This window comes from Peromyscus californicus, unplaced genomic scaffold (genome assembly GCF_007827085.1).
Source record: "Peromyscus californicus insignis strain IS unplaced genomic scaffold, ASM782708v3 Scaffold_12__1_contigs__length_115047231, whole genome shotgun sequence".
Lineage (NCBI taxonomy): Eukaryota > Metazoa > Chordata > Mammalia > Rodentia > Cricetidae > Peromyscus > Peromyscus californicus.
Genome location: NW_026294413.1, coordinates 100955717 through 101027805, shown reverse-complemented (window position 1 = coordinate 101027805; position 72089 = coordinate 100955717). Strand labels below are relative to the sequence as shown.

The 72089-nt window shown below is 43.4% G+C and overlaps 2 protein-coding genes across 3 annotated transcripts; one reads left to right on the top strand and one right to left on the bottom strand.

The window, feature by feature from the left end:
• Positions 1-31509: 31509 nt before the first annotated feature.
• Positions 31510-40678, top strand: Sftpd (surfactant protein D). Of its 2 annotated transcripts, none has more exons than XM_052734383.1 (7): positions 31510-31705; positions 35077-35193; positions 35433-35549; positions 35874-35990; positions 36395-36502; positions 38293-38376; positions 40302-40678. In XM_052734383.1, the coding sequence occupies exons 1-7, from the start codon at positions 31510-31512 to the stop codon at positions 40676-40678; spliced, it is 1116 nt and encodes a 371-aa protein (XP_052590343.1). The 2 variants fall into 2 exon arrangements, with proteins under 2 accessions (XP_052590343.1, XP_052590342.1); XM_052734382.1 differs by having other exon boundaries at positions 36386-36502.
• A 12160-nt stretch (positions 40679-52838) lies between these two features.
• On the bottom strand, positions 52839-56647 carry LOC128108059 (mannose-binding protein A-like). The gene is made up of 4 exons (XM_052734381.1): positions 56491-56647; positions 55997-56113; positions 54178-54252; positions 52839-53212 (listed from the first exon to the last, which is right to left on the bottom strand). The coding sequence occupies exons 1-4, from the start codon at positions 56645-56647 to the stop codon at positions 52839-52841; spliced, it is 723 nt and encodes a 240-aa protein (XP_052590341.1).
• Positions 56648-72089: the final 15442 nt, after the last annotated feature.

Genomic DNA, 72089 nt, shown 5'->3' with positions numbered 1-72089 from the left:
TCTTCAGGATGCACTTGAGCAAGGATGTCTGACTCAGTTATGGACAGAAACACAACAGGGGGTGGGATGTGGGGAAGGGAGGAGTGGCAGGGGATTGGGTCTTTAGGGACTGAACCAAGAGAGTTGGAGAGTTGTGCAGGCAGGCACCCTACCTGTTCTTATGGCCAGTGTAGACTGCAGGTGAACAGGGACATTGGTAGGAATTAGGGCAGGGACCTGTCAGCTGCAGTGATTGGTGGGGAGGGATGAGTTGGCAGAAGTATGGATCTTTGGGAACAAGATAGAGGGAGCTGGTCAGTTCTGTGGACAGTCTTCTTGTTCTTTGATTTGTTTTTTGTTTTTTACTCTTTGGGGGGCCCACCACCCAGCTCCCAAGTAAAACACTCATGCAAGCTTATTCTTATTTATGAATGCCTGGTCTTAGCTTGGCTTAGTTTCTAGCCAGCTTTCCTTAACTTAAAATTAGCCCATCTACCTTTTGCCTCTTGACTTTTCCCATTCTCTTACTTCTGTAAATCTTACTCTTACTCTATGGCTTGCTGTGTAGCTGTGTGGCTGGTCCCTGGAGTCCTCCTCCTTCTCTGGCTACTTCTTTTTCTTCCTTCCTGATTTTTCTCTGAAATACTTTAGTTTGCTCAAGAAAACACTGCCCTAGAAAAATCTATTAGCTAATGATTCATAGGTCCCAATATCCTTGAATCCCTGGACAGGTAGGACTCATGATTGAGTCCTATCATTGTTACTTGTGAAGGGGATAATGTGGAGGGGCCCCAAAACAGCTTGACCACACAGCTGCCATGGCAGGCCTAAGAGGCCCAGGCACAGCTTCTGTGACAGGTTTACTGGCAGGCAACACCTGGATCCAGGAAAAACCATAAGATGACACCATCCAGGGATCCACCTAGGGATGGGGAAGTACCTAACATCCCAAACATTCCAAACATCACATAAGGTGGCCAGATGTCCCTGAGTTTAGCACACACCAATTTTTGTATGAGTTTAATTTGCCCAAGAAACAAAACTGTGCACCTATCACCCCCCCACACCTAGGCAGTGTCTCCATATGGATATTTACCTTAATTCAGGAGATCAGAGTTTGGTCTGAAAAGCTTATTCTGTCTGTCATTTGACCTTGGATGACTGAGAGGTATTTCAGATAAAATACACGTAGAAGTTCTTAGAAGCACACATAGCACTCAAGAAAACCATTGCTGGAACTGGCTAATATATATACAAAAGCTAAATATCACCAAGACTCCTTAAGCTTTGGCTTGACCTCTGGAAAAGTCCTTGACCTTCCAGGTAGTAGTTTTTGTCATAGTAGATGAATTCCCACTATGTATTCCTGCAGCTTGCAGCAGTTTGGTTTTTGTTTGTTTCTTTCTTTGTTTGTTTTAAAATTGATGTTCTTATTTTTATTTTTATCTTTTTTACTTTTTAATTTTTATTATGTCTTTTTAAGTTTTCCTTTGGTGGGGATACTGTAAGAGTAAAGGAAAGATATGGAGGGACTGGGAAATGAGTGAGATTGGGTTGTATGATGTGAAATTCCCAAAGAATCAATAAAAAAAATCAAATTAATCTTCAATCTTCTCATGACAGAAAATGTCCACAAAACAAGAAATAAGGAATAAATATGACAAAGGATATATATGAAAGGTTGATAAATGGGGCTGGTAGCAGCTCTGGTTACAGAGTGGAAAGGTCACGGTCACGACAGAACCCAGTGTTAGTTTTCAGAGCTTTATTAGGAGGCAAAAGGGGGGAGGGGAAAGAGGAGAGCCAGGCCTGCAGAGAGAGAAAGATGGTGGGAGTAGGGAGCAGAGCAGAGCAGAGAGAGAGGATGGGGTCTGTGTCTGGCTTTTTAAGGTGCATAGTCGCCAGCACACACTGATGACACAAGACGCAAGACCCAGAACTGTGCATGTGCAGGAGTGAGGGCAGGATCCTAACATTCCAAACTTTTTTCTTATTATAAAAAGGAAAGTGAATAGGAATAGGGGTGTTGTTTCTCCCAGAAAACTGCTTCCAGCTTGGTGGGCATCGGTTGGCTCTTAGGGGGAATAGGGAAGGGGTTCTTCTGAGGTAGACAGGCATCCTGGGATGGTGGGCTGTCCTGCTGCCCTGGAGCCATCCATCCCTCTTTACTTGGCACTCTGGCTGCCTTTGTGTCTGACAGGATGCTGGTGAGACAGAAAAATCCTGAAGTAGATCTGACCTGTCCAGATGGATTTAAGCTCATTTCTAGAGCTTGGGGAAAAAAATTGAACATGTTAAGAAGCAGCCATGAGAAAATTAGTGACCATTGTAGTGTTTAGTACTCTGCTTATATTGGTTAGTGTTAATGTGAAAGACAGAGAGATTGGAACATGTTTTTAAGCTTTATCAGAGACAGATTATTTAAATCACCTGTTTTCTTTATTTGTTTAGCATTTAGGAGACAGGTGATCAATTATTGAGAGCATTTAACAGTAATAGATGGTTATATTAAAGTCTGTTTTTGTAGAGTCCAGACACTTTTGGGTCTGGGGGGCCGGAATACCTTTTAGCTGTTACAGTTTCTTACTTGATGAACTCTGGACTCCAGTTTTGTGGTGGTTCTATAACCATTAGCTGAGCAGTTAATTAGAAGAGGGAACTGGGAAGAGAAAAGCTTGTGGTGCATGAGAACTTATTTCTTTGGAATTAGGGACAAGGCAGAGATCAGGACCCTATCTGTGTGCATGACGAGAAGCAGCACTGCTGACAGGTCTGGAGTGAGGTACACGGAGGGAGCAATGAAATGAAAGCTCCTACCTTAGCTGGAAAATCTTTTCCTATTACGTAACCCTGAAAGCACAATTAAATCTGGTGAGGTGGGTAAGGCTATCCTCCCTACCCCAACAATAGAAAAGTGAGGAGAGGTCGGACCCCAAAACTCCCAGGACTGGGTTAGTGGCTCTGGTGTCCAGAAGGAAAGAAATGGATTGCTTCCATGCTGTGTTCTGGGTTCCCTGCAAAAGAGCCTGTGGCCAAGCCTAGAGGTCTTCTGGAGGTCTTTGTCTGTCCCCCTGCCCCTTGGTGCCTGGGTGTAGTCAGCTGACCAGTTGTGTTTCTAGGTAGCACTTTGAACAAGGCTCAATTGATGGCCTGGCAGGGCACACACTAACCTGAGTGGCCTTTTCCCCTTCCCACCCCCACACTTACAACAGGAACCCAATGGCTTTTGGGAGCCAGTGTGTGCGAGCACTTGGCAATTCTGTTCTTGGACTCTTTTCATCTCTCCCCTGGTGCACCTTGAATGCCACTGCTGAAACTTCTGCCTGTGGGGTCAGGAGCCTTGCTCTCCAGATGCTTAAGTTTTAGCCCTTATGTCAGGGAGGTCTGGGGGACAAGAGATGGATTTTACTCCATGTCTTGAAATTTTTTTTTATGTCTGCTGGCTTGGGGACAGCTTTAGGAAGACCCACCAGGAGGCAGGCCATAAAATGATCTCTAGCTAAAGAGCCATCCTGATTACTGTAAACTTATTTGCATGGATCCTAGCCTGCTTTCAGCTCTGTCTGTGCTTCTCAGGGCAGCTTGAGAACAAGTAGGAAGAGTTAAGGTGAGAGCCCAATACTGGAGAGTGGAAAGCAGAGCACAGAGCGGAGAACAGATAAGATAAAGTTCTTTGAAGTCAGAGATTCCTTAGGTTTAGGAATGCACGTGGTAAGAAGAAAGAGAGGGGCTTTAGCGCTATAGAGCTTGGGTAAAAGCATGGGGATAAGGTAACTCTTTTCATTTGCCCATTCACTGGCAGAAGTTAGATAATTCCCGTGAAAGATCAGGGTTGAAACAGCCAAATTTACTAGTATCTGGCCCTATGTCCCATGGCTGCAGTGCCAAGAGAGAAAAATAAAAAATTAAAATAGCAAACATGATCCCAGGCTCCTATTTCAAGCATCCTTGAGAATAGGCAGTCTGTGGATCAGCATTAACAGCACAAATTACCCAAACCATTGTCACGATAAGGGTAAGGGTTGGGGTGATCCTACCAGAGGACCCCCTGGGGGCCCAGATAGCATTCAATATTTTGTCAAGATTGAATGTGTTGTGGTACACAGAGGAGGACCTCCTGGGAGTCTGGCGCGAGGAATATAGCTCAGGCTGCAGCTGTGGGAAATGGTGGGGGTCAGAAAGGGGAAAAACTCACCAGTCTGGTTCTCAGATGTGGTGTGTGGGTCCAGCGGCTGGGCAAAGGAAAAAGCAGATTGGGCAGTCGCAGGTCCTTGGTATAGGTTTCTGACAATGCTCAGCCCTGGACACTGAGTGAGTGGAATTTCCTATCCAAGTCCATGACACCAATGAAAGGATGATAAACCGTGCTGGTGGTGGTGCTGGTTACCGAGTACAAAGGTAATGGTCACAACAGAACCCAGTGTTAGTTTTCAGAGCTTTATTAGGAGGCAAAAGTGGGGGGGGGGAGAGGAGAGCCAGGCCTGGAGAGAGAGAAAGATGGTGGGAGGGGGGAGCAGAGCAGAGAGAGAGCAGAGAGAGAGGATGGGGTCTGCGTCCAGTTTTTTAAGGTGTGTACGTAGTCGCAAGCACACACTGATGACTCAAGACACAAGACCCCTGCTCATGTGCAGGAGTGAGGGCAGGATCCTAACAATATATCCACACAATCAGAACATCTCTCTGCAAAAAAGAGTGAGGATGCCAAATGGGCCCATCTGGGTGCACTTCAGTATGTACATCTTAACAAACTCCACAGACAAGATTTAAGGAGAAAATCTGTAAAATGTATGAAAAGTCTGCAAGTACTGTCTGATTCTAACAAAGAGCCAATTCCTGATAAGCCTGAATGGAGAACACACTTAATGGTAAATCTGTTCCCTGTGATCTGAAAAATTGCACATTTAAGTCTGTAGGCAACAAAGCATCTGCTGAGTCCAGAGAAGAAAGAGAAAAGAAGTAGACTGAGCATGCCAGCAGACTAGACCTGACAGTGAAAGAAGCAGGAGCAGAGAAGAGAAAGAGAGAGAGAGAGAGAGAGAGAGAGAGAGAGAGAGAGAGAGAGAGAGAGAGAGAGAGAGAGAGACATGGGGGAAGACGACTAGAAAGGAAGAGAGGAACATAGAGAGAGGAGAGATATGATGAGAAATAATGGGGTTATAACAATGAGAAGCCCATGAGCTGAAGGGAGATTAGGGTACAAGAGGAAGTGACATGAGCTAGGCCTTAGCATGGAATTTGAAATGTGTAGCAGGTACTGGTGATACTGAGGAACCCTGGAAGCCAGCATGAGATTTGGTATGCTAATAGGTACCACAGATAGTAATTTGCCCCTCCTGCAAGCCAAAGGGAAAATGACTTCTTTTAGGAGAGGGGAAACAGTTTCACAACTTCCTGAAGAATGCTAGCTTTTATATGACCTCCAGAAAACTTCCTATAGTCCAGTTGAACCCAATTCTGAACATCTGGACTACCTTTGGAGTTTTGGGAACTGCAGTTTCCTTTGGACCTAACAGGCATCAGCAAATTTTACTAGATTTTGCAAGTCATAAACTAGCCTTGTTGAGGTTTACATACTCAAACTGCCCAAACATGTATAAAAACACTACCAAAAGAGCCATATTGTCCTCAATACATTGATAAAGTTAAAGTGTGGTCTTGCCTGAAATTTCTTTTCTTTGAATTTTATGACATTCCCTTACCACAGCACCCATTATCTACCACAATCCCTCAATGAGTGCTGGGGCCTTATGAGCCCCTCCCTGGGCATGATGAATTGGTGAGGGTCCAGTTTTATGGAGGTCTTGTGTAAGTAATCATAGTTGTAGTGAATTTGTGAATGTAGTCATTGGATGTGTACAGCATTCACCTACTTCTGTCTCCATCTTGCACAGTATTCCCTGAGCCTTGGGTGGGGGGTGTGATACAAATGTCCTGTTGAGATCTGAGCACTTGACAGATACGCATTCTCTGCGTTTTGGCCAGTTGTGAGTCTGCATTCACCTCAGCCCACTGCATAATGAAGTATCTCTTATGAGGAATGATAGATACCCTAAGGTATAAACATATTTATAAGGCAGATTAACACCATGCCATTTTAATGTAAAAACAGTAGAGGTTCTCCTCAAGGAACTATTTTATGGATTAAACACATCAGTGATTAACTCCCAGTCATGAATAAAGCATCAGTGTTGCATTAAGGAGAAGAATAAAAGTACTTCCCTTGGAGTCATTTAACCAAGAGTGAGTCTAGATTTGAATTCTCTACTATATGCTCCCTGGATTTTCTGTCCCATTTGTTGAATGAATCTGAAGCTGTGCCTGTCTGAAGAAGTCTGTCTTGTCAATCTGTCCCCATGTCTGTGTCTGTCTGTGTGTGAATATGTGTGTCTGTCCCTTTTAATTGCTCTCTCTTTTATTGAACTGCACAAAAAGCATCACATGGGGAAATACTGGAGAGTTTACAGAAATCATTCACAGAGTCTCACAAGGGAGTAAATGAATAAATTCAACCTTCCCCAGATGACCCAGACAACAAACAGTATTGCAAACATCATTGTTTATCCACTAATATCCAAATGCTGCCACATTCAACATTTTTGGTGGATATTCAGTTCAGAAGATAGTTTTCAACCTCTGTGGTTGCTACTTTCTGCAGATCATACACATGCATTGTTCTGGATCAGGAACATGGAAGAGGACATAATTTAAGATTACAGATACATCTTAACTTAGGTTGTAAACTCCGATTATATGGGAAACCCAAGTTTAATAAGGTTGATTGTTGCATTGTTCTCTTAACAGCAGGTTTAGCAATTAACAGTAGGCTAGCAGTCTTACATCTTAAGTGACTTCAAGGTGTGTTATGAACTCTGGTTGTGAGGTCCAGCAAAAGCTCCAGACTCTTTGAATCAGAGAGATTTTCATATTACATCACCACAGCCTATGACATCCTCAACCACAGGCTCTTAACCAGATTTACAGAACCAGGCATGAGTTCCATACTGTGTAGGAGGCTAAAATCCAATCACCAAGCAGTAGATTGCTCCTATAACATCCATGCCACAATAGAGCTGAGAATCATATCTTGCCAGGCAGACTGCAACTTGCAGGGCCACAGATGGGTAGAAGCATTGCTGAGATTCCTCCTCTAGTAGATTGCATAGCATCTTCTGGCACTGTGAAAGCAGGCCAGCTCAGTTACAGCATGACTTCAAAATGTCCCATATCATAAGTGTATGGTGTGTTCAGAATAGTCTTGCTTACAATCTAGTGCTTGTATGCAACCAAGGGCACTGGCTTCTCTTGCTCTCCCATTTCCCCACCATATATTTGCTCATCACAATGGTACCCATCCATCCAGGGTCTGCAAGATTGCAGTTGTCTTCTCCCCACCCAGGCCAAGCGGCACCAGGTGGGCCTGGGGGTGTCCTCCACTCCACTGAGCAATTTAACCAATCCCTCAAATTGTTTTTAAATGATTTAAAACATAGTATATTTCCATAGGGTTTTCTCCTACATGTTCAATTTAGGTTGCCCAGCCCCGCCCCCACCCCACCCCACCCCCCCCACACACACAACACATGCTCTTCACTATTCCCATCCCTTGCCACTTTCCCCATGCCCTTTCCCAGCAAATTTATTTTGCCACCCCACTTCCTTTAAGATCTCTTTGCCCGTTCACTTTAATTGTCCCTCTGCTGCTCTGGCTGTTACAGGTATTCCAAATTAAGCACTGTAGTCTCAGAATTCAAAGCTAGAATGCACACATAAAACAGAAGAGTCACATAAATGTTCAGTCCATACACAGCACCAGTCTTTCTTCTGATTCCCAGGTGTTAGCCCATCTGTCCTCCAGATGGAGCTACCCATGGTTCCTAGAAAGACTCAGGGTCTGATGCCTCAGTCTCTCTGCTGCTGGGTGGAGGTTTGAAAGAGTTTCTTTTTGTTTTATTTTGGCACCATTATTTCTTTTGTTTTTTAAGACAGGGTCTCATGTAGGCCAGATTGGCCACAAACTCCCCATGCAGCCAAGGAAGACATTGATTCACACACCACAAACTCACACTCATGTCATACAAGAAAATGAACTCCTGTTACTATTTTTGTAGAAATTCTTGGTTGCCCTACATTGTTTCTCTTTATAGAACCAAGACAATTCTGCACAGACAACATGGTTCTAGATATTTCTTTGGTGTTTTATTTATTTATTTATTTTGCTATGACATACATTTCCTTTCCTTTCAAGCATAGTGTATAATCTGTAGTGTGGCAATATTAATTGTTTTAGCCAGTGACCTATTGCTGGACATTTTGATCATTTATCTTACAAAATTTCCCCCTCTTAACTGTCCTGATACCTGAAATTTTTTGTACATAACTGTAGGGCCCTGGCCCTCCCATTTTGAGTAAGCTGTGGCCTGCAGATGTCCCCCTATGCTAGTTCCTTGCCGGTTTCCACCCTCCTGAATGCTTAAGGGAAGTTCCTTGTTTGTGTGTCCTGCATATTGGGTGTTAATAGCTTAGATGCAAGATTGTAAACATCAGTAGTGAACTTCTGCCCTCTGGGGTTCTCCCATTGTGCTGTAAGCCTGTATTTAAGGTTTCCTCCCTCTTTCAATAAATGGCATTCATTCAGCATTCTGCTGAGGCGAATGACCCGCTGTCTTTTGTCTCTGTTTTTTTTTTTTTTTTAGTTTTTCAAGACAGGGTTTCTCTGTGTAGCTTTGTGCCTTTACTGGAACTCGCTTTGGAGACCAGGCTGGCCTAGAGCTCCGCCTGCCTCTGCCTCCCAAGGGCTGGGATTAAAGGCGTGTGCCACCACTGCCCGGCCTTGTCTCTGTTTTTTAATCCACAGCCCCTCTCTTGGACATGGTGAACGGGTGGTGGTAGCACGGGTATTATTGCTACATATAACAATGTTCACAAAACAAATTTCTAGAAGAACATTTTTGGAGCAAGCCTGCATTTTACCTCAGTAGATCTGTATGCAAATCTCTATCCTTTTGATAGCAGACATATCACAACCACTGTGATATGTGACAGGGGAGGGGAGGCGTGATAGGGGAGGGAGGGCAGTTGGGTCAAGTATGATGATTAGAGTGCTAGAGACAACTAAACTATTTTTTGATCAAGAACTTCTGACATTGGGCCTGGAGAGATGGCTGAGCTGGTTAAGAGCACTGGCTGCTCTTCCAGCGATCCCGAGTTCAATTCCCAGGAACTACATGGTTGCTCACAACCAACCATAGTGGGATCTGATGCCTTCTTCTGGCATAAAGTTGTACAAGCAGGTAGAGCATTCACACTTTTTTTTTTTTAAAGGACTGAAATAACAAATTCAAAAATAGTAACTGGCTCACTCCCAAGCCAAGTACACCACTCTACAAAAAGACCAGGGTAAGGGAACAGTGCTGTCTCTGAGCTTCTGTCAATTCCTTTAAAATCAGCTTCATCTAAAATTTTACTATTTACAATAAATTTTCAGTATGACATTCCATAAATACACCCCTTGAGTGGTATGTCTATACATTAAACTCTTTAAGCATTAAGTTTTGTACCACCACCAGAAATGCAGACATTATTCTTCTCAGTTTGTGGATGATGAAATGGTAACTCAGAAAAAAATAAAGTGATTTTTCTACTGATAACAAAGATAATAAAACCTAGAGATAAGATGCCCATACAGATGTGGATCCTGTTAAACACCATGTACTTTTGTTTTGCTGTTGTTGATTTGAGACATGGTCTTACTGTGTAGTCCGGGGTGGTCTAAAACTCACATGCAATTTCTAACTGCTGTGCTTAAAATTTAATTAGTATTACTACTTTGTAATAATCCTACTCTTGTTTAACCTGGAAGGAAACTGAAAAAATAAACTGGAGATACTGATTATAAAGAGGTTTATTTACATTCTTGAGAAAAATTATCAATAGCTGTTATGGGTCGGGGGTCACTCAGAGATTCACCATGATCATGAATAAAATTTTTTATTTACTTTGTTTTATGTGCATTGGTTTTTTTGCTTGCATGTATGTCTGTTTGAGGGTGTTTGGATCCCCTGCAACTGGAATTACACACAGCTGTGAGCTATCATGTGAGTGCTGGGAATTGAACCTGATTCCTTTGGAAGAGTAGTCAATACTCTTACCACTGAGCCATCTCTCCAGCCCCGGTTATGAATAAATTTTAATAAGAAGAGGCTTTATTAAATATTGGCACCAGATACTCATGGCACTGGGACTGAAACTGAGAGCACTCCCAAGATTCAGTATCTAGTCATATCAATCAAGGCTTATAAAGTCAAAACCCACGAGATTACATGCATTCTGTCTACAGGTAGGCATGGTCTGATTTTTTTCATGTATGTCTTTCAGTTGTCCAAATCATTGAACAGAATAAGGAAGTTTGACTACAAAAGCAGAAATAGCAGTTAGTTTTATGACTACTATCTTGCTAGAACAGCAAATTTTACAAGATCAATTAAAGAACAGTCTTCAATGTCTGAGGGGAAAGGGGGAAGTGGGCTACTAGCCAGTATAAGCTTATATATATTAGAAGTTTTTTGTTTTTGTTTTTGTTTTTTTTTTGCTTTTTGGTCTCTCAAGATCTAAACATTAAATGTAATATTAACTAACATCACAAAAACTACAAAATTCCACTTATTTGATTTGAGTAAAGTAAATATTGACACTAGGCCTTACATTAAATTAGTAATGTCTAGACACTAGACATTAGTTTGGCAAGTGAGTCACATTTTAACAATGACCATATTAAAAAGGAGGAAAGGAACAACAGTAAGTTAAATAAAACTTGAAGGAAATTGCCCTGCGTTCTTTTAAACCCTGATGAACAGCAAACATAGGTTAATACCAAATCACTTCTTGCAAAGACTAAATACAGCCAAAAGGTAGAGCCAGCACTAAGAATTTTGGTGATGTGCAACTCCACATGCTTAGGGAGACTAGTGTTTTATTTTATTAAATCATGCATATCACGTGTTTTAGTGAAAAGTTTAATCTCTACTCCAGAAGTTCTACTGTACATTTTAGCTTTTCCAATTATTTATCTTTTCAATTATTATACTATATTATTATTTAAACAAAAATAATTGCTTATTTGTAATGTTATAAAGTAAGCAATTGTTTTTTTTTAAAAAGGTAATTTTGAAGTTACATTTTGGAACACTATTTGCAATAACTAGTACAAGATGTGCCAGGTACCACTGGAATATTAGCATTCTATGGTGTAGTGACTTCCTGCAACAAAAAATGATAAAATGACCTTTATAACAGTATTTTCCACAAGTTATTTGTAGGTAATTCCTCCACAAATCTAGTGATTCTCCTGACAACAATCCCAAATAGCTTAAATTTCAACCTTCTTTATTTTATTTAAATTTTTTTTCATTTTACATTCCAACCCCAGTTCCCCCTCCCTCCCCTTCTCCTGTCCCCCTTTCCCCATCCCACTCTCCATCCACTTCTCAGATGGGGTAAAGCTTCCCTTGGGTAGTCAACATAGACTGGCATACCAAATTGAGGCAGTGCTTTGCCCCCTCCCCCCCATCAAGGCTGAGCAAGGTATCCCACCATAGGGAATGAGCTCTAAAAAGCCAGTTCATGTACCCAGGATAGGTCCTGATCTCACTGCCAGGAACCCCACAAACAGATCAAGCCACACAATTGTCACCCACATTCAGAGGGTCTAGTTTGGTCCAATGCAGGTTCCCCAACTGTCAGTCCAGAGTCCATGAACTTCCACTAGCTCAGGTCAGCTGTCTCTGTGCCCCCCACCTCCAGTCATGATTTGGACCCCCTTTGCTCCTATGATTCCTCCTCCCTCTCTTCAACTGCTCTTCAGGATTTCAGCCCAGTGCTTGGTTGTGGATCACTGCATCTGCTTCCATCAGTTACTGGATGAAGGTTCTACGATGACAATTAGGGTACTAAACAGTGACTGATGAAAATTAGACTGTGTAATAATTTAGGATATTGATATAACTATGGTGCTGCACCAAACCATAGCTAAACTTTAATCTGTGGTTTAAAAATGTATAAGGTCAAGCAGGATTTAGGAATGTCACTGTCCTTGGAATGCTACTAATCTTGGGAATAGTGTTACTAATTTACAGGCTGTCCCAATTAATAGTAATAAAAAGAGAATAACCATTTGTGTGCCTGAAAAAGAAATCTTTGGTCATTAGCATCAGTTCATTTTGAATATGAATTTGCTCCACCTCATAACCAAATGAAGTCAATAAAAGCTTATCTAAACAGATACAAGTTCTTCATACAATTAAACATGCTTAGAGGAACAGATGACAAGAAAAAAGATTATCCTTTCTTAACTGCCGTAGATGAGATGACAACTTGACTTTTAAACATTTCTGTAAATACATGCAGTTTAGTAAGTTGCATTCCAATTGCCTGAAATTATGCAATTACACTTTTGCTACCAGAAATATTTCAATTTGCTCAAGAAAACACACCCTCTTCTGGAAAGTTTTTCAAAGCTGAAGTCCTTCACATCTGCAAGTCACATCAAGGCCAAACAAACATATATGTATCCCCAATTTATCATTATAACAGAATATTTTCCAAATGTATTTTCCTTAAAAAAAATCCACATAAATAATTGTTTGAGTCTTTTTTCTAATAGTTCAGTGGTTTTATAACTAGTAAAAATGGCATAAATATGTATGTTAAAACATATATATTTATAAAAATAAACACGTATTTGTAGATATATATTCAAACTGATAGGCACTGAGTATACAAGGCCTCTCTTCCCATGTTCAGTTTCCTTGTTCAGTTTGGGTAGTTATTGAATCAGAAAAAAGAATTATGTGGTCATCATAATTCAGAATAAAATATCTTTAAATTTATGATATTAATAATTTAGTACGTTATGAAGCCTACTTTAGGCCACCATAATATTCTTAATCTCTACATACTAATTTAAAAACTACATGAAATTCCATAAGCAAATTATTGCTTACAGTCAAATAAATTCATCCTCCCTATAAACATGTTTATTTTATATGTTAAAGCAATGACCATACAGCTGCATTCTTGCATTTAGCTATTTTAAGAGGGAAAGAGGAAGAAAATGAATCTGCTTGTTCCCAGCATGAGTGTGAGGCCACTTCTAGAAGGATGATGGTGTACAGATTCAAGACACACTCTCATGGAGAAGCTCTGGCCAGACCTGGTACAAACAACACAACCACTGTCACCACAATGAACACCACCAACATGGGCATCCAAGGCCTGGGTTTCGGTGAGGAAAGAATCCAAGAGTCAATGCCACACTCTCCCCTCTCTTTTCATACCTGTTTAACCGCTTGGTGAACTGAGTGTGACATACTTAAAAGACCTTGGAAAACTATTTGCATTGTAAAGGGAAGTGTAGAAAGAAAGGAACACAAGGGAGAGCCACACTAGCCGGACCGTTGTGTGGGAGCAGCCTCAGGTTGTCTTTACAATGTTTGAGCTCATCTGTGATTGATTGTTTTTCCTGCTCAGTCATTTAAAACTTCAGCTCCAGTTCTGAGACAATAGTCTGTGTCTTTTCATACTAAAGGCAAAGAAAAAAGAATGTGCAGACTGGACTTAAAGTGGGTATAAAGTTATGCTTCTAATGAGGTGTATATATGAGGTCCTGTTTAAAAACTTTTAACACCAAAGTCAAGCCTATCTGTATCAAAAAGGATAAAAGTCCCTGGCACTCATAGTAACATTTTTTTTTTAATTTTGACTTAATCCTACAATGACTTTCTTGCCCTGGTGATAAGATTCAAAAACAGAATATACCAATTTGTCATCTGTTTGTAATATAAAGAGTTACTTCTTCCATCAAGTGAGAAGAATGGAAATTGTAAATTTGTCATTTGAGCAAAAGAAAAGCAGTTGAGACAAATCCTATACCCTAATTAAATGGCAATGCTAGGTCTAAGTGTATTTCCTAGTAATTACAAGTAAACCATATTGGCCAAGTTATTTACTCTTGAAATAAAAAAAATTAACTTTCAGCAAGTCTTTCATTACTCAGCACTAGTGGATATCACCAGTGAGCAGTCAGTAAGTTTCCTAAGCAAATAAAGCAGAGGAATGTATCTGATATGCTTACTATCAAAACCGGGGGTTTTGACACTTAATTTATCAGCACCAATTTAAAGGACTTCATAAAATCTGTTTCTAATAGAAAAGTTTCCATAGAGAACAAGTCATTTTCTACTCTTGAAAACTGTTTTGTTCCCCTTCAGACCAGGTCTCAGTAACTCAGGCTGCCCACTTGCTTGCTGATCATCTTGACTCAGCCTCCTGAGTTGAGGATTGGCCCACCACAACCTGCCTGAAAGTGCTGGATTTTGGTGCATGTGGGCTTGCTTAGAGAGCCCCAGTCCTCAGGTGGCTCCAGCCTGACCAGTCAATAGTGTACCACACCTTTTGCTAACAGCACAGTGGCTGGAATGATTCTCCTCCTGAGGTATCTCAGTGAAATTTTCATCACTACATATGTGATTTCATTACATATATCCTGTGACTTCCCCAACACACACACACACACACACACACACACACACACACACACACACACACACACACATACACACAAAACAGCCCTGTACATCTTCCCCAGGTGCTTATTCAATTTAGGAGACTGATCTTTCCTCCTCTGCCTTCATCTGGACCTAATTTGTCAGTAGCCTTTTTTTCTCTCATCTTGCTGAATAGGGAGATTTTAAGGAAGGGAAGAGATATTCCTGGGCAGTGTTTGGAAAGTGCATTTTTCAATCCCCCACAGATAATGTGGTGAGAGGTTTCTCACTGTTAAAATATCAGACTGCTGAGAATCACTCGGAAAGGTTCAGAACTCAGTTTTACTGCACCTGTGGGTGCAACTGAGCTAATGCTCCAATAGGCTGGGCCCCAATCCAGAGTGTTTCACAACATTTATGGGCTATTCATCGTCATTTTTCACCTTTCCTGTCATTGATGGGTTTGAATTTTAGCATATCTGACTGAGTACTATGAACAGGAGTTTCTCTTTAGCAAGCATGTTTATAGAAGTGGGAACAATATGGCTAGCTATTTTGCAAGTGTACATTTCTCAAGATAAGAAGAGAGGGGTTTTATCTGATCAGGAAGTCAGCAGGAGTTCAGAAATAGAGCGAAGCATGTTAGTTTTGGCTGTAAACGCAGTGGGGAATTTCAACCTATTTCATTGTTATCATAAAGGGGAAAAGCAGGCCTCTTGCTTTGAACAGGTGGTGATGCTGCAGGGCTTTCTTTGTATCCTGGAAAGGCTTCTGGAAAGGACAGTTGGCTTCTTTCTGATGAACAGGGGGAGAGCTAAATAGTAGGGAGGTGAGGGCAGTTCCCTGTGACCTTACTGCCCCCTGTGACCTTTTGTATCCTACACAGCCTTTGACACCCTTTGGGATATGACCAGTTGGGGATATTTCCTCCTCTTGCAGCATTTGCTCAGAGCCTATAGGTTTCATTCACAGACATGTTGGCAAAGACAGAGGTGGCTCCTTGGGAAAGAGAATGGAGAATATAGAAACAGGCAGAAGGAAGCTGACCTCAGTGTAAAACAGCAAGAGATAAACAGTCCTGGAAAAAGGTATAGTTGATCCTGGACAGGTCATGGGGAGCTTCGTGGAGGATATGGGTTTGAGCTGTGCTTTTCGTGATTGGAGCTGGAGAGCTGGGATCCTCTGTGAAGCAGCCTGACTTCCGTGTGTGCTTGGTTTCTGAAGTAAAAGATTCTAGAACATCAGTTTGTGTGGCCCAAGTGTTAGGAACTGTCAAGGCTACAAACGCTGCTCTGGGAGCTCTGTGTTTTCACTCTGGGTGAGGAAGGAAAACAACAGGAGCCAGGCAGGGATGGAGGAGGTGTAAGCTAAGGCGTCACTCCCCGTCTCTCCCAATGGGTGCCCTTGTGTACCGTGGCTGTCTGACATAACAGGGAGAGAAAAGGCCCAGGCTTATCAGACTTTATAACAGGAACAGGAGGAAGTCTGGAGAGACCAAAGTGCCACTTCTTTGCAGTGTCCCTTGAGGCTTTTGAGTAGGAGGTGTGGGTGGTAAGCAGCTCTCTAATGCAGCCGAAGGACTCTAAGAAGCAATGGTCCTGGGGGAAGATCTTGAGGAGGGAATCAGAGAACTTGGTGATTATGAAGGATGAAAGGGGATAATGGGGGAAGAGGTTTAATAAGGGAAGGTGGTGGGAAGGTAAGGCACTACAAAGCCATATACAAACCAAGTGGCTTATAAACTTCTTAAACACATACACACTCCTATAAAATATGTTTAATGGACTTAGCAACATGGAGATAATGTTTCTCCCAGAAGCCACAAGTTACCAAATAAAAAGCCCAGCAGTAGGTGTGGAATTCTTCCCTCAAGCTGTTGGTCCAGGCTATCCCAGAGACCTCTCAAAACAATACAGATTATTGCCATTGTTGATTACCCACCAGAAATTTATGGTAAGAACCTACTGTTGAAGACACTATATTTTGGTGACAGAATTTGAAGTAATGAAGCTGACTAAAAATTATAGAGAAGGGGACATGCCTCATCAGAAACAATAGCTTCCTTCAGCTGACCACTGATTGGCAAAGTAAACAAAACCCTGGCAGCCCTTCCTTCTTGTCTGTTATTATTCACTTGGGAAACTAACCTTTACCTGTTCTTCCAACACTAGGAGAAATCTTCCCTCTCCCCGCTAGTATGTTACTAGAGACATGGGATGTTATGAGACCTGAAGATTTCCAGAGAAGAGAAAAATCAGAGCATGGGAGAACTGCTTTCTTAATACTTTGACCCATAAAACTCCTGAACCCACCTTCTCCTTCAAATATGGAGAATACTTTTCTATGAGGCATAATTTCTACCCAAGCCAGACTTGAATTGAAATGTCTCTTCCACCAACCTCTGTCTCTTGGTTTAGTTTTAGTAGAGGCATCTGGTAGCAGAATCCCCAGAAACAGGTCATAGTATTAGCTTGGAAGCTTCCTGCTGTGCCCCGTCCCGCGGGCCAGAGACCCGAGGAGGCACCTCCTGAAAGATCAATGGGGGCGAGAGAGAAAGGAGACCAGGCGCATAAAAGAAGACAAAGTCAGTCTGAGTCATGTCAAGGTCTCGTTTATTGCAAGGGGAATCAGGTTTATATATGCTAGGGGTTAGGAGAAGTAGATAGGGGTATGGAAAGTTACTAGGAGGAAGTTAGGGTAAGGTAGGGTTCAGGAAAAGGTCTCTTTGTTCCAGGGCTTGATCAACGGACCATACAGCAAACCATTATGTTTCAGGGAGTTGATCAAAAGGTACATACTGTGGTCTTGTTGAAAAATGGTTGCTATTGAAACTGTTAACGGAAGGTTAGGTACACAGCTTTTTCCCATGAGAATCAGTTAGGCTACTTGGCTCCTGACAATTCCCCCTTCTTTCTATAAAATGGCCAAAGCAGGCTTTGGTCATAAATCGAGAGGGCCCCTGTCTTAGGCTATATGGAGTGCATCCTGTGGCTGGCAACGTGTCATGTTGAGCCGGTCTCTGGCGACCTCTGTACGTTGTGCTCCCAGCACAGGCCCCATACTATTCCCGTCATTGAGTACCCTCTAGCCTTTAGTTTTAAGGGGTTTTTTAGGTTCGTAGGCCGCTGAACCTGAGCCTTTCACCTGTTCCGATAGTTTCCTCATGAGTTTCTATCCGATGGTAGTGTACTGAAACAGTTTTTGATAGGGCCGAATCAATCTGATTTTTGATGAATTGTGTTAGTCGTTGAAAAGCCCAAGGACCAAAGGTGAGGAGGAGAAGGAAAATGATCAAGGGGGCCAGGAGGGTGGGAATCAGAGTAGAAAGCCAAGGGGACCCCTTTAGCCAACCCCCAAACCAATTGTTTTGATTTTCAAAATCACGTTTTCTTTGTGCTAATCTTTCTCTTAGTTTATCCATTGATTCTCTAACTACCCCAGTGTGATCGGCATAAAAGCAGCATTCTTCCTTCAAGGCTGCACATAATGCCCCCTCCTTTAAAAATAGTAAATCCAGACCTCTTCTGTTTTGTAACACAACCTCAGAGAGCGAGGTTAAAGAGTTCTCCAGAGCAGAAATGGATCTTTCTATGGCCTCTAGATCAGTAGTCATAGCCATTTGTAACTGCATAAGGTGGTGGTTCTGCACGAGTGCAGTGGTTCCTGTACCAATTCCTGCAGCGATGCCCCCAATACCTAACAATAGGGCAATAGTCATAGACACAGGTTCTCGAGTGTATCTGCCTCTCTGTTCAAAGAATTCCATCACTGAGCTTTCTTGATGATAAGTTACTCGAGGCCATAACTGGACCATCACACAAAATTCATGGGAATCATCAAATATCTGAGCAGATATGCAAGGGGTCAAACCTGTGTTATAGGCCCAGTAGGACCCGTTGGGTGCTTCGAGATAACAGCTCCCTTTATAAGGTGTCAGAGTTTGTTTACAGAGGTGACTATGGGTCGATGGAATCTTGTCCAAACAAGAACCTTGTCCGGAGACTTCAAGGAGTGTTAGTTTATGTGGCTTAGTCTGACACCTATTGCTCGGGGAAGTGAGGTTATTGGCAGCAGACTGAAAGGCGATTCCTTCATAATAAGGGGAACTGGAGGTAAGGCAGAGCCAGCAACCCAAGGTTTGGTTTGGATTTGTGGCATTTAGGGCCAGATAAGCTCCCTTGACCAAATTAAACAATCTATCTCCTGTTCCTCCAAAAGGAGTAAGGAGAGTTCTGTTACTGGAGTCTGTACTCACGGTGTTTGTATGGTAGGGAAATGGGCGAGGATGAGGTGAGGGGGGAGGAGGTGATGGCACCTTTTCATGATTGGAGGGAACTTTTTGGTCAAAGAGAACTATGTTGGATCCTACTGACTTTGGGTACAGGTTTTCTATTGTTAGCAAGATCTTGAAAATGACTCCTTTATCTGTGCCATCAAGATACCAGCGGAGTCCCCATGTTTTTCCTGAGGGCCATTCTCGATTCGCCCTACCCTGAGGGGTGAAGGTTATGTTTAAAGGTAATGATAGCCCGGGATTATGGGCTTTCCCAGTATAGGAGCTAAAACAAAAATGTCTATTCGTGCTAGGTTTACTGTATCCCCTTGTAACTGAAATAAGGTCCCAAGATGAAGTTGGTTCCCAGTAAGCTGCCCCTGTAGTTTCACAACCCCATTGAGCACAAAAGAAGGTCTCAAATCCCCCACATCTGGCAGTCGTAGCTCGGCTTCTGCCATCCTTAGGGCAGACATAAAAGTCAGATTGTGCTAACCTACAACAAGCTGTAGGACTAACACAGCCTGGGCAGTCATCATGGCAGGGTCATTATCATGGAATGTCCCACAAGGGCTTGACCAAGTGGTTTTAGGACTGTGAGGAAATTGATGCCAGTTTGGAATCATTTGGCCTCCTGTACCATTTAACTGGTGTTGGCCAATAGTAGGTATATCCCAAGAATCCAATCCTGCAGCCAGCTGACAGAAGTCAGGAGTGAGTGACGGCCACCAGGAATAGGGAGCATGGTTTGCAGTAACCCTCCAGACCTCCTCCCCCGTTACTGTGAAAATTCGCCAGGTAAGCTTTTTAATAGCGTGGGGGCTTTCCTTGGAGATGCAGGAGAGGGGAAGGGGGAAGAGTAGTAAGCAAATGATGAAACAGGGGTTGATTTTCCGAGGCCAGCGATGAACAGGTCCTGCCATTGAGATGTCCATGGCTCCCTTTATTTTCCAAGTCGGAGGCATTTCTGAAAGAAAAAGAGTTTTTGTCTCAGGGTTGTGTCCTGGACATAACAGTTACTTTTTTCTTAGTCTAGGGAGACAATCTGTGCAGAGTAAGGCTTAATCAGTCTTTCTGGTAGCCAACGAGCCCCATTTTCCTTGGAGTCATAAATACATGCAGATCCCTTTCCCCAGATTATAACTGGATCAGGACCACCCCATTTTCCAGTTATTGGATCCTTCCAAAGAGCCTGTGCATATCCTTGTTTGGTTTCTGGGTGCCAGTGTCGCTCAGCCGCAGATTTTCCAAAGACATCCAATGTCAGAAAATTTAATACAAATAGGGCATGAGAAAGCAAAGCTTTGTGGTTTCCCTTAAGGGGAAATAGTGTCTCTTGTGAGCTGAGTTTATTAAGAGGATTTTTTAAAGTTTGGTGAGCTCTCTCCATGATACCCTGGCCTTGAGGGTTATAGGATATTTCAGTGATGTGTTTAATTCCTAATTGTAAACAAAATTGTCTAAATTTGCTACTAGTATATCCTGGACCATTATCAGTTTTTATACATTTTGGCTGACCCAACACTGAAAAGACATGTAACATATGATTGATAACATCTTTGGTGGCTTCTCCACTATGAGCGGTGGCACAAATAAATCCACTGAAGGTATCTACAGTAACATGTATAAACTTTAATTTGCCAAAAGAAGGAACATGGGTGACATCCATCTGCCATATTTGTCCAGGTATAAGTCCTCTGGGGTTTACTCCATAGTGAGGTTCGGGTAAGAGCATCAGGCAATTTTTACAGCTTTTTACAATTTCTCTAGCTTGTTCTCTAGTAATTGAGAACCTTAGTCTCAGAGTTTGAGCATTGAGGTGATGAAGGCGGTATGCCTCACGAGCGGCTGCTACCTGATCATGTTCCAAGTGAGAAACCAAGATAGAATGTGTAGCAGAATCCGCAAGTTCATTCCCCTGAGCTAGGGGTTCAGGTAGGCCTGTGTGGGCACGAATATGGCCAACATAAAAGGGTAGCGACCTTTGTCGGATTAATTTTTGTAATTCAGAAAACATTTGGAAGGTGGGAGTAATGGGTTGGATTATTGGAACCATTTCTAAAGCCTGTAAAGCCCCTACCACATATCTACTGTCTGAATACAAGTTAAAGGAGCAAACTTCAAAATTTTTAAAGACAGCAAGGGCAGCATATAGCTCCACCAGCTGAGCTGACTTGAAAGGAGTTGTCATAACGTTCTTTTGGCCATTGAGGACCTAAGCAGCTTTACCATTACTTCACCCATCTATAAAAAGCACAGGGGAGTCCGGGATGGACTCCATTCTGGTGTTTTTAAGAAAAACAAAGGAAGTGAGGGAGAAGAATTGTAGGAGTTTGTTACTGGGCATCTGTGTGTCAAGTTTTCCTTCATAGGTGCAGACAAGGATAGCCCAGTCAGGACTACGGGTACATAACCATTCAAGTTGCTCTTTATCATATGGTATAACAATAATATCAGGGTCATGCCCAAAGTATCGAGTGGAGGCTTTTATTCCCAACATTATCGCTTGGCAAACCAGGGAAGGATAGGTGGGAAGGATTTTTCTTTAGTAACAGGAAGATGTACCCACAGTAAGGGTACGGGCTCTTGCCAGAGCAGGCCTGTAGGGGCAAAATCTGTAGAAAAAATGATCAAATACAATGGGAGGGTCGGGTCAAAATATCCCGTGTGTTGCTGAGTGATGGTCGTTTTAACCTTTTGTAATACCCTCTCTGCCTCCACCGTAAGGTATCTAGGGGATTGAGGGTCAGAATCTCCTTTGAGGATATCCTCAAGGGGGCGTACTTCTCCCTTGGTTATTTTTAAATAGGGTCGCAGCCAATTGATATCCCCTAAAAGCTTTTGAAAATCATTGAGACAACGAAGTGTATCTTTTTTAATCTGGATTTTTTGTGTATAGAGGAGGTCAGGGTGTAACTCGAACCCTAAAAACAGGAAGGGGTATTGGGTTTGTATCTTCTCTGGAGCTATATGAAATCCTCAGTCCTGAAGTGTGGTAATTATCTTTTGAGCTATATTTTGTGTTTTTTCTTTAGATTCCCCTGCTAATAACAAATCATCCATATAATGTATAATATAAACTTTGGGGTACTGGACCCTCATTGGATCTATAGACTGAGCTACATACTTTTGACATAGCGTAGGGGAATTGGCCATTCCTTGGGAGTCATTGCTAGGAGCTGGGGAGCTTGGAGTCTCTGTTTGCTATAGCAAGCTTTTTAATCAAATAATGTAAATGCCATATTCATCAGATCTTTGACAGGTTTGAGGACCATTATCTATTAAATGTATCTGAGTCAAACAAATCTAGGCCCAATCTTGAAAATATCTCTAAGTTTGGTAACAATAACCAGGCCAATTTGTTCTCTTATAGATATATTAGTTAAATATACCTCTCAGTTTTTTTTATTAAAATAGAACAGTTTATGCTTTAAACTAGTATCTGAATAGCCAGATGACTAGTATTAACTTGTATTCCTTAACATAAAGGACATGCAAACTCAGACATTCAAAACCAAACATACATGTGGCCACATTTTTCATTCATACCTGTAGAGTAGACAGACATTTTTACAACTATGACCCTTTGGAGTCTCAATGTAACAGCAGAATAGCAAGACAAAGAAATCTGAAACATGTTTCATTTTTTTTAATATATCTCAAGTCATTTTTTTTAAATCATTATTTAAGCCTTTTTATCCTCAGACCTTTATACCTTGCTTTTAGGTATTTTAATAACTTGCGTTTTACATATTTTTTTTAAAACATTTTTTTTTTATCTTAACCAACAATAATTTGAAACCAATTCTCTTAAACGATGGCAAGTATTTGTAACCCATTGAACTCAAATGACCAAAACCCATGTAAATTTTTATTTTTCCTGTGGAAACAAAAGCATAATTTTCTCAGTATCTTGAACTGGTAATTTAACATTTCTTTTTAAGCAATATCAGGACAGAGAAGGGTTAACAAGAGAAGCTGCTGGCCGGCAGAAGAGACCTTAAAGTTATCACAGTAAAGGAAGGGAGGGGGAGCGGTGGGCATAGAGCATGTCCTTGGCTGCCAGTGTTCCTGAAAAAAAGTTTTTGTTAACTCTTCTGACTAAAGTCAGATTCTCTGCTCAGTGTTCACACAGTTTTTGTCAATTGCAGGCAGTCCCCATTGCCCTGTTCAGAGCTCCTGTCTTTGCCCGCCTGTAAGGAGAGTACGCACCCCCACCCTCATGATAGCAGCCAGCTGCAGCCAGTCCTGATAGCAAGAGAGCTAGGGAGGGACGGAGGTGGCCTTAGTTATGCCTCTCTTTCCTCCTCTTCCTTTAGGAAAATAAGGGAGGTTAGTAGACAGAAACAAATAACATTTACACAGACAATCCAAGAACCGAAACATCAGCACTGAGAGGACAGCTTCGTTCACAGCCAGCAAGTCCCTCTTACAGTATGTAAGCTCCACCTGGCAGGAGCTACCTGTTTATCTCAGTTCAATTGGGGAGTGGGGGTGGGGGACCCAGTTCCCTCTATTGTGGCTCACACATCCTTCCAGTGGGCTAGGCAAAGGTCTAGTGGAGAAGAAGGGAACTGTCCCATAGCGTCCGTCACAGTCAAGTCAACAATGAGAACAGTTAATACATTACACACAAGACCAGGGGCACATGAAAAAATTTTGCCCCAACAAAACAACCAACAAAGCTCCAAGAACAATGACAGCCTGATGTGCTCTGGGTGGGGGGGTAACCCTCCAGGCTCAATCACATCAAAAACAATCCAGACTGGAGGATCTCTGTCCTTAATCAAACAGACATCAGGGGCTTCTACATCCCTGTCAGTCAGACATGCACCTTTTTTTCTTGGAAGAGAAGGAGAGAGTAAAGTAACAATGATCACAACAAAACATACAAAAAAAAATCCATAAAATGGCTCTGACAATTTCCCGGGACAAAATACAAAGTGGCACTTCCTCCCACCGTGGGGGAAGATACCCAAAGATGCTCCTAAACCAAATGGTCACCTCTGAGGTGGCCTTAGGGCTCTGGGACGTCTCCCTTCGCCGCTAGGTTCACTGTCCGGACACGTCTGTCCCAGTGAGCCTGCAAAGTACAAATCAAGCCTGCAAAGTACAAAACAAAAGTAAGACAGAGAGACACAGACAAGACAGAGAGCGCTCTTACCAGTAGATGTCAATAAACCTCTGGACCCTTGGGTGTCAGGCAGGGGGAGTTTGAGAGAAAATCCTCTGCAAGGGCTAGTAAATGTGAAACACGCCCATCTCCTTCTGTTTTCTTTAGAACATCTCTAATCACACCATAAAAACTAAAAAAGGCATCGGGACATTTTCCTGTCTCTGATTAATTTGTTAATATCTTTTCCAACCTTGTTCCAAGTCAGAGGGTAAATTCCTGGTCCATTAATCACTAACCAGGGGCATTTCTCCTCTACATATCGGAAGAATTTTATTAAATCCTTTTTTTTAAACTCTTATTCCTCTCTCCCTAAGATTTCCTTTCATCTCCTTTAGAAAAATAGCCTCTTTAGATAAATTTTTGCCCATGATCGATGGGACGACACACTTACCTCAAGACTCTCCCGCGTTGCACGAGTGATGCGGTCCGGGCGTCTCTACCCTGATCCTCTCCGGGGCCCCTTCTGTTATCCGTCGTCCGGCAGGTCACCGTGCCTCGAGCCCCACGTTCGGGCGCCACTTGCCCCGTCCCGCGGGCCAGGTTATTTGATGAGACCCGAGGAGGCACCTCCTGAAAGATCAATGGGGGCGAGAGAGAAAGGAGACCAGGCGCATAAAAGAAGACAAAGTCAGTCTGAGTCACGTCAAGGTCTCGTTTATTGCAAGGGGAATTAGGTTTATATATGCTAGGGCCTAGGAGAAGTAGATAGGGGTATGGAAAGTTACTAGGAGGAAGTTAGGGTAAGGTAGGGTTCAGGAAAAGGTCTCTTTGTTCCAGGGCCTGATCAACGGACCATACAGCAAACCATTATGTTTCAGGGAGTTGATCAAAAGGTACATACTGTGGTCTTGTTGAAAAATGGTTGCTATTGAAACTGTTAACGGAAGGTTAGGTACACAGCTTTTTCCCATGAGAATCAGTTAGGCTACTTGGCTCCTGACACTGCTGGCTAGATTACATAGTACTGAAAGGTGCTATACAGGCTGCTTGGGGAAAATAATCAACTTTCTTAGCCAGTTGTGAACCCTTGGAGTTGTAGCAACAACCAGTCTGGCAAGATACGTATGTCCAAGGGTGCCAAAGTGGCATGAATGTTATGAGGCTAACCACAACATACAGCCTGTTCCACCAGAGGAAATTCATGTCTGATACTATAAATCTGGCCAAGAGCCCCTGGCTGGGATGCTCATTTCATAAGCACAGTAGGTGAACCTACTACTAGAATTTTGCTATCAACTGCCTCCTTAAAAAATGTATGTGCGTGTGCGTGTGTGTGTGTGTGTGTGTGTGTGTGTGTGTGTGTGTGTGTGTGTGTGCGCGTGCGCGCGCGCGCACGGCGTTCCTAGGAGTTGGAGTCACAGGGGATTGTAAGCCATCCGACTTGGGTGCTTGGAAGCCAAATCAGGACCTCTGAAGATCAACAAGAGTTCTTAGCCACTAAACGGTCTCTCTGGCCCCTAACTGTGACTTTTAGACAAAGGGTGTGGAGTACTGAGCTTGGAAGATGAACTTTGAAACAGCTCTCAGGTGATACCATGATTATTGTGAAATGAAGATATAAAATGTCATATCTATAGTTACTTTTTATTCATTTTTCTAATTTTAAGAACCAAACCCAAAACCCTGTGATGTTAGGCAAGCACTCTACCACCAAGTACATCCTCAGCCCTTACTGTTTTGAGACAGTCTTGCTATGTAGCCCAGGCTGACCTCCGCCTTATGATCTTCCTGCCTAAGCCTTCTGAATTCTAGCACCATAGGCGTGTGCCACTGTGCCTGACCTATGTTTAAGTTTTAAGCATTAATGCTATTGGGCATAACTCATATGCCAAAAATTTGACCATAAGAAATGTATTGTTTGAAGAGAATTGATCAATATGAAACCATCTGTACATGAGACCTGAAGAAGCTTCTGTAATCATCACCACATCCATCTAGATTATCCCTTTACAATAATGTCCTCCAGCACCAAGGTCCAGACCCACTGCTCTGTTAGCACAGAAGGCTTCTCTATTTTCAAAGATTCACACCATTATGCAGAATATCCTCTTGCTTTTTATTATTTTTAGTTAATTACAAAATAATGGGATCCATTGTTTTGTGCCTTTTACTCAGTCTGTCTCCAAGATTATTCGTGTTGCACCTGTCAGTAGTTTACCCTCTGCCATTGCCAAGCGACATTCCATTGCTTCTATATATAACAATTTATCCATTCATGCATTGTGGCTTGAGTTGTTTCCAGGATGGGCAATTAATACAGCTGAAAACATTCTATAATCCATCTCAAGTTAATGCTCGTGCAGAGTAAATAAAGATTGAGATGATTTTTTTTTTGCAGCCATCTCTTATATGGTGTTCTAGTACCAATCACAGAAGTATCTTGCCACCTTTGAATAAGAACAAGTGAATGATACATATTTGGGGTCTATTTGGGGACTGTGTATTCCACCAACTACATGACTATTCCTGGCAAACTCCCCACTCTAATTACTCTAGCTTTATAGCAAATCTCAGGATTAGGTTATGTAAAGCAGAGCATGTGAGCTCAGGCATGCATGTGGAAGGCTGGGACAAGAGGTTTGCAAGTTGGAAACCAGTTTTGGCTACACAGTAAATTCCAGGATAGCCTCAACTATACAGTGGGACCTTGTTTCAAAAAAAGAAAGAAAGAAAAAGAAAGGAAGGAAGGAAGGAAGGAAGGAAGGAACAAAGGAACAAAGGAACAAAGGAAGGAAGAAAGAAAAAGGAAGGCAGGAAAAAAGGAAGGAAGGAAAGGAAAGAAAAGAAAGAGAAAAGACAAACCAACACACACATATACAAACAAACATATCTTCTAGAGTATGTTCTAGATTGTCTATACTTTAATATGAATTGTAGTATCAGGTTAGTTTCTACATAAAGTCTGTTATGGTACTGATAGCTATTGCATTGACTCTGTAGATCAATTCAGGGAAAACTGACTTAGCAGTATCAAGTCCTTTAGTCCATAAATAAACCTATTTAACATTTAAAATTTGCATGAGGTTTTATAGGATTCCAGTGTGCAGATCTTGAAAACATCTTAAATTATTTAGGAATAGTACCCATTTGGCTCCTGTTGTGTCATTGAATCAAATGCTTGTTATTAAATATGTGTAACGTGGAAATGTAATTGCTTTTTGTATGTTGACCTTGCATCCTGTAACCTCAGGAAACTGTTAGCTGAAGCTGCCCTGTGCGTGTCCTTCAGGAGTTCCTATACTCGCACACCAAATGACAAGTAAAGACAGTTTCATCTCTTTCCAATTTGATGCATTTTTCTATTTTCATGTCTTATTATGGTTTCCAGGACCTTTGGTAGAATGGTGAGTGAAACTGATGACCAGTCCAAGGGAAGGAAGCATTTTTTTCTTCAATATGTGATGTTTACTCTATATTTTCCATAATGTCTCACAACTACAGTACAATGACCTAATTCAGGAAATAAACGTCCTTCCAGCACTGTTCAGGAATCCAAGGACCTTGAATTAAACTTACAGAATTTCCCCTCTAATGTTATTTTTCTGGTCTAGGGTTCAGTCTGTAATCCCACATCCGATTTAGTCATTATGTTTCCTTAGCATACTTTCACTTGGCACAGTTTATGACTTTGACCCAGGTAATGCATTATTTTGCATTGTTCCTCAACATGAGCTTATCTGGAATTTTTTCATGATTAGACTGAGGTTATACAATTCTAGCAAAAGTACCACACAAAAACTGTCACTTTGTGCCCCCTCTTAGTGCATCCTGTCAAGGGTATAGACATCAATAAGTCAACACTGTGGTGTCAACTTCTATTTTTCAGGGCTTAAATTTTGATTTTCTGACATGGAAATATTGTGCCTCCTACAAACTGCATCTACTGATGAAATAAACAAGTGAAGTGTATGCACTATACAACACACACACCAACAAATCATAAGAGGAAACAAATTAGGTAAGAAGTGAAAAATGATGCCTCTGACCAGGTTCTTAGAGATAATAAAATTCCAGATCAAGACACCACTTGATAAGAGGGAGCCAACACCGTTCTGTGAGAATTTTCTATAGCTTTCTGGTCTACATACCTGCACTTAAATTTGGAGGGAAGGGCACATTGGTTTTTGCAGTATGACTGCTCTGCATAGCAGGCCTTCCTGGCCAATATGGGGTGCAGGGCTACTGGCCAGTTTGCTCAGAATGATTATGGGAGGGATTGGGTTAGTTGGTTCCCAATGCCGGCCCATTTCTACAATCAGGCACTTCAGGGAATTGCTAATGACAATTTAGTGCTGTGGATATTGTCATCATCGTCTTCACGGTCAGCTGTACTGTCTCCCTTTCCCTCCCAGAGAGGCTTGTAGTATGTGTGCTGTGTCTCCTTCAGTTGTGTATGCTATAATCTCTTGTTTTCTCCTAAAAAAAAAAAAAAAACAGATATCCAAATTGTCTTTCATCAAAATGGAGTTTTGCTTCAAAAAAATATATTGTTTTAACTCTAGGATCAGGAGATAAAGCCACCTTGGCCTTGAGATATGTAGATTTTGAACAGGCATGTGCGCGCGCGCGTGCACACACACACACACACACACACACACACACACACACACACACACACGGGACAGAGAGACAAAGACAGATTTGAAAAAAAAAATCTCAAGTGATGGGAATCTGAAAACAAAGATAATAGCAAGGGCAGTAGAACTGACAACTTCCCGATAGACCCTGGAAGTTAAGAGATGCCTAAAGGGTTGTCACCACTGAGTAATAAGAGTTCAAGACTTTTATTTAATGACCAGGGCAACATACAAGTCAAATACTTGCTAGGAAGATAGAAGAACAAGGGCCAAGATGCCCACTTGCTAAGGGAAGTTCATTACCATGGAGGATAAGTGATGCGCTCTTTGTATTTTAGTGCAGTGTATAAAACAGTGTCTGCTTCCAAGATGCAGCTGCCTGAACTGCAGTCCTCGTGGGTTGCTGCTTTTGCAGTCTCCTTATCTGCCACACCCTTCCTGGCTATGCCAAGCAGCTCCCAGCTCTTTCTCAATATCTGGGCAATGCTTTTGAGAAGAAAAAGGAAGTAGACACAGCAGTGGATCCTAACTTTGGAGATATGTAGGTGTGAGGGTTTCCTTTTTCTTCAGTCACTGAAGGCCGTTGTGCAGCACGATGGGCTCTGGGCCTCAGATTCCTGGACATCTCCAATACCAGACACTGGGGATGCCTCCTCACTCTCAGGGGGTAGAGAGGTCACTGGCCAACAGTGCATTGCTAAGGTGCCAGGTATGCATAGTGTTAGGTATATTGGCGGCAGGTTTCCAGAGTGTAGGTGGAGTAAAAGTGAGTGAGTCAACAGGAAGAAAACTCTGTGTGTGTGTGTGTGTGTGTGTGTGTGTGTGTGTGTGTGTGTGTGTGTGTGTGTTTTACTTTTCTTAGAAGACCAATGCTGGGCAGCTCTACTTACAGGGCAGGCAGGCATAAATAGTGGGTGACTGACAAACAGAGGCTCATTTACCTGGAGCTCCCGGTGCCTAGAGGAAGCAATCTGTGAGTGTCTCTGCCTCTCATTTCATTTCCCTATCTCTTGTGGGTATTTGTCCATCTGGGATGTTTATCCCACTGATTTTGAGGAAGGAGGAGTCCCGGTTCTGGTTCTAGGTTCAGGATAAGGAGTTGTGAGGGGTGGAGGTGGAAGACACGGTGAGAGGAAAATATCCTCTGTCCCTAGGTCACCTTCTTTGACTCAGTGGAAGATTTGATTTCTGAGTTGGGGTAGTGTGGGTTAGTGCTATATAATGCTTCTCCAAACCTACACAGATGGTATGGAGAATTCGGGGGGAATTTTGTCTTGGTTCCCAATTTCTTGAGAAAGATAGTGGATAAAGAACTGCCCAGACTTTCTTGGGCTGGGATTTTAAACTCAGGCTGGTACCAATAGTGTAGAAACAAGGATAACCTGAGTTCTTTCTTAGCCTCAAGTCATTATTAAACAATATACTTAACTACACAAGGTCTCTGAATTGCCAGTCAACAGTAGGAAAAACCACTGTTCTCAAGGAACTTTTACTCTGAAAGCATAGCACAAACTGAGTGCTCTGGGCTGTGATTATACACACTCTGTCCGCCACCCAGGCTAACTTGCCTGTCTCAGATCTGAAAGCCTGTGATCTGCTCCCTGCAGGCTTCCTTCATGCTCAGGCAAACAGACAGTAGAGCAGAAGGTCTTTTGTCTTGACTCTTCCCCAGAATGAGGCGTGGGGTTCTTAAGTTAAGGTGGCGACAGGCCAAGGAACAGTGGCCTTGCTCTGACTTGGACCTGTTTTTCAGTACTGTTGATGAAGCCTCTGCTAAAACAAGGGTAAAGTGGCCCATGAGTTCATTAAGGCATTGCTAGGGAGTCCATAGAGACCTGAGGAAATTGTGAATAAGAAATGGAAAGAAGACTTAGCCCATAACCACCAGCAGGTGGAGAAGTACATCTCTGGTCAGGAAGCTCTGGCAATCGTGTACCCCATCCCTGGTTACAGTGAACCCTTTCATTGTACAGGCCCCTTTGACTTTGTTCCCAGCCACTGTGCTGCCCACAGGCTCTTCTTTGAAATGAAAGATGTTATTACAATTCAGATCTTAACTGTCCTCCATGGTTGAAGGCATGCATGGTTGCCAGCCTTGTGACGCTACTGAAAAGTGTTGGTGGTGTTGGGAAGTTAAGACCTTGAGAAAAGTGACACAGGCACTCTTTTAGGGACTGACCAAAGTCTTGCACCCTGTGGTCAGGTCTTAGCCAGAATACAGCCCTCTCAGACAGTGACTGAATACTCTGCTAAATATCTTCTCTCAGTTCCTCCTCAAACCAGCCTCAGAACTGAATAACCCACCTGGAATGCCCCCTCCCCAAAACAAAGGCTCTCCCTGAAGCCATCTCAGATAGTCCAGTAGACTTCTGGAGTCTCTCCAGCTGTTAATTTAATATCTATGAAACTCTAGCTATGTTCCCTCTAGGACCTTCCTTATGGACTCAATGCCTAGTCCAGGAATGCTAAATTGCCTGGCAAGAATGCAGCCTGAGCTCAGTGCAAGCATCTAGAAGCACTCAGACCCAAGTGTATTTATGGACCAGTGCTGTGAGCAGTTGGTGCTGATCCAGATAGCAAGGGAGATAATGCAGACTTGGCTTCAACTCAGATGAGCCAGTTGTCCTACTTTACAGACAGAGAGAAGGAGGATCATGGATGAGGACAGTCCTCAGTGAGGAACATTAGACCCAGCCATTACACTCATGGGCCACCAGAGAAGAGATGGACAGTACCGTCAACCCCTATCAGAGTTCTAGTCAGGTAACTCACTTCCTCGAAGGTCAGAACATGTACCCATCTCCATAAACTGCCCTTGGAGTCTTACTGTCTCACTGCTCTGGACCCTCATCATGGAGGAAGATGTGGGGATGGAGATTTCTCATCTCCAGACTCAGCAGTCACCACCTAATCCAGATCCTAGAACCGTCATCACCTCTCTTCCCTTTCTCATCCCTGCAGGCCATGCTGCACCTTCTGGCCGTGCTTGTCCTGCTTGTGCAGCCCCTGGGGAACCAGGGAGCAGAAGTGAAGACCCTCTCACAGAGATCAGTAGCCAACACCTGCACCCTAGTCATGTGTAACCCCACAGAGAATGGCCTGCCTGGTCGTGATGGACGGGATGGGAGAGAGGGTCCACGGGGCGAGAAGGGTGATCCAGGTAGAGCTGGGATCAGGGGCTCATTCTGGTGGGGTGAGGGGAGGATCAGAATGTGAACCAACCTGAACCCCCAGATGCTCTGTGATGAACTTGGATGTGGGCTTCTTCCTTCCAGGGAATGAGTTTCCCCCTGGTGTCCATGCTACCTGCCAAACACATGTCTTTTTTTTTTTTTTTTTTTTTTTTGATGTACCATGTGTTTCCTCCTATCACCCAGCTGGCTTGATTCCTCCCTTGGGATCTTTGGATTCTTCTTGTCCCAAGAATGGGTAAACTATTGATATTGGGGATTAATCTATCGGGCCGTCTTCTAGCAGTTAGAAATTGTTCATTTTGATTAATGGTGCCTATATTAGTTTTAATGTTTAAACTCCACTTTATACATGGTGGGAAAGATGAGGCTCCACAGTCCTATAAACAGATCTTATTGGCAGGCCCTGGCTAGGACATTACAAAGGAAGATGTAATTAAACAGATTTGACTATTAGCTACTTCTCTGTGACTATGACCCTCAGAGGCGTCTACTCATTGTCACCAAGTCTCAGTTTGCCTATCTCCCAGTGAGAATAGTACTTGCCAAATAATCTTTGACAGAGTATGGAACCAAAAATTTATTTTAAATTGAGTCTTCTGGGTAAAGTTCAACGTCCCTGTTGACTGAGTTGGTGTATTCGTCTGGTTTACCAGATGTACTAATAATCAAAGGAATTGATCATGAAAATACCGACCCTGCAGAGTCTCATTGGCAAGATGGGAAACTCAGTAAACCTGCAACACAAGTAGAGGGACACACTACCCTGAGCTGAAGCTTTGATGGATTCAAATGCTATGTTTTTGCCCCAGTTTGCATTTTGGTTGGAAGGAAGTAGTGACACTTGGGATAAATACTATCTCTAGGCTACATGGGATAAAGGGCAAGAGATGTCTCAGGTAAGATACAGAGTGGCTCCCTGTATGAATGGGCTGGGCCTTGAGAGCCACCCAGGAGAACCACACAAGAGGAAAGGGGCTCAGTGTAGCAGCTTGCTCTCTCAGAGATCCCTGTTTTTCTCTTGATCCCAGAGGAGCTGTGGATTGAGTGTTGGGTGGTCCTTTCCCACAGTGGCCATAGAACTGACCTCCTCCCTGTATTTTTGTTGCTCTTTGGTTGGGCCTTGGACAGAGGAAGGGCTTGAGGCAGAAAATGGCTCTCCCCACCCCCCGGATCCTCCATTCTGGTCACTCTCCAATCACTTTTGATGATTAATCTATTTGGTATATTTTGAAACCTCTTGGTCCCCAGAATTTGTTGAAAAGGTCAGTTGGGGCTTAAGAAGAGACACAGACACTCTTGAGCAGATTAAATCTGGAGTCACTGTAGTGAGACCTCAGTCTAAGAGATGCTTGACCTGAGTCAAGGTATGTCTACCTCAGCTAGGTAGGTATGTGATGTAGCTCAGCCATGTAACCCTCTACACTTCATCTATGGGAAGAAATATGAAGGCCAGAATCTTCCAGAAAATTCACAGACACCCCATCCCAACTTCAGTCCTTGTCCTAGGAAGGCCTCTCTTGTCATAGAACAGTTTTTAAACCTGAGATTTCATCTCTTTTCTCTGTAAAATAATCTATATATATAGAGAGAGATTATATATATATATATAGTACTATAATCTAGTACTGCTTCCTTTGAGGACATGGTGTGCTGGGCACTGCTCTGTGGGAAGGGAAACTTCACACTTCTCTTCTTTGACAGTTACCTTTGTCCCACAGTTTGTTATGAGTCTCTTGAAGACCACACATGCAATAGGGTAAAGTATTCAAACCTGTCTCCTTTTATCAATGCCTGCCCCTTCCCAACTGTTCTGACTAATCACTATTTTACATTCATGTTGGTGTGTGTTTTCTTATCCACATACAACAGAACATGGGGCATTTGTCTTTCTGTGTCTGGGTTTCACTTAATATGATGTTCTTCCTGCCCATCTATTTTTCTAAAAGTGATAGGATTTTATTCTTCTTTATGGCTGGTTAATATCCCACTGTGGATATATACCACAGTAACCATTCATCCATTAGTAGGCACCTAGGCTGTTGGTATATCTTAGCTATGGTGAATGATGCTTCAGTAAATATGGGTGTGCAGGTATTTCTTTGGTTTGTTGATCGCATTTCAATTGGATATATTCCCAGCCATAGTAGAATGGTAATTGTCGCTCTAGATTTTTTTTTTTAAAGAAAACCTTACACTACTTTCCACAGCAGCTATACTAATTCATTTCCCTATATAAAGCTTCCCTTTTCTCCACATCTTCACTACCATCTGTTATTTCTGTGTGTAACACACACACACACACACACACACACACACACACACACACACACACAGAGAGAGAGAGAGAGAGAGAGAGAGAGAGAGAGAGAGAGTTTCAAGATTTTGAGACAGGTTCTCACTGTAGCCCTGGCTGATCTGAACCTCACTATGGAGATGAGGCTAGCCTCACAGATCTTCGTCTTGAGTGCTGGGATGAAAGGCACATGCCACAACACATGGCTGGTTTGGTTTTGTAATAGCCATTCTAACTGGTGCAAAATGCAATCTCTGTAGTTTTTATTTGTCTTTCCTTGAGGGCTACTGAAGTTGACATTATTTCAATTACTTTCTGACTTTTTATTTCTTCTCCTGAGCAGTCTGTTCAGAAAATCTGCCCATTTTTAAATTAGATCATTTGTTTTTTACTGTTGATTTTTTTAATTCCTTAGATACTCTGGATATTAAATGAATGTTTGACAAGCATCTTCTCTCACTCAGTAGGGTGTCTTTTCACTCTGTTGAGTATTTCCTTTGTTGCACATAGACTCTTTAGTGTGCTACAATCTTACTTTAAGGTTTTGTTCCTTCTCTGGGGCTCTTCACAAATAAACAATGATTAAGCAGATAAATAACAATAAACAAGTTGGTATCTATGTGATGCAATTTCTGATTTAAAAAAATAGTTGGCTCTCCTGATACACACTCTCAGAACACTCACTCTCAGGTGCACACGCAGTTATATGCACAGACTTATACAGCTACCTACTTGTCCTGTGGACACCGATCAGTCAAGGCTGAGAGATTACCTCCTGCTGACACAGTGGCCTTGGGGCAGGGGAAAGAGCACTGCGTGAAAGGAAGTTCTTGGCTTGAATTCATCTCCAACCCACGGACATTTATTTCCTCTTAGTGGGGACACTGGTTTTCATTTTATGGGTCACCACAGGACCGGGATGTGTGACTGTAGGCAGTCCATGTTCTGCAGAACCCTGAAGAAATTCTGGAGGCTTCATCCTGTAGATATTGGTCCCTCCTGAGTCTAGGACTAACGCTGGATCCATTTCTTTTGTTTCTATAGGTTTGCCCGGACCTGTGGGGCTTTCGGGGATGCCTGGCCCTGTAGGTCCAGTTGGGGCCAAAGGGGACAATGGCTCTGCTGGAGAACCTGGACCAAAGGGAGACTCTGGACCGTGTGGTGAGCAATGGGTCATGGGATTCAGCTGGTGCCTCCAGCTGCTGCTTCTATCATGAGGATATGCAAGTGGCAGGCACAGAACTTGTCCAGGAAGAGAGAAGAAGGATGCTCTGAAGGAGACACTGGGTTGTTTCAGGATGGACTATTGTCTCTTTGCCCTCTGCTCTGACATTCATCTTATGCACTCCCACTGCCAATGGAGTTTCCTTTCACTGACTGGGCTGATCCTTTTCTGCCAGGACCTCCAGGACTTCCAGGTGTGCCTGGTCCAGCAGGGAAAGAAGGCCCCTCTGGGAAGCAGGGGAACATAGGACCTCAAGGCAAACCAGGTCCTAAAGGAGATGCTGGGCCAAAAGGTAGGCTGGGGGCATGGCTAGTCTGGGAGGGAGAAAGGAAGAATGGCAGTGGATGCCCTTGGTGTGATCTGGGGCATGGTCATGTGACCAGGAGGAACCCAGGGTACTAACACTGCCAAGACCTTGGCATGCACATCCCTCTCACATTTGCTACACTGACAGTATGTCTCCATTACCTTCCACAGAGGAACCCCAGGCAGCAAGGAACAATGTTTCCACCTCTCTATCTAACCCTGCAGTTCTGTGAAAAGGCCTACTGCTGAGGAAAGGATGCACCCTGGACACACTCTCAGCAGTGTTTCTCCCTGTTTGTTCCTTTCTCAGGAGAAGTAGGTGCTCCAGGCACGCAGGGATCTGCAGGAGCAAAAGGCCCTGTGGGTCCCAAGGGAGAAAGAGGTGGCCCTGGTGAGCGAGGAGCCCCTGGGATTGCTGGGGCAGCAGGTAAGTGAGGAATCTATGGAGGGTTGGATGGAGTTCTACTGCGCCCTCCTGAGGGCTGCCTAGGTCTATATTCTTCCACTTACCCATTAAGTCAAAGCTAGACTGTAGAGGCAGACTGCTTCCAAGGAGGGTGAATGTGGGGCCTCTGGGACTGCTCATATGTAGGGAGGGGGCTGTTTTAAGCCACAAGAGGTCTCTTTGCAGGGAAGTTGTATACAGACAAAGTGGATTGCCAGGCAGTAAGGACAGCCATACCCAGAGTGGGCACGTGTCTGTTTTCTGGGGAGAGTCTGTATGTGAGGAAGGCACAGAGCTGGAATTAAGATAGACTATGTCCAATGAGGTGAAAATGCTGGAAAATGGACACAGCTTAGCCCGTTCTTTTTGGATTCCATGGCCTACAGGAGCTGTGGGTCCACAGGGAGCTCCAGGTTCCAGAGGACCTCCAGGACTCAAGGGGGACAGAGGTACTCCTGGAGATAAAGGAGCCAAAGGTGAAAGTGGGCTTCCAGGTAAGGCAGAAGCTTTGGGTACTGGAACCCTACTGGGGTGTAGCATCCTTCAGCTAGGCACAAGCACCTCATTAGTACAGGTGGTGAATGGAAGTTGGGATCAGCAGATAGATGGAGTGCCAGTTAGGGTATGGCTTAACTATCTAAGTCGTGTGGGAAGGCAACTTGGTAATTTCTTTATCTGATCATGGGGGACAGGTGACAGGACATGGTTTATAGGCTAGCCTTGCACATCTAACAACCCAGTGGGTGAGAATTATATAAGGAATGTGTATTCTATTCTTTCTCCAAGAATGGGGATGTCATTGTATTTCCCGAATCTTGTGGCAGGATCCCACCTGGTTTGGTCTGCCATCTGGTTCAGACTTAGTTTAAGTTCAGGGGCTTATTTAGGGACCATAAGAAATCCCTGAACAGAGAAACCTGGTGCCAAGGGAACTCCCAGGAATCCACAAAGATGACCCCCCAGATAAGACTTCTAGTAATAGTGGAGAGGGTGCCTGAACTAGCTTTCTCCTGTAATCAGATTGGTGACTACCCTAATTGTCATCAGAGAGCCTTCATCCAGTAACAGATGGAAGCAGATGCAGAGATCCACAGCCAAGCACTGGGCCGAGCTCCAGGAGTCCAGTTGAATAGAGAGAAAAGGGATCATACGAGCAACGGGGATCAAGTTCATGATAGGGGAACCCACAGAGACAGCTGACCTGAGCTAGTGGGAGCTCATGGACTCTGGACTGGCAACTAGGGAGCCTCCATGAGACCGACCTAGGCCCTCTGCATGTAGGCAACACTTGTGTAGCTTGGTCTGTTTGTGGGGCCCCAAGCAGTGGAATCAGAACCTGTCCCTGGCTCATGTGCTGGCTTTTTGGAACCTATTCCCCATGCTAGGATGCCTTGCCCAGCCTAGATGCAGGGGAGGAGCTTGGTCCTGCCTCAATTTTATATGCTATGCTTTGTTGACTCCCATGGGAGACTTGCCCCTTTCTGAATTGAGGAGTCGATGCAGGGGAGGGGTAGATCTGAGGTATGGGAGAGGGAACAAGAAGAGTGGAGGGAGGGAAAACTGTGTTTGGGATGTAAAAATAAATGAAAAAAAATTAATAAAAAAGAAACAAATCCCTAAACAGAAGCTGGGTGTCATGGATCATACTTGTAATCCTAGTACTCAGGAGGCTGAGACAGGAGGATCACTGAGTTGGAGCCAGCCTAGACTACATTAAACCCTGTCTCAAAAACAAATAAACAAAAACATACTAGGGAGATGGATCAGCAGGTGAAATGCTTGCCATACAGACATGAGTTCCAGAGTTCAGATGCCCAAATGGAGGAAGAACATGGCTGTGTGCCAGTAACCTCAGCCCTATAAAGGCAGAGATAGGATCCCTGGAGCAAACTGGCTAGATAGACTAGTCAAATAATTAAGCAGGGGGTTCAAGTGAGAGACTCTACCTCAGTGTATAAGGTGGTGAAGGAAGATGCTCGATATCAATATTGGATCATATGTACATACACATATAACATACATGCACATACACCACACACACACACACACACACACACACACACACACACACATATGCACACACCACCATCCCACACACAATAATTTTTTGAAAAAGAAAAAAGAAAACCCTTCTCAGCAAAGAGAAGCTGTTCCTACAGATGATGAGAGTTAGCAAGCCTCCCACCTTGACCCTTCCCCTTTTTTCTGGGGCCCAGGCTGAAGTTATTCCAAGGTTTGCAGCACAGTCCTTACATGGCCATTTCTCTTCTTTTCCCCTGTGTAGATAGTGCTGCACTGAGGCAGCAGGTAGAGGCCTTGAAAGGACAGCTACAGCATCTAGAGGCTGCCTTCTCTCGCTATAAGAAAGGTGAGTTCCTGGATCCAAACGAAATCTGTCAGTGATGAGTTCTGGACCTTGGTGAGCTAGGGTTACTCATTTGGCTGAACTTTGCTCTAGGTCTAGGATGGGAATGAGCAGGAACTAAGTCTAGGGCTAGACTTGAGGCTAGAGCAGCACATTCAGCATCCATCAATGCACATAGTGCATGTATGATACAAGCAAACACAGACTTGCACACACATCAAGACATATATCGGGTTCTTCTGTGTGCTTTGGGTGAATGAGTGGGTGTATTCACATAGCACAGGCAAGCTTACCCAGGATCATAAACCCTGTGATGGCACATGAGTCCTGCACTGCCTGTTCAGAGTCGCTCTAGGTACCATCCTGAACCCATGGAGAATCTTTCCCAAGGTCATTTTAAAGATACTCAGAAGAGAAGGGCAGTGAATCAGAGCACAGCTTGGACTCTGACCAGTCTCACAGTGTAAGACCTCTCCAGAGTACAAGTCCTGAGAGTCTAGTATCCTTTGCACACTTCCATGCATGAATACTAAAGCACAAGGATTGGGGCACATTGGATGAAAGGAGTGTGATGTGCTACGCAAATGAGGTTCTGTAATATAACCCATCACTTCAGAGTCAAAGAAATGAAAAGGGACGTGACTTTGTCTGGCCTCAGATAGTTGTTGCTAGGGTCTTAATAGCTGATTTGATTCCTCTTTGGATTTCACCCTTAACCCTGAACACATGCACCTCTCAGATTACTTTACCCTCTCTCCAGCACTTCCAGGACTAGGAGGCTGCAGCCAGCCTGGGACTTGACTCAACTCTCAGATGCCCCACTCTTTCCTTGACTGTCCCCTAACCCCAGCACACAGCAAAGACCCTGCCTGACAAATTATGTCTTCTGTACTCTCAAAAGTGATTTCCTGGAAGAAATTGTTCAGTTCTACACAGTAGCTGATATATCACAGGCCAAACAAGAATATCTCTCTGTCTCTCTGTCTCTCTCTTTTTCTCCCTCCCTCCCTCCCTCCCTTCTTCCCTCCCTCCCTTCCTCTCTCCCTCTCTATTTGTCTGTCTATCTCTCTCTCTCTCCCTCTCTCCCTCCCTCACCCCACCTGTGTGTGTGTGTGTGTGTGTGTGTGTGTGTGTGTGTGTGTGTGTGTGTAAGCTAAAGGTTGATGTTAGGTGTCCTTTACCACTTCGTTTTTTACTTTACTATGCGTGTGTGCATGCATGACTTAAAGTGTACCATGGCGCTCATGTGGAAGTCAGAAGACAACTTTGTGAAGTCAGTTCTCTCCTCCTACCTTTATGTAGGTTCCAGGGATTGAACTCAGGTCACCAGGTTATGCAGCAAGAAGCAAGCACCTTTACCTCTGAGTCATCTTAGCAGCCCTCCACCTTGTCTTTTTTGAGACAGGATCTCTCACTAAACCTGGTGCTTACTGTCTTAGTAATGTCGGCTGGTCAGTGAGGCCCTTCACCCCACCCTAGGATCCACCTGTCTCCACTCTGGGTGCTGGTGTTCCAGACTTGTACCCCAATGTCCAGCTTTTATATGGATATGGTGGATCTAGACTCAACCTCTCATACTTGAACAGCATGTGTTTTTACCCACTGAGCTGTCTCCCAGCCTGTCTGAGCTTTGGTGTCAGAATGTGTGACGTTCCCCTCAATTATACCAACTTAGGGCCTTGTGTTTAATCTTTTTGAGCTCAAATGCACTTGCTTGTGAATGGGGGGACATGTCATCCCCTCAGAGAGTACAGTGTGATACTAGGACTCTCTGGAATTGAATGTCTTTGCTTCATCGTCTCTGGTTCCCTATTTACCCTTCAGGAGAAGATTGGGAGGAGGTTCCAGCTCCAACTCAAATTACTCATAGCCCCAGAACTCCAGCTAGGGGTTGCCACCACTTCAGCCCACTTTCCCTCCTCTTTCAGCCACTCTCTTCCCTGATGGCCAAAGTGTTGGAGACAAGATCTTCAGGACGGGGGGCTCTGAGAAGCCTTTTGAGGATGCCCGAGAGGTGTGCAGGCAGGCTGGAGGGCAGCTGGCCTCCCCACGTTCTGCTGCTGAGAATGCTGCCATCCAGCAGCTGATCACAGCCCACAACAAAGCTGCTTTTCTGAGCATGACAGACATGGACACAGAAGGCAAGTTCACGTACCCCACAGGAGAGCCCCTGGTGTATTCGAACTGGGCTCCAGGGGAGCCCAACAACAACGGTGGGGCAGAGAACTGTGTGGAGATCTTCACCAATGGCCAATGGAACGACAAGGTTTGTGGAGAGCAGCGCCTTGTCGTCTGTGAGTTCTGAGCCACTGTGGGTAGGAGACGGGACAATACTTGACCAGGAGCTCGGCCACTGTGGTATGGCTCAGACCTGTGTGTTGCCAACATCCTAATAAAAGATGACTACCTGTCTAGCTTGGGTTCTCTGTAAAAAGCAGACCAAAGGCAGGGCTACCACAGAGCACATCTCTCAGAGTATCATGCACGGCTTCCTTCCCATGCCAAAAAACTCTCAGGGGAAAGAGAGGACCTCTTTTCCCCATTGTAAGGGGTAAAGGGCCATCTCTATGACCTGTCACAGAATGCAATGTCATCTTCTTGGTCCTGAGGCTTTTCAAAATTTCAGTTGTGTTTGGCTCAGCCGTTGGCACCTTCTTTAAACTTTCTCCGTTGGGCTTTCTCCACTCTTGCCTGAGGTTTCTGGTGTCCTAGCTGCTCCTGATAGCTTTTTCTTGTATCTCTGTTATTCTCCTTCACCACCTAATGGGCACACACACAGGCCCTAACTCTCAGTTCTTATTCTCTCCAGGGTGAGATCACCCTGGCTCCTGGCTTCATATTCCATCTGTGGGCCATTTCTGGTCAGGACTTCTTTCTGTTGCCCCCAAACTGAAAAATGGTAGACTAGAGACCTCTAGCTGCCTGGAAGCCCAGCAGAGTGGCTGGGCCCAAAATGTCTGTTTCTTACTCAACGTCATGGCTACACCTAGGATAACGTTCCTCAAAAGCCCTATCAGTGGGGCTGAGAGAGACCTCTGTGCCATTTGTAAACTCATCTGGAGTCTCAGGAAGACAGGAGCAGAGGGGCTGGCCATGCTCAAAGCTACTGCCAGACAGTTCCAGAGAACTCTATCCTTTCTGATTCAAAGATAACCTAGTTAATACTCCCTATCTATCTTAAAATTTATTGTTATTCTATGTGCATGAATGTTTTACTGGAATTATGTATGTGTACCATACACGTGCCTGTTGATTCTCTGAAACTGGGATTATGGGTGGTTGTGAGCCACCATATGGATGCTGAGACTTGAACCCAGGTCTTCCGCAAAAGCAACAAGTGCTATTAACTGCTGAGCAATCTCTCCAACCCCATTCTCCTTATCTTTCAAATGTGGAAAGGGAGGCCCAGAGAAGAGAGGGGACTCAGACAAGGGTGACTTGGGATGGTAGGGTTGGTGGGTCATGACGAAATTTTTCTTGACCTCAAAGCTAACAATTCTATGTATTTGGTTCATTTTGACACACTCTTCCAAATTTTATTTTAATTATACCTGCATTCAAGACATGGGAGGGACACCTGGGTGGACCACAGGCCCATAAAAAAGGACACAAGTATCCCCTCTCTAAGCTGGAGCTCTCACTCTACTGTTCCAGAAACCAGAGGGAATTGTCCCTTCTGTATAGTCTCCCCCACCCAAACTGAACCCTTCTTCCAAGAAGCCCCTCAGCATGACTCACAGATATGTGTTTTATGAGAAAAGCCCCACACTTCCAGACAATGTGAAGCCAACTCCTAACTGAGATTTTTTTTTTTCCTTGTTCCTGGCACCTGAAAAACAAGTCAGTTGCACAATAAAGAACAAATAATTCTTGGTGCAGAGGCCACACCTGGGCACACAGGCGGAGGCAGCTTAGAGAGGGTCCTTTTACAGCCAGGAAGCAACTGGATCTTGGTTAAGCCAAAGGGAAACTTTTCCTATAAGTAGATGGCTCCACATGTGCATAAGAAGCACCAGGAAACAGGTCGGGTTGAGCTGTCTCCCTGAACCCTTCACACACCCATGTCTCTCTTGCTCACACACTCCTGCTTCCTGTCTCTAGTTCTCAACCTCTGGGCCACGACCCCTTGGGGGGGGGGGGTCACATATCAGATATTTACATTATGGTTCATTGAAGTAACAAAATTACAGTTATGAAGTAGCAACAAAATAACTTTATGGTTGGGGGTGACCACGATGTAAGGAACTGTATTAAAGGGTAGCAGCATTAGGGAGGTTGATAACCACTGCCCCAGACTGTCCAAGGACAGGAAATAGACACAGACACAGAGCATAGAGGCAGGAAGCACTGCCCTGCTACCAGCCCAAAACTCCTGTGGGGACAAGTCTGCTTGTCTCAGATGCCCACCCTGGTCCTAGCAGGTAAGTATTTGGGGATAGGCCCACGCATAACAATATTGCCACTGAGATTCCCTGAAGGTCCGCACAGCCTTGGGGGATCCTGTCAAAGGAACTATGACCTATCCCAATAATGATACCAAATCTCTTCCTTTTTAAAAATGTGTTTTATTTTTATGTGTATGACTGTTTTGCCTGCACATATATATCTGTGTATCACATTTGTGGCTGGTGCCAGCAGAAGCCAGAAGAGGTTGTCAAATTTCCTAGAACTGGAGTTACAGAATGGTTTTGAGTTACCATGTGGGTACTGGGAATTGAACCCAGGTCCTCTGGAAGAGCAGCTGGTACACTTGACCACTGAGCCATCGCTTCATCCCTCCCCAGCTCATTTCTTAACAACAGAATTCTATGACAAGAAAAACAATCTCCTATCATGTTGAAGGTCTAGGATGTTGATACCTCAACCCCTTTCAGAGAAGCCTTCAAATCCCCCAGCACCACAGGCCAGAAGAGCTTGGTTTGCTCTGAACACAGAGAGCATATCAAGATTATCTGTAGACACAGCCTGATTAAAGAGAAGACTGAAGCAAATATCTCAGAAGTTCAAATTCTAAGTTTTAGAACACCCAGCCACCCCCTGCTCAGCATACCTGTGAAGGTCAACATGGTTTTAAACCTTTCATCCTACCCTGAGCCATTTGAGCCAAGGTCCCTTTCTAACTAGCATAAGCAAGAAGTAAAGCTGGAATTATGGGACTCTTAAACTCTTAGGAGATATAATAATCTACACACTGCCACTTGGATCAAGAAAGCTGCTGACATCCATCCATACATGTCTGCTGTGGAGTCTTACACAGATTAATTGAGAAGCCCTATTTGGTTTAATAGTATTTTTATTTTATTTTAAAATGTTCATTTCTTGTTTTCTTTTCCTTTTTTATTTTTCTTTAAACAGAGTCTTTCTATGCATCTCAACTTGGTCTCAAACTGACCATTCTCTTGCCCTCAACCTGCAGAATCTGGGATCACAGGCATATATCACCATGTCCAGCTAGTTTGATGTATATTCTCAAGACTCCTCCTGGTTCTCAACCCTCCTGTCACTAAAACAGCCCACATCCCATAATGCACAGTCTGAGAGGAGCCCTCTGATGTTTTCCTTCTCTGGGATCTTATTTTTGTTCTGAATCCTTTTGACACACACACCACTGACAATTGAATTACTTATTTGAGGAATCCTCCAGCACTCTTACCATCTGGGAATTCTCCTTATTCAGGCTCAAAGGTGTGTTTGAAAAACAAAACAACCACACCCCGAAAAACCTTCCTAGTAAGGGGAAAATGTTGTTGAGATATCAAATACTTATCCAGCGCTGGATACAAAGATGAAATGGCTGATGATGTGCTCTAAGAGCCCTAAGGAGGCAGAGAAGTAATCTCTAGGACTGAATTGCAGCAACAGGCAGTAGGGGTGCTTGGCAGTAGATTTAGAATGAATGGATGATCTAAGAGCTCTTAGCCAGGACCACAGACAGGAGCTATCTACTTGTGCTATCACCAAGCTACTCAGAGATCAAGACATTTCATTGCCACAGGGTCCATCTGTGAGGACTAGTCTGCGTGGACTCCCATTTTAGATTTTCTGAGTTTCTCTAATGTTTCAGTGACAGCCCTCAAGAGACAGGCGTGGACCTCTGGTATATGTTACTTCCAGATGGTCAGAATGAGATCTGTGCCCATTTCTCTCATGCCCTCTCTTTTGTGACCATGTGATTGTGGAAGGATTAGTGGACATGAAGTTGTACAATCAAATATTATGGAACCCTAAGCATTTGCATGGACAATAGCCATCTTGAGGGTCAGCTGGTTCCACTTGGACTATGAGTGAGAATTGGGGGTCCATAGGTAGACGCTCTTCTGATACTGACATATTTGATATACATTTACTTAGGAGTCTGTAGGCCCTGTCACCTGCTTGTCTGAACCACTTTTGTGTGACAGAGGGACTTGCCTGAGTGAAGTAGTCCCTTCTATATTTGTTTAGTAAGAAGAGCAAATGTAATGAATGATCAAGGGAGCCAAGTGAACAAGACCCTTAATTCCTGCTTAAAAGGGCCAAATGAAGTACTTTTGAGATGTTACCAGTCCCTTTGATCTGAAGTAAGAGAGCAGTGACCTCACTGTTCATTCTTCTGCCTGGTTATTTCCCCTTAACACTTCAAGTATGAGTGGCAGGGCTGAAATGTAAGAAGGCAGCTTCAGGAAAGCAGACACCAGAGGGGTGGGTGGCTTATGGGTCCGAACAGGAAGGAGAAGAAAGCCGGTGGTGGATTTTGAGCAAGCCTGACCCCCTAGCTGGAGAGAGGCTACAAGAGCAGAAAGGGGAAGAGAAGAGTTAGGGGATTCTCTGAAGGCTCTCAGAACTCAGTGCATTTCCTGTGAAATGTTCCCCAGGCAGAAAAAGTGATTAAGAGTGGGAGGATCTCCTGATTCCTGAACTCCAGGGTTCTTAGGAAAGAAAGACTGCTAGCCAAGTGAGGAAAATTAAGCAAAATAGTGTAATTTGATAGGATTTGGCACATTTATGTTAAAGAGTTTTTTAACTAGCATGATAAAAATAATACACTAAACAACATATGAATAGATAGAATAATGGAAAAGAACAAAGTCTAAAAGTGAACCCAGGTTCATATACCATATACACCTGATAAAAACAGGGTACCAAAATGACTTGTCAGTGAACACTGTTCAGTTAAATGACCAAGCACTTCAGGGAAAAATAAAAGTTTTTTAGTTACAGATAAAAATGAAAACTAGGCCTGGGGATATAGCTCAGTGGTAGAATGAGTGATTGCGTAGCATGTGTGAGTTCCTAGACCCTACCTCAGCATAGCAAGAACTAAATAAATAGAAAATCAGAAGATACAAGTATTGCATCAAATACCCTTGGAGAAGAAACAGCTATCTAAAAATCACTGCTTGAGAGGAAAACATGAACATAGAGTCAGAGCTCAAAATTATGTGTTGCCCTTATTGCTTTCCACTTTATTGCATCAAGACAGTCTCTCAAAGGATCCTGAACTCTCCATCTTACTCTGCACAGCCCTGCCTATCCTGGAACTTGCTCTGTAGACCAGGCTGACTTCAAACTCAAGATATCTGCCTGCCTCTGCCTCCTGAGTGCTGGCATTAAAGACATGTGCCACCACACCTGGCTGAGGTAAGACTTTTTAAAAATCATGTTTTAAAGACTATATACCCTGATAACTCTATAAAAAATTTCATCAATATAGAAAGATGCTTGTTGATTTGTAACTAAATTATGTCCACATAGACGCACCATAAGTTAAAAACATTACAAACTGAAAATGGTCTTATTTAAAACACCTAGTGTATGGAGCATCCTGACTTAACCTAGCTAGCCTTGAATATAAGAATCCTTTCATCAGCCTATAGCTAGACAAAGTTGTCTAACACAAAACTTAGTTTTTAATAAAATGGTGACTGCCACATTATATGCAAGCAGGTGTGTATTTTGTAATGAGGTGTGAAAACACAATATCCCTAAATATGTCAGTCCCACTTGTAATCTCAAGGGTCCGTTGACAGCTACAGCTCTCTGGTGCTTCCCAGCACCTTAAGAGAGAAACACACCTGAGTATTTCTATTCTGGGAAAGTCAACACCTCAGGTATGATGTTTACACTGTTATAATATTCAAAATTAGAAGTAAAAAAAAAAAAAAGCCGGGGACCATTTGAAGTAGCAACAAGGAAGTGCAGATACCTTATAGACCTGGAAGTGCAGATACCTTATAGGCCTGCCAGAATTGGAAGAGGCAAGGATGAAAGGAAAGGGTCTTGGTTGGCTTCCTTCCCCACTCTTCTTGGCTTTTGTCTTCTGACCTGAGCTCACATTCTCCACCTCTTGCCAGAAGCTCTGGGTAGTTCACAGCTCCCTAATATGCTGTGTTTTCTCCGTGTGGAACTGAGCCCGTGACCCTGCTCAGGAGCCACAATCCAGCAATGAGAGATATGCTCAGCTCCCCATCTATTTTTTGGCAATCCAACTAACTGGTAGAAGGACCATAATTCCTTAAGTGGTCCCACAAAGTACCTTCCCAGGGTTCACTAATGAAGTTCAAGATGACTTCATTTGTTAGGCCCCTCCCTTTCCTGGAGAAGGGCAGTACCCTCTTGAGCCACCATGAGCACATGTATGCCCATCTCTTTCATGTCGTCAGTGACAGGCAAAGCTAACTAATGAACCAAGAGCAGCATCTGACATACCATTCTTTTTTCAAATTATGAAATGTTCTGCTGACTCCCCAGGGGAGGCCTTATCTTCTTATAGGAGGGAATGGGGGATGGGTTGGGGAGGGAAACGAGGGAAGGTTGGGAGGAGGGAAGAGGGGGATCTGTGATAGGTTTGAAAAATGAATAAAAAAAATCTTAATAAAAAAGAAATATATTTAATTTCTAATTTTAATAAATAATTTACCCATGTTAGCCATTAGACAGAGGAAGACCTGATTCTTGTATTTTTATCCAAGTACTAGAACATAAAAATAGCTATGAAAGACTTAAATATGAGGAATGGGCAAGTGTCATAGTTCACATGCTTCTCCATAACATACTGGATGGCCACACATGGCAGCATGTGTCATTGAGAAGCGCACTTGCAAAAGAAGGTGGCCAAACATGTGGGTAGCCTTGATTTGTGACAACCCACTCTCAAGCTACCTAGTCCAGTCCTGGGGGACTTCACTCATTCCTGTGGGGTGAGCGTTAATCCCTCCTGACAGTATATTCCCATCAGTTGAGGCCCCTAGTGGGACCTACCTCTTAAAGCTTCCACCATGCCTCATTACTATTACTAGGGACCAGCTTTCCAGCATATGAAACTTTAGGGGACAAATGGTATTCAACCCCTAGCACAAAATATAGTTAGAATAGCTCAGAGAGCTACCAGGCTGTTTGACCTTTTCAGATTCCTGCCCTGGGAGACCTTGAGAGCCAGTGTCCATCAGCGTAGGTGAGTTGGGTTGGCAGGGTTGACACAATAATCTCTGCATGGTGTTCCCACTGGACCTCATGAACAGCTCTGGCAGTACTTTTGTGATGACTGAAACCATAGATTCTTACAGGAACAGCTGGGCATTTCAGGGGCACAGGATATAATTGGGTCATGAGTTCTTTTCTCACATTACCTGGGCTTCTTTTTAATTATTACAGTATTAAATGCCTTACAGGGCCTTATCTAGGCAGTGTTGGAAGTGGCTAGTTACTGTGTCTGTCACTGACAAAGGGAAAGAGTAGAATAGATGTGCTAATGTCCACCATCCTTGGCTTAAGAGGACACCACTCAGCAGTCTGGGAGACATTTAACAAGGGGAATGTCCTTGAATTTCATCAGTGAGACAAGTAAAGACAGTGTCTAGGACCTCTGAAAGAATCCTGGTGCTTCCTCCAGTTGGACTACAGGACCAAAAGCAAGGACAGTGCTGAAGTGCCTAGTTACAGCTGGTGCCACAACAACGCCCTCTTCTTGTGAGGTATGGAAGATATATGCACCACCCTCTACCTTATGGGTCCCCAACAGGCTGTGTAGAGAGTCCTTAGTCACAGGTGTCCAGTGGGGCATCACTTCACTGCAAACATCACAAGGAAATGATTTGTTGTGCCCTCAGAAGGAACCTGTTTCAGAGAAAAGTCCCTAATTCTCCCTGTTGCTACAGAGCAAAGGAAAAAGGGACTCCACGGGACACAGCGGCAATGACATCCTGTCTTGAGGGAATATGAAGGTAACCCTGGACATAAAGATGTGGGTAGGAAAGAGGGTGAAAGGTGGCCTGGGCGTCTTCTCTAAAGAGCTCATATTCTAGATTTGAAGTAGAACAGACACTAATGCAAGAAACAGTGTATTCCTGCTGAACCTTGGCATGCTAAGGATCTATGGCCATCTATATGAGACATCTATAGACGTCATCCTGTGGCCTGAAAGATAGACACACAGTCCAAGTGGGTGTAGCAACCAGGACAGTGGACACAAAGCAACAGGACCACTGCAAATTGCAGACAAGGAGCCTAAGGCTCTCCTGCGCCCCTCTCCCCCTCCCTCTGCTTGTGAGAGTCTCTGGGCTGGCTGGACCTGCCCCCAAGACAACCAGCAGAGGGCAGCACGAGGTCATTGCTGACTAAGCTAGGGATTTCTAGGTTGCCTGGGAAAGTAGACTATGTCCATAGCCAACTTTCAAAATGAGCATTACTGCTTATCTGAAATCCAGTGTGGCCCCAAGTTAATCTTTGGAGATGAATTGGATCTCACTTAGGGGTGAACTCAGATTAATTCACTCCTCTGTTCATTCATGAACTCATTCGTCAGCCTTTAATTGAGCTCCTACCCTTTTCTGGACACTAGGTCTGCCGAGGTAAGTGGTGTAGCTTTGGAAAACTCACAGAGGCAGGGCTACTGCTAGTGTTGCATTATTTACAAGTAAATGTTGTCGTAATTGCTTCACTAATAACAGTTTGTCTGTTCCCAGTGACAATCTTCTGAGGTGGGCACAAGTGTTATCCTAGCCTTACCAAAAAGAGCACCAAAGCTCAGAGACTGTACGTGACCCGACGCAGGTCACACAGCTACAACACAGTGGAGTCAGACTTTGAACCCAGGCAGTCTGGCATGGAAATGCTTACTCCTAATGACATTGTCACACTGTTACAACTTAAACCAAATAAACGCCAGAACTGATACCAAATATCTACAGTTGTTGAGAGGAAAATAAAAATAAGAGGGAAAAGACCTTAAGGCTGTGGTTGGGGCCACCTTAGCTTCACTGGTCAGATGAGCTAGATGAAGGCACTATCTAAGATTTTCACAAGATTATACTAGTGTCTGGCCAGTCACTGCTGATTCCACGGCTTCCTAGACACACTTACAGCCATTTACAGACAGTTTGTATATGACCCACATGCATACTCTTCACCCAGAGCCTCTGGAACATTCCAAAGAGAAGGGTAGACAGAGAGAGGTGTGGACATGGATGGAAGAGCGCTGGGATGAATTGCCAGCAACAGGGTGCAGGGAGCTTCAAGCTTTGGGTCTGTTGGTTGTCATACAGACACTCAACACACAATTACATGAGCACATAAAGAAGTACAACAGCCTGAACCCTGGTCACACAAGTGCCTGCATGAGGCCTCATGAACCAAGCACCTCCCATATTCTGACAGCTCATCATAGCTGTTCCAGTCTTAGCCCTATTCTGTAAAGTCACAGGATGTGGTAAGAGCTTGGGATGTGTAGGAATGGGTTTGGTTGGGGCAGCAGCTGGTTGTAGGCTGGGGTGGGTTGGGAGAGAATGTTGATGGACAGATACTATAAGTAAAACTGAACCCCCTTTGCATCATGAGGGACCTCCAAAGAACGAAGAAATCCTGCCTCCTGACATGGATGAGAGGTGTATACAAGCCACCAGAGTGACTGTTAGTTCTTGGGTTGGTATTTCCAAACTTTGCCAAACATCTAGATTACTTGAGAACCTCACAAAGGCAAGAGACTTTGGAGATTTTTAAACAGGGCCCAGAACAGGACCAGAATTCTCAGACAATGTCACAATGCTGATCAATTCTGCCAGACACTGCTCTGAAGAGTCACACGAAGTGCATGGGCTACCAGAACAAGACAGGCTAGACCATATGCTGCCAGTGGCTAACCTAGTCCAAGGTTTGTGTTTAGTTTGTAAATGCCTACCTGAATTCTATTTCTTTTAAACGCAGCAATTGTATCTTCCAGGACTAGACTGGTTCTGACTTAGGGACCTTCTCCCTACACAGGTCATTGCTTCCCAGTTGGTCTCTTGTCGGGTTCTCCTCTCATTTTCCCAGCAATCCATCAACCACTCAGGGTTACCAGGGTAACGTGCTTGATAAAACCCACTTCCTGGCATCTCTAGCCTGGGCCTCAGATGACAACAGTTCCTTTCCTGGCTAATGGTGTGTGTGTGGAAAAAACCCAAATTCCTGGTAATTACCAAAGTACAGATCGTTTACATAACAGTGAGCAAACAGCCTGTGGGTCAGAGTCTGTACAGGTCAAGCTCATGGCCCAGGCCCTGGTACTGGTTGACCTCTGACAGCAACAGAGAAAGGAGCTTTCCTGGACCCAGACAGGAAGAAGGTTATCTCGTGTGAGTGACGAGCCTTCAGCTGGAACTTTATGTCCCCATCTCTGGCTGGAACACAGTTGAAAGTGTCAGCGGCAGAGATGAGGGTCTCCAGAGAAAGACTGTCCTGCTGAACAGGCTCTTCAGTTCTGGGATGCAGAATGTGGGCTGGAACCCAGACCTTGAGTATCCCAATCTTTTAGTACCTGCTTCCCCTTTGTTACATGGCAAACCATGTCCCCAGTGGCTCTATTTGTATTTCTACAGAAGGAAACTGACTCACAGACATGAATTTAAGCCCCAAGTCCTCATTTCCCAGGTAATACACACTTATAATTCTAACTTATCCTGTATAGGTGCTTCTTAAGCAGTCCCCAACGCCTGTGGTTAAGCATCTGGGTTTGAAATGAAGCAGCAAATCATTCTGTTCTACATCACCAGTCCTTGGGGTCTGAAGAAATTTCAGTAATGTGACAGTTTAGGTGTGCTAGAAACCAAGGCACATGGTCCTGCCACCTGTACTCTGCTGGCCCTGGTGCCTTCCGTAGGTCCCAACCTAGTTTCCATAGCTGCTGGGAAGGAACACATCCTGACATTGACTGCTGAGCAGCCAACTTATCCATCCATTTGTGAATGTTTGCTGCATCCATTGAACAAACATTGGTCAACCACCAAGCACTTAATGACTAAAGAGTGCTTTTCTTGGTAGTTCAGAAACCAAGAAAAATGAAATAGAAATGGACATGAACAAAGACTTCTCACTAAGTGAGAATGACTCTTAGCTCATTTATGAAATGTTTTCTGATCTCACTTGTGAATGACAAGCAGCAAGAGCCAGCACTCCCCTTCCTCTGGCTCACAGTACTTTGCTATTGAATCTCAGCTCCACCTACCCTTAGACAGCGGGAAAGCAAAAATGCCATTGTCACACTGGATAGATCAAAACTTTGGGCTACTCTTGAAGTAGGTCCAGTGGTTGGCTCGTATCATTTGACCCTTAGGGCAAGAAGCAAACCATAGGGTCTTTCCTCTCTGTGTACTGATAATGGGCCTACCGATCCATGACGAGAAGGTGTAGCAGTGAAGGAAAGGGATGCTGACAAGTGGGGACTGACATTGATGAGATGGGCACCCCTTGAATGACCATGCCTCCTTCCATGTTGCTGGCACACAATATCAAACCTGTCTCATACACTGATGTGGGGAGAACGGCTGCTGTTCACTCTCTGGGTGCACAGTGAGTAAAGAGAGGACACAGCTACTCGGCAGGGTGTTTTTAGGACTGACAGTGGTTACTCACACAGGATATTTCCCTTCATTATGGTCAGGTAGACAAAGGGCGCCTAAAGCAGTACATGAACCCTAAAAGCCACAATCCTGTCACAGAGAGGACCTAGTTAGCCTATACCGGGGGTATAGTGAGTATCCAAAAGTGTTAGCTCTTTTCCGCTGTCCACCAAATAAAGCTCCCCGTGAAGGAACACACAAGAAGCAAGAATGCCTTGTAGACTGAGGGTGGCTTCAAATACTCAAGTTTGGCACCACTTAGTGACAACTCATGGAGAAAAGGAATCGGATGTTTTGACGGCTGAGATCAGCTGCCACTGTGGCACAGGTATGGTCCACCTTTAATCCTTCAGTGCAAAAGGAGGGGATTTACGGTAGCTTTCCGCAGTTGACTCTGAGTCAATGCTGTGCCCCTAGCAAAACAGGTGTGACTTCTGCCCTGTGCTTGACCAGACACTGGTACCTCCCTCATGTCCTCATGCCACAGCCAAATACATTCACTCTCCTCAAAAGAATCAGCTAACACTAAGCTTGAGAAACCAGTACTGAATTTTCTTTGGAAGCAACTGAGAGTTCAGAGAGGAGCCAGAGAAGCAGGAGGCACTGGCTTCCTCAGGCCGGGAACTCGCAGACAGCGATGAAGGAAGACTGGCAGGAAATGTCATTCCAGATGCCACTCTCTAACATAATGACACAGTCCTCCCCCGAGCCGTGGTCATTGGGCTCATTCTGTTTCCAGTTGCTGTAGGTGAGTTTCCCCCCTGTCACGTACATGAATTGGCCTTCAGTCACCTCATCTGTGATGCCTATGAAGGCGTTGCCTTTGGCCACTTCTTGGATGGCCTTGTTCTCCTCAGCATTCCTGGGAATAGCCACAGTGCCTCGGAGCCCGGCACACAGAGCCTTCACTTTGGAAAAGGGCATAGTTTCACGGTTGGTCACGAAGAACTTCTTCCCAGACTTTTTGCCCATTGAGAAGGCATGCACTGCAATCAGAGTAGATGAGGCTTACTCAGTGTGGGGCCCAGTCAGGACCTGTTGAAAAGGTCTTCTGAGAATTCAGGACTCAAGAAAGAAGTCTCAGGTCCAATGACCCTAGACCAGAACCTAGGAAGAAGGTTGACCAGGAACAGCTACAGAGCCAGGGAAGGAGTCCACAACGCTCTATAACAGCCCGACCCTCCTGGGACAGCCCACCGTTGACATCAACGTCAAAGCCTGCAGCAGCACAGGTGAACACAGGGTGGCACATGTGGGCTCCACCACCCCATTTGGGCACCAGAATAAGAGAAAGGTATAATTTTACCAAGTAAAAACAGTGGTTGGGGAGCAAACTGCAAAGATATTGGAGAAAACAGACATCCACCCTGCCCTTTCTTGCTGCTGTCTGTGAGCTGTATGATATGGAGTGAGTTGTTATACTTCCGGAAGTATAATAGCTTTTAAAAATAGTGTTTCTCTCTCTCTCCCTCTCCCTCTCTCCCTCTCCCTCTCTCTCTCTCTCTCTCTCTCTCTCTCTCTCTCTCTCTCTCTCTCTCTCTCTCTCTCTCTCTCTCTCTATCTCGTGTGTGTGTGTGTGTGTGTGTGTGTGTGTGTGTGTGTGTGTGTGCATGCCACAGTGCTCATGTGAAGGTCAGAGGACAACCTTCAGGAGTTGGTTCTCTTCTCCCATACCAGGTTTTGGGGATTGAATTCAAATCACCAGGCTTGTGTGGCACGTGCTTCTACCCGCTGAGCAATCTCCCCAGTCCCAAGACAAGTATAATACCGTAACCTGAGTTGGTAAAGAAATTGAATGGAATATTACAAGAAAGAGCCATGCCTGCACAGACCTGTGGTAAAGTAAGTGTTCAGAAGTATGACGTGTCTGTCACTCTCCTCCCCAACTCTAGATCCCTCTGTAGGAAAACTTGAGTGTGAGAACACTGTCGGGGGATGAGGGAAAACTTACACTTCTTGGTGTGCTCCAGTTCTGATTTCAGGGTCCTCATCTCTGCCTCCAAATTCAGCAGCTTTGCTTCAATGGCTACAAGAACATCAGGAAAAGGTTGCTTAGTGACGAGACTGTAACCTGGAGACTAAGACACTGGTGGAGTCATAAAAGCTCACAGCCTGGACAGAAAACTCAGCAGGCAAAGTAACTGCCATGGAAATACAAGGACCTGTTTGATTCCCAGAACCTACATAAGAGCTAGACATGTAATCCCAGTGCTGGATGAGCACAGGCAGGTACAGACAGGTGGATCTCTGGGGCTTGCTGTCCAGCTAGCCTGGCCTACTTGTTAGGTTCCAGGCCTGTGAGAAGACCTTGCCTCAAAAATAAAATAAAAATAAAAGAGAGAGAGAGAGAGAGAGAGAGAGAGAGAGAGAGAGAGAGAGAGAGAAGAAAAGAAACAGAAAGGAAGAATTCTATCTTAAGAACAATACCTGAATTTGAGCTCTGGATTACACACACACACACACACACACACACACACACACACGTATACTTCTCACGTGTACTTGCACACACATGAATATGTGTGTATATGCACAAATGCTAAGGCTCACTAAAAAGTAAGCTTATGAAAGCTAAAGAAGCAAATGGGAAAAACAGCATTGCTGCTTTCCCAGATGTAAGTTAGTTGCCCTAATGACCTGTTAATGTAGCTCTCCTCTTTTTTTTTTTTTTTTTTTTTTTTTTTTTTTGAGACAGGGTTTCTCTGTGTAGTTTTGGTGCCTGTCCTGGAACTCACTTTGTAGACCAGGCTGTCCTCGAACTCACAGAGATCCTCCTGTCTCTGCCTCCCAAGTGCTGGGATTAAAGGCATGCACCACCACTGCCCAGCTTCCTCCTTTTTTTTTAATGGAGTGCATTTTTTAAATTAGTTGTAAGATACTAATTTCTAAAACACGGTCATTAGTCTGTGATATTTTTTTTTTGTGATTCTTTTTCACTTCTCACTACTTCTCTCTCTGTTGTTTGTATGTATGTGTTCATGTGTAGATGCACATGTGTGTGTTGGTATGTGCATGTATATTTGTAGAGGCCAGAGATCAACCCAGGATGTCATTCCTCAGGAGCTATCTTTCTTGGAGACAAGCTCTCTAGTTGGTCTGGAGTATGCCGAGTAGGCTAGACTACCTGGCCAGAAAGCCCCAGGGATGCATCTATCTCTGCCTCCCCAGCACTGGGATTACCAATGTGTGCCACGATGAGTGAATTATTTTGTTGTTTTGTTTTTAATGTGGGTGCTGGGGGCTGAATTTACATTCTCATGCTTATGCATCCAGCATTTTACCAACTGTGGCATTTCCCTAGCCTTCAGGTAAACTCTTTAATACGTTTAATTCTTGTGACAGACTGATGGACAAATATTAACAGAGGGCTGTCAGTTTTCTTTTTGTCTTTACCAAATTGCTCTGGTTGACTCTGAAGCAGTTGCTGTGGCATTCCCAATTACTCAGGGGATCAACGAGACAGACCACTTCCATGCAACTCTTCTGACAGTAGACATGGGGGAGGTGCACGTTTCCTCCCACATAGCCTACAGAACACACCGGACTTTCATCTGAGAAAAAGCTAACCCAACGTCCTAAGGAGAAGTGATGAAGGAATGACCCTGGAGGGTACTTGGTACCAATGAGAATTTCTGCAGGACCCAAGCGACACTGAGTGAGGGAGCAGCATTGAGCATCTCCTGGTGAGGCATCAGGAACAGAAGCACCTCCCACATTACCTTCTGCTCCTAGACCCCTATCAAGCTAGTCACACTGGAGTATTCTCCTACCTGCACTGTGTCCAGGATCCCCTTTTTGGCCTTTTGGTCCTGAAATTCCAGGAGCTCCTATATTTCCTGGAGGCCCCACTTTCCCTGGAGGGCCCTGCAAGCCCCTGAGCCCTTGACCTGTTGGGAGATAAAGGTAGCATGACCTGGTGACTGTTATTCATTCTCTCTCCTCAGATGTTCGACATTTGATTCATATCAACTCCAGGAAATGGACAGAGAGCTAGTTATTGGTTACTCAGAGTAGACAGATCCTCCTGCCTCCCAGGAAGTCAACCCCCTCTTACAGACCCCCATATGAAAGTGTGAGACTCAAGAGAACTTTTAAGTTGTTGATTGGGAGTCAGTCATACTGTAAAGATATTGTTATAAAGAGAAGAACACTTGTCACAATAAAAGCCAAGTCTCCCCAAGACTCTGAGCTTCATCCCTGGGGACACAGAACAAGCCCCCACTGGAGGTAAAGGTGTAGAAAGCCGGTGTACAGTGTTTCATACCTGGTTCTCCCTTCTCCCCTTTGGGTCCATCTCTCCCATCTCTGCCACAGGCTATTACAGAGCAAGACTTCAGGGCATCCTCACAGGTTTGTGACTTTGATGAGGCTATGGCCACCACACACAGGAGAAGGACAGGGAGCGATGGAAGCAGGAGCATGGTCCTTACCTCAGAGAGGAGAAAGTCAGTGAGACGAACATTTGGTTCATGGTGCTTGTTCATAGTTACGGCACCCTGCACCCTGGGCTGAGGACAGCAGATATGAGATATATCATATCCTCTGGCTCTGGTCTACTGAAGGTAGATCACACCTGAGGCTACTGAATCAAAAGTATAAGTCAGGTCAGGATTAAAACCAAGAAAGATGCAAGAGGAAGGGGGCTTGTTCTCCCAAGAGGCCCAGAGTCCCTGTGTTGAGGTGAGGCACACTTCACCCTGAGGCTCTATAGATCAAAAATTATAAACCAGCCATGCTTGTGGTGGGCTGACAGAAATGGAGAATGCCCAGCACCCAAGAGACCCCAGATCTATGTTTCTTGTCTCCCCTTCTATTTCACAGGAAGCCCAGTCCCCCACTTTCCCCCTTCCTATGGATCCTCAAACTAGACTGTAGAGAAGGTACCTAAGGGCCCAGAATGTCTGTTTCTCAGCCAGATGTCACTTATATTTCAAATAAAAATGCCTACTTTACATGCTTAGACCTCACCCACTCTCAAATGTGTGGTTATTTTCCCAACATCTAGTTGGCATCATGTACAAAGTCTCTGTTTTGTGACAGGCATTTGCTGGAGATGGACCACGCTCAAACTGGAGCCTTCTCCAGTCATGGATCCCTTCCGCAGGAGACTTCTCTTGCTTGAGATCCCACCAGAAGGCCATTTCTGCTAGGGGAAGTTCAGGCTCCTGCAATGCCTACTCACACAGGCCTGGGTCTCCCAGCAGAACTCTCTGTGCTGTCCAGGTCCTGCTCTGAGCCACTGGCCTCTCAGGGCTGTTCCTCTGTTTTGTCCCAGCCTCTAATCCCAATGTCCTGGCTGAACAACTATGGCACCTGCCCTTGCTTAACCTGCTCTGTCGCTTCCCTCAACTTTTGCATTCTCCAGCACACACCAAGAGGTGACCAGTGTGACAACATCTCCCATGATCACATCCTCCTCCATCTTTCCCCTTTCTAGATTTTGTACTTATTTTTAAAAGTCCTCTGATCACATTGGAGACCCCCCATGGTCACACGTGGGTTGTACATGTGGGTTGTACACATGGGTTGTACACGTGGGTTGTACACGTGGTTGTACACATGGTACCCCACCACTCTTTCCACTTCTATTGTTCCTTTAGTTTGCGTATGGTCATGGAGATCTAGGAAGGGCACAGAGAGCCCAGATCAGAGAGAGAGATGGGCCTGCTGACCCCACTAGACCCTTGTCTGGACCTTACAAGGTCCAAGCTGAGAGACCAGACTCCAAACCCAGGGCCACACCACCTTCATCCTGAAATGACTTACCAGCGGTTTCTTTAGAGCGAAGGGCAGTGGAAGGGAAACTGACTCTCCAGTCCAACTTCTGGAAGCTGCCTCCTCAGTGCTAAGGCCTGTTAGCCTGGTGACCAGGGACTAAGCTGGACTAGCCTTCAACCCCAGATTAATGAGCAACTATCCTTGGAGATGTTGTAACTGGGTAAGCTGTCCAGAGCTGCTGCTGCTAGTATCTCAGTTCAGTGCTGTGTAGCTATCTGTCTTAATACTCTAAAATCTTCCTACCACTGTGCTTCCTCCCAGATCTCCATCCATACAGCTGAGACACTCTGATCCTCTAGAACCATGGGCTCTTGACACAGATTCATCAAGATATTCTTTCCGTAAGAAACACTCATAAACGTACTAGACAAACATTCTCAGTCAGGTGCACACAGGTATGGATGGATGTGCACAGGAGCCCAAACTCTTGTCAGTTGCTGTGACTAGTTTACCCCTCTGTTTATTCTTCAGTTATTGTAGGACTAGATGAGGTCCTGAGTCACCTCCCTTCTCCTGCTTCATTCAGAGCATGTATTAAATGTCTCCTTCAGGCATGTTCCAGACCTAGGCACAAGAGGAAAGGAATAAGGTTTTTAAAGATTTATTTTTACTTTTACAAAGTATGGATTCTTTGCCTGCATGTATGTATATACACCTGTGCATGACTGGTCCTGGGGAGGCCAGGAGAGGGCGTCAGATAACTTGAAAGTGGAGTTACAGACAATTGTGAGCTACTGCATGGGCACTAGAAACCAAACCTAAGTCCTCTGCAGGAGCAGCAAGTGAGCCATCTCTCCAGCCACATGAGAAGAAATGTGTGTAGATAATAAAGTCAAAGCTGAATGTGGCCAGCAACACAGCTGTCCACTCTGCCCAGGCATTCCTTCTATCTTTAAGTGTTGGTTGCTATTTGGATTTCAGCTGAGATAGCTCAGGATAAGGGGTTTTCTTAACCACTCAATTTTAAGTAGCTTCTATGTTGATAAATTTTTATTCTCTGATTTAATTGTATGCCTATTATTTGTCCATATGTGAAATTGTTTATTTGGTTGCCTATTTATTGACCACCCCATATCTCTGTTGTTGTTGTTATTGCTATTCGTTTGTTTGCTTATTTGTTTTTGAGACAGGGTCTCTATATAGTCCTGGCTATACTAGAGTTTACTGTGCAGACCAGGCTTGCCTTGAACTCTCTGAGATCATCTTCTCTCTGCCCACCCAGTGCCTTTTAAATGATCATGAACGAATTGGAGTTTCGTTCTCTTGATGCTGTGTTCCTCAGAAGAAAGGACCAACCTCTCCCTGAGGCACGGGGCAGAAGGCAAACGTTTTTACAGCACTGTCGATGATCTTAAGGTTATAAGCACCACCTTTAATGTTTGTTTTTATTTTGAATAAGCTAAGACATTGGGGAGTAGGATGACTTGATTCCCTACTTGGCAGACCTTCCCCTCCTGAGGTTGTTCCCTAAGCCAAGGACTATAAGACAAATGCCCAGAAGAACTTCCATGACACCAGCTTCTTTGAACACTATACTTGGGCAAGTGACATTGCAACCACAGCTGACTGCTGCTGAACCACAGCTCTGGCTCCCAAGGCATGGTCTACGGCTGCTTCAAATGGCTTACAGTGGCCCTTTTTGCTATAAATCTTGGTGATACCCTATAACCAATTCTACTCAGGCTAGATGGGGACCCCTCTCCATGATGACCCAGGAGAAGGCCTGTGCTAATGCAAATAGTCTTTCATTTATATTAAGGACCATTGTGTTGGAATAAATGTAACCCCTTATCTGTATGAGGGATTGTGCTGATTGCTGCAAACCACATGCTTCATTTGTGTGAAGAACTGTTGTTGTGGTCTGGAGAGATGGCTCAGTGGTTAAGAGCACTGGCTGCTCTTCCACAGGTCCTGAGTTCAATTCCCAGCAACCACATGGTAGGTCCCAACCATCTGTAATGGGATCTGATGCCCTCTTCTGTTATGCATGAAGACAGGTCACTCATATACATAAAATAAATAAATTTAAAAAAAAAAAAGAACTGCTGTGTTGGTACAAACACACCATTTTGACCATTTAAGCCCAATGTGGGAGCCAACTGGAAAGCACTCTCCTTCGTTGCTTCCCCAATAAAGGCTTTAATCCAATGTTCTTTTCTTGCCTACTCTTAATTTTTGTCATGCATTACTACAGTGTGCTGAGCTGGGAACACAAAAGCTGAAGGTGAGGATGCGGATGAAGGAAGCAGCAGCTGCCAATATTGGCAGCAACGCTGTGCTAGCCGCGAGAGTGATGAGAGGCAACGGAAGCCATCCAGAGAGGGGCTAGGGCAGAGAGGACTGGGAGCAGAGACAACTAGGTCTGTGAAGAGCTGCAGATGAGCAGCTGGAGGCCCTGGTCATTGGGAGGGTATCAATGAATGACTAGGCCTTCATGGCCAAGGGTCTCAGACACTCTAGATCTAAGAACTGTAACACCAGCTGCTGTCAAGGGCTCAGGGTCCTGATGTACTTGGCCTGTATGTTGTTATAGGGCCTGTATGAGCACTGTAATATGAAAAGATACAACCTACTGCTGCCTGCTGCTACCTGCTGTAGCCACTCAATGCTGCTAGAAGCCATGAATTGACAATAGCCGGTAAGTGCCGGGGCCCCTGATGGTTAAAACCCAGAGCGATAAGCCTCCCATCTAAGTGCCCACTAAGTCTCTTGCTTCTAGAGCCTACAGCAACAGGCTCCTGCCCTTCAGGGTTTGAAGTCATAAGGCTCTAGTCTGCCAATCTATATGCTAGTTCTTAAGTGCTAAGGATTGAGAATTGTCAGCACTGAAAGGGCTTTATCCTGTCTGCCCACAGTTCCCACCCAGGTAGAATAAGAGGACCCCAGCCAGCTTATTGGTAACCTGCCTACCTGGCAAAGTTCCCCCTAACTGTCAATGCTCAAGAAAGATCTGTGAAACAGATGAACCCTCAGCAGCATGTCCTTGGATCAGCCCTTGTGGCTTCACTGGCAGAGCTGACATCTGGGCTCACTTCACCAGTGTTGATACTTCTTTTGTGCAGGAATTACATACAGTTCACTTGTTGTCCCCAGAGTATAACCCAGGCCTGGGCACCTAAGAAGGACCCAGTAAGGTAAAAAGCTTGGCAGCTAACAGACTAGGCCGAGGCTCCTTAAGCTTGGGTTTCTAGAGTATCCAGTGCTTGCAGTCAGAGGCTGATCAGGTGGCCTGAGCCCCTGACATGACCTTTCATGTCTTACTTTCTCCAAGCTCACAGACACTCATTGAAATCTTTTATCTTACCAAACAACCTGAGAGGTTTGTTTTCCCCAGAACAGAGTGGGCCCAGGTTACTTCCCATGATTCTATGGTTGGTATTTGGCTACTCAAGGGCCATCAGTCCATGTTTACTCAAGACACCACCATGTCCCCTCTCTAATCTTATTAGAAGGAGCCTGCCAGGTATCTAGAAGAGCCTCCATTGTTAAGAAGACACCTTTCAGGGCTGTGTTGTTTTTGTTTTTGTTTTTTTACTGTTGGTAAAACTTCTGGGCCCATAGGCTGAGAAAGCAACTGGCATTTACTGAATACAGCAAGTGAGATCACTCCCAAAAGTGAGGGTTTGAAACTTAAAGGTTTACATAAAACCCCACTCTAAATACACTAAAGACTCAGAAAAAGGTGGTTGAAGTGGGGGAGAGAAGAGTATTGTGAGCAAAGAAACAGTAAGAAGAAGATCTTGGTCTGGCCTGGTGTAGTAGCACATGCTGGGGACCATTGTGCTTAGGAGACTGAGATAGGAGGCCATCCTGGCCTATATAGAGAGTTTCCAGCCTGCCTTGGTTGCATACGAAGACTCAAAACAAAGGAGAGAAAAAGGAAAAATGACTGTATTAATGAAAAATAAGAAATACTAATTAAAATATAAATTGTTTATATAAATAAATAGTTGGCAGACATGACAACGGTAATTTGAATTCTCATTTTCATACTTTTGTTTCTTATTATAGAATTTTATGTCCATGTTCTTTGCTAAAGTACATTACAAAGAGGTCTACTTGAGCCCCAGAAGTAAACATTCAGCCCTTTTGATGTTTGACTTGGCTTTATGACTTATCAAGTTGGAAGGAAGTAGCAGCATCAAGGGTGCTCATAATAGGAGGCCAATTATGTTTCTTTCCCAGCCCTAGAAAGAATATGTTGGTGGTGGCCACTACTAGCATAACAGAATAAATGCAAACTCACCTAGACATCCTGGGCCCAGCCTATGCAGTTGAATCCAGACAAGGTCAACCAATATTTTTAAAGCTCAACACATGGAAAAAAAAAACAGTATAAGAAAGAAAAATGAGTGCTGTTGTGAGCATCTGAAATGGTGACTTCTTTTTTCAACTAATTGACACATTACCAATGACTATAGAAACAGTATAATAAATAGACAAGTCAAGAAAGAAATGGAATATTAAGCTGATATAAGTACAATTGACAATACAAATTTATGTTATGTTCAATGGACTTTATAGCAATTTGGAAATCATATAAAATTTATATTAGAAGTCAATTTAAAATTATTTAAGTTAGCCTAAGGAATGTTAGAATAACTGATATGTTATTAATCATAAAGTATTGAAATAGACATAAAAGTCACTATCTTACCTATCAAGAAGTACAGTTTTTAAGATGAATTTTATCAAATCTTTAGAGATTATTTTCTCTTGTGTAAATGATTGGAATTAAATTTTTAAAAAACTGACCATATTTGCCAGAAGACCAGGTAGGCCAGCCACCCATGGACCATCCCCCACTCTCTCCATTCCCTTGGACAGACTCCCCGTGCCTAACCACAGGCTTTGCCTGCCAGAAAACCAGCCCCCAACTCTGGCAAACACCCCTTGCCCAAATACAGGTCATGCTGCCCATCCATGGACCTCCTCCACTCACTCAATGCCCCACTCCAACAATGTCCCCAATCCCTACCCACTCCCCATTGCCATATCTCAGCCCTCAACTTAGGCAGAGACTCCCTTCTGGATCAGAGGCCACACCAGCCACCAGAACTCCAGGTAGGCCAAGTAGACTTCCTCCACTCTACTGGTATCCCCCAAACACTATCCCCAATAACCCCCTCATCTCCTTGTTACCATATACCAGCCCCCAACTCAGGCTGAGAATCCCTGCTGGATCAGAAGCCACTCAGGCTGCCAGAAGTCTAGCCCCGACCTCAGGCAAAGAACCCCTGCCTACAAGAAACTACACCAGCCACTGGAAGTCCAGCCTCCAACTCAGATAGAGACTGCCTGATCAAGCACCAGACACATAGGCCAAAAGACCAGAGAGGAAACAGAAGGCAACAAAGCCACCCAACAAAGAAAAACCCAGGAATTGGCACCTAGACCTATAATCACCCAAAACTCAGACACCTAGACACTAACATAAGAAAACAATCAACATCCAGGGCAATATCTCACCATCAGAGCCCAGCTATCTTTCTACAGCAAGCCCTGAATATTCCAAAACAGCTGAAGCACATGAAAAATACCTTAAATCCAAGCTTATAAGGATGATAGAGGTCCTTCAGGAAGAAGTGAATAAATACATTAAAGAAATTAAGGAAAATACAAAGAAAAAATGAAGGAAATGAATAAATCCCTTAAAGAATGCCAAGAGAAAAATAACATAAAATTGAAGGAAATGAATATAACTGCTTAATACCTGAAAATGGAAATAAAAGCAATAAAGAAAACACAAACAAAGAATACTGGAAATGGAAAATCTAGGAAAGTGAACAGGAACTACTCACCAATAGAATACAAGAGGTGGAAGGGAGTAACTCAGGCACTGATGATATGATAGAAGAAATAGATATAACAGTCAAAGAAAATGTTAAATCTAAAAAAAATCCTGACACAAAACATCCGGGAAATCTGGGGCACTATGAAAAGACTAAACCTAAGAATAATAGGCATAGAAAAAGGAGAAGAATCCCAGATCAAAAGCCCAGAAAATATATTCAACAAAATTATAGAAGAAAATATTCCCAACCTAAAGAAGAACATGCCTCTAAAGGTACAAGAAGCTTACAGAACACCAAATAGATTGGAACCAGAAAGGAAAGTCTTGCCACATAATCAAAACACTAAACATACAGAACAAAGAAAGAATATTAAGAGTTGCAAGAGAAAAGTGCCAAGTAACATATAAAGGTGTAACTATTGGAATTATACCTGATTTTTCAATGGAGACTCTAAAAGTCAGAAGATCGTGGAAAGATGTCCTGAAGACTCTAAGAGATTGTGCAACAGCCCAGACTAATACACTCAGCAAAACTTTCAGTCACTATAGATGAAGAAAACAAGATATTCCATGATAAAGTCAAATTTAAATAATACCTATCTACAAATCCAGCCATACAGAAAATACTAGAAAGAAAACTCCAGTACCTGAGGTTAACTACACCCATAAAAACACAGGAAATAAATAATCTCACACCAAGAAAATCAGAAGAAGGGAAACACACATAGAGACACCACCAACAAAAACAATAAAAACAAAATAATAAGATTTAACAATCATTAATATCTATCCATATCAATGGACTCAATCCTCAGTAAAAAGATGCAGACTAACAGAATATATGTGAAAACAGGACCCACAAGAAACACACATCAACATCAAAGATAGACATTGCCTCAGAGTAAAAGGTTGGAAAAAGGTTTTCCAAGCAAATGGACCTAAGAAGCAAGCTGGTGTAGCTATTCTAATATCTAATAAAATAGACTAAAATTAATCAAAAGAGATAGGGAAAGACACTTCATACTCATAAAAGGAAAGATTTATCAAGATGACTTTTCAATTCTGAATATCTATGCCCTGAATGCAAGGGAACCTACGTTTGTAAAGGAAACATTACTAAACCTTAAATCACACATCCATCATCACACATGGATACTGGGAGACTTCAAATTCCCACTCTCACCAGGTCATCATACTGGATAACTCATACAGGTCATCCAGACACAAATTAAACAGAGAGATACTGGAGCTAACAGATGTTATGAACCAAATAGACCTAACAGATATCTACAGGACATTTCACCCAAATACAAAAGAATATACCTTCTCAGCAACTCATAGAATATTCTCAAAAATCAACCACATACTACATCTTTTGAGACAAAACAAGTCTCAAAAGATACAGGAAAATGGAAATAACCCCCTGAATTCTATCAGACCACCACAAATTAAAGCTGGATTTAAACAACAGAAGCCCTACAAACTCATGGAAACTGAACAACTCTTTACTGAATGACTACTGGGTCAAGACAGAAATAAGAAAAAAAATTAAACACTTCCTAGAATTCAATGATAATGAGTGCATAGTATAACCAAATTTATGAGACATAATAAAAGTGGTGCTAAGAGGAAAGTTCATAGCACTAAGAACCAATGTTTTCTAAAAAATGGAGAGATCTCATACTAGCAACTTAATAGCACTAGAACAAAAAGAAGAAATCACACCCAAGATCAGTAGATGGCAGAAAATAATCAAACTGAGGACTGAAATCAATAAAATAGACACAGGGCAACAAAAAGAATCAACAAAACCAAGAGTTAGTTCTTTGAGAAAAATTAACAACATAGACAAAGTCTTACCCAAACTAATTAAAAGACAGAAAGAATGTCCAAGTTAATAAAATCAGAAAAGAAAGGGGGGCATGACAAAAGACCCCAAGAAAATCAAAGAATCATTAGGTCATATTTTAGTAATATGTATTCCACAAAATTGAAAAAATTTAAAAGAAGTGGATAATTTCTCTTGCTAGATCTCACTTACCAAAGTTAAATCAAGATTAGATAAACAATTTGATAGACCTATAATCCCTAAGGAAATAGAAGCAATCATTAAGTCTCCCAACAAAAAAAATCTCAGGACCAGCTGGTTTTAGCATAGAATTCTACCAGAATTTCAAAGAAGAGTTAATGCCAATCCTCCTCAAGTTATTCCACAAACTAGAAACAGAAGGAACATTGCTAAATTCATTTTTATGAAGCCACAGTCATCCTGATATCCAAACCACACAAAAATTCAACAAAGAGAATTACAGATCATTCTCCCTTAAGAACATAGATACTCAACAAAATACTCAAAATGGAGTTCAAGAACTCATCAAAAAGATCATCCACCACAATCAAGTAGCTTCATCCCAGAAATGAATACAACATTCAACATACAAAAATCAGCCAAGGTAATCCACCATATAAAAAAAAACAAAAGAAAAACACTACATGATCTTCTCATTAGATGCCAAAATGCCTTTGACAAAATCCAAGACTCCTTCATGATAAAAGTCTTGTAGAGATTAGGGATACAAGAGACAGACATACCTAAGCATAATAAAGGCAATTTACAGCTAGCCTATAGCCAACATCAAATTAAATTGAGAGAAACACAAAGCAATTCAACTAAAATCAGGAACAAGACAAGGTTGTCCACTCTCTCCATATCTATTAAATATACTGCTTGAAGTTCTAGCTAGAGCAACACAACTAAAAGAGATCAAAGGAATACAAATTGGAAAGGAAGAAGTTAAAGTATTGTTTTTTGCAGATGATATGGTGGTATACATAAGTGACCCTAAAATGTCTGCCAGGGAACTCCTACAACTGATAAACACATTCAGTAAAGTAGCTGGATAAAAGATTAACTTAAAAAAATCAGTAACCCTCCTATAAACAAATGACAAATGGACTAAGAAAGAAGTCAGTGAAATAGCACCCATCACAATAGACACAAATAATATAAAATATCATGGGGTCACTCTAACCAAGACGTGAAAGATTTGTATGGCAAAAACTTCAAGTCTTTGAAAAAAAGAAATTGAAGAAGATATCAGAAGATGGAAAGAGCTCCCATGCTCATGAATCAACAGACTTAACATAGTAAAAATAGCCATCCTACCAACAGTATTCTACAAATTCAACACAATCGCTATCAAAATGCCAACACAGTTCTTTACAGACTTTGAAAGGATAATAATCAATTTCATATGGAAAAACAAAAAACCCAGGTTTGGTAAAACCATCTTGAACAATAAAGGAACTGCTGGAGGTATCAACATTCCTGATTTCAAACTGTACTACAAGGTTATAGTAATAAAAACTTCATAGTACTGGCATAAAACCAGACAGTGGATCAATGGCATTGAATTGAAGACCCAGAAGTAACTCCACATACCCATGGACATGGATTTTTTTATTTAAAAAAAAAGCCAAAATTATACAATGGGAAAAAGAAAGTATCTTCAACAAATGGTGCTGGTCTAACTGGATGTCTACATGTAGAACAATACAAATAGATCCACATTTATCCCTCTGCACAAAACTCAAGTCCAAGTGGATCAAAGACCTCAACATAAACCAGATATACTGAACATAATAAGAGAGAAAGTAGGTAATAGCCTTGAATGCTATTCCTGAATGACAATTTCCTGAACAGAACACCAATAGCACAGGCACTAAGATCAGCAATTTTAAAAATGAGACTTTATGAAAATAAAAAGCTTCTGTAAGACAAAGGACATCCCCAATAGGACAAAATGACAGCCAAAAGAATGGGAAAAGCTTTTCACCAACTCCATATCCAATAAAGAGCTAACATCCAAAATACGTAAAGAACTCAAGAAACTAGACATCAACAAACCAAATAATCCAGTTAAAATTGGGGTACAGATTTAAACAGAGAAATCTCAATAGAGGAATCTCAAGTAACCAAGAAACACTTAGAGAAATGTTCAACATCCTTAGCCATCAGGGAAATGCAAATCAAAACTTTGAGATTCCATCTTTCAACTATCAGAATGGCTAAGATCAATAACACAAGTGACAGCTCATGCTGGCAAGGATATGGAGCAAGGGGAACACTCTTCCATTGCTGGTGCAAATACAACCTTGTATAGCCACTATGGAAATCAATATGACACTTCCTCAGAAAATTAGGAATTGATTGGCCTCAATACCCAGTTATACCACTCTTGGGCATATACCCAAAAAGTGTTCCATCCTACCACAAGTACCCTTGTTCACCCATGTTTTCATAGCTTTATTCATAATAGTCAGAAACTGGAAACAACCTAGTTGTCCCTCGACTGAAAAATGGATAAAGAAAATTTTGTACATTTACACCATTTGGATTATTACCTAGCTATTAAAAAAATAACATCATGAAATTTGCAGGCAAATGGACAGAACTAGAAAAAAATCATCCTGAGTAAGGCAATCCAGACTCAGAAAGACACACATGATATGTACTCACTTGTAAGTGGATATTAGCTATGAAGTAAATGATAATCATGCTACAATCTACAGACTCAGAGAGGCTAAGTAATAATGAGGGTTCTAGTGGGGATGAATGCATCTCCCTAGGAAGGGAAATAGAATAGATTATGTAGGTGGACTGGGGGCAGGTAGGGGTGGGAACAGGAGCGATCATGTGGGGAGCGGGGACAGAAGGGGAGAGTACTGGGAAAGAAGACTGGAATATGGGAGCATTTGTGGGTAGATGTGGAAACCTTGTGCAGCTTAAACTTCCTGGAATCTATGAGGGTAACCCTAGTGAGGAGTCCTAGTTATGGAGGATAAGGAGCTTGAATTGGCCATCTTCTGTAACCAGTCAAGGCAGTCAATGGTGGGTCTGGGATACTAACCCAGGCACAAAACCTTTCATCTGTCCTGCCTGCAAGATGTGCAGGGACAATAGTGGCTCAAAGCTTGTGGGAGTGGCCAGTCAATGACTGGTCTAACTTGATGCCCATGCCATGAGAGGGAGATCATGGGTGACATTGCGTGGATAGTCAGGAACAGGAAGCTGAATGGCCCAGAGACTTAGGGTAGAACCAAACACAACTGGCAAAAAAAAAAAAAGTCAATGAAGTGATTCCTAATGATATTCTGCTACACTCAAAGATCAGTGCCTAGCCCAATCATCACCCAAGAGACTTCCTCTGGCAGCTGAAGGGAGCAGGTGTAGAGACCCACACCCAAACATTAGGTGGAGCCCAGGGAACCCTGCAGAAGAGGGGAAAGGATTGTAGGAGCCAGAGTGGTCAAGGGCACCAGGAGAACACAGCCCACAGAATCAACTAAATAGGGCTCATGGGGCCTCAGAGAGACTAGAGACAATCACAGAGCTTGCAGGGGTCTGAACTAGGTCCTCTGCATATACATTACGGTTGTTTAGCTTGAAGTTTTTGTGGCACTCCTAACAGTGGGAGTGGGGGTGTCTCTGACTCTTTTGCCTGCCCTGGGTTGCCTTGTCCAGCCTTGACATGAGGGTTTGTGCCTGGTCTTACCGAACCTTGTTATGCCATGATATCCCTGGGAGGCCTGCTCTTTTCTGAGGAGAAAGAGAGGAGCAGTTATCTGGGGGAGAGGAAAAGTGGGGGTGGAAGTGGGGGAAGTGGAGGAATGGGAGGCTGTGGTCAAGATGTACTATAGTAGAGAATAAATTAAAAAATTTAAATAAAAATAAAACTGCACTCAAATGATTAGCTAAATGGTGTTAATCAAAATTCAAAAGAATGTAAGAAAAGAATTCTTATTTATTTATTTTGATGATTTTATTAATTATTTGAGAATTTAAAATAATGAATTTTGACAGTATTTACCCCTACTCCTCCTCCTGACTTTTCCCAGGTCCACCCCTACCTCTTTACCCCTTCAACTTCCCAATCTTCTTTATTTTTCAATAACCCATCAAGTCTGATTTATGCTGCCCAGATATTCCTGGGTATAGAGCTATGCACTGGAGTGTAGTCTCTTACCAAGAGCCATATTCTTAAAGAAAACTGATTATTTTTCCCCAGAAACAATCACCAACATTTCCTCAGTTAGAGATGGGGGGGGTCTCATGACCCTCTCTCAACCCATGCTAGAATGTAAACTGGTTTGATGTTCTGCAGGTCTTACCCGGGCAACCACAGCTACTGTGAGTTGAGTTCTGCAGTCCTATCATGTCCAGAAAACACTGTTTCACTCTGGCCCTCCCTGGCCTCTGGCTCTCACAGTCTTTACAGTCCTTTTTCATGCTAATTCCTGAGCCTTTGGGGGAGAGAGAGTCATATAGATGTCCCATTTATGGCCACCGACACTTATTCTTAGCACCTTGACTAGTTGTGAGTTTCTATGTTAACCACCATCCACCATACAAAGAAATTTCTCTGATGTGGTCTGAGAGCTGTACTAATCTATGTGTGGAGAGGTATGAATCTAGAGAGAGGTTTGATACTATATCCATTTAGTAGTAGGATTACCTTTGGGGCCTAGAAATCCCAAACTTTGGGTTCTTGGCCAGATTTACAATGCCAGGTATATGTTTTCTCCTGTGGAGCAGGACTTAAATTCAATCAGAAAGTGGTAGGTTGTCCCTATAACATTCATGCCATTATTGTACCCCTGGGCATGTATTTCTGCTCCAGTAATTATCGTAGTTCACAGGGTTTACTTCTGGTTAAGACTATTGACGACTTCCTCCCATTCCCAGCATCTTACATAGGACCTTCTGCTAGCCATCACTGAGAATGCTTTCTGGTCAGTGTCAAATTGATTTTTCCATGTCCTGTGGTCAATGTGTGTGGTGCCTTCAGCAACGGGGTCTCACCATCAAGTTCTGGTAGGCAGCCAAGAGCAATGGTACTGATTTAGGAGACTCTGGGACATCTCTGACCAACAACTTGAGGGGAAGTATCCCACACCTGGCACTGAGCTTTTTACCTGGTGCTGTGGGATGTTCTGTATGGCAAATGTGTTGCTGATTGGTCAATAAATAAATCACTGATTGGCCAGTGGCCAGGCAGGAAGTATAGGCAGGACAAGAAGGAGAATAAAGCTGGGAAGTGGAAGGCTGAGTCGGAGAGACGCTGCCAGCTGCCATGATGAGAAACAGCATGTGAAGATGCCGGTAAGCCACGAGCCACGTGGCAAGGTATAGATTTATAAAAGTGGATTAATTTAAGCTGTAAGAACAGTTAGCAAGAAGCCTGCCACGGCCATACAGTTTGTAAGCAATATAAGTCTCTGTGTTTACTTGGTTGGGTCTGAGCAGTTGTGGGACTGGCGGGTGGCAGAGATTTATCCTGACTGTGGGCCAGACAGGAAAACTCTAGCTACAACCTGGAAACCTATATCTTCTGGAATTAGCATAACCTCCTTTGTAGGATACATCCAATTAGACTCTTTTATGTGGATACCTATATGAAATTATAAAACCATAAGTTTCCACATAATTGTTTTAAACATCCTTAATGTTGGCTATCCCTCCTCACACCCTCTCCTCCTCGTACTGACCAAGAAGCTTCCTCCCTACAGGTAAAAAGAGAACTTTGGTTTTGTTTTGTTTTGGTTTTGGTTTTGAATACAGGGTTTCTCTGTGTAGCTTTGGAGCCTGACCTGGAACTCACTCTGTATACTAGACTGGCCTCAAATTCACAGAGATCCACTTGCCTCTGCCTCTTCAATGCTGGGATTAAAGATGTGTGCTATCACCACCCAACAAAAAAAAGTGTGTGTGTGTGTGTGTGTGTGTGTGTGTGTGTGTGTGTGTGTGTGTGTGTGTGTAGAAATATAAATACAAAGCTACATAGTTTGAAAAATAGTTACTAAAGCCTAGCCACACACCAATAACATGATCTCTGGAATCTCACTTCCTTCTCTCCCTAGTCTAAAAATTGGCCATTGGAAAACTGGTAAATAATTCTGACCTCTTTGTACTTCAGTATTCAAAGTTATAATTGAAAAGAACAATAGCACCTGTATTAGAGTCTCTGGCACAGAGCAAAGGTCATGAAAATATTAACTATCAGACCAAGTGTGATATAGTACAGGAATTCAAAGATGGTTCAAAACTAATGTAATTCATTAAGTTAACATATATAAAGCTTTGGTAAAAGTCTCAATTCACATGTGTACATGCTTAAAGCTTAAAGCTTGCTCTGTTCTCAATACTAGTAAAAGGTCTCAAATTCTTCACATTCTCCCTTCAAAGACCCTGGTAATGCCAGACTCCTGGGATTTGTTTACAACACACTCCA

Coding starts and splice junctions, on each gene's coding strand:
- LOC128108059 (XM_052734381.1), bottom strand. CDS start 56,647: ATGCTCCTGCTTCCATCGCTCCCTGTCCTTCTCCTGTGTGTGGTGGCC. Junction 56,114..56,490: donor AGGGGAGAAGGGAGAACCAG/GTATGAAACACT, acceptor ATCTCCCAACAG/GTCAAGGGCTCAGGGGCTTG. Junction 54,253..55,996: donor GGATCCTGGACACAGTGCAG/GTAGGAGAATAC, acceptor ATGTTCTTGTAG/CCATTGAAGCAAAGCTGCTG.
- Sftpd (XM_052734382.1), top strand. CDS start 31,510: ATGCTGCACCTTCTGGCCGTGCTTGTCCTGCTTGTGCAGCCCCTGGGG. Junction 31,706..35,076: donor GGGCGAGAAGGGTGATCCAG/GTAGAGCTGGGA, acceptor TTGTTTCTATAG/GTTTGCCCGGACCTGTGGGG. Junction 36,503..38,292: donor AGGTGAAAGTGGGCTTCCAG/GTAAGGCAGAAG, acceptor TCCCCTGTGTAG/ATAGTGCTGCACTGAGGCAG.